The sequence below is a fragment of the Micrasema longulum genome, unplaced genomic scaffold (assembly GCF_059751315.1).
Source record: "Micrasema longulum isolate JH-2025_06_02 unplaced genomic scaffold, ASM5975131v1 h1tg002872l, whole genome shotgun sequence".
In the NCBI taxonomy this organism is placed as follows: domain Eukaryota; kingdom Metazoa; phylum Arthropoda; class Insecta; order Trichoptera; family Brachycentridae; genus Micrasema; species Micrasema longulum.
Genome location: NW_028279994.1, coordinates 1,078 through 73,166, shown reverse-complemented (window position 1 = coordinate 73,166; position 72,089 = coordinate 1,078). Strand labels below are relative to the sequence as shown.

General features: G+C 32.5%; 1 protein-coding gene across 8 annotated transcripts; it reads right to left on the bottom strand.

Moving 5' to 3' along the window:
- Positions 1-25,364: 25,364 nt before the first annotated feature.
- On the bottom strand, positions 25,365-65,777 carry baz (par-3 family cell polarity regulator). Of its 8 annotated transcripts, none has more exons than XM_088241373.1 (21): positions 65,648-65,775; positions 59,080-59,307; positions 47,997-48,212; positions 42,246-42,392; positions 40,400-40,596; positions 39,354-39,479; positions 38,728-38,825; positions 36,078-36,274; positions 35,216-35,416; positions 34,499-34,759; positions 33,609-33,784; positions 33,375-33,526; positions 31,792-32,428; positions 31,000-31,175; positions 30,635-30,763; positions 30,435-30,552; positions 29,677-30,109; positions 28,118-28,182; positions 26,964-27,038; positions 26,762-26,848; positions 25,365-25,637 (listed from the first exon to the last, which is right to left on the bottom strand). In XM_088241373.1, the coding sequence occupies exons 2-21, from the start codon at positions 59,182-59,184 to the stop codon at positions 25,502-25,504; spliced, it is 3,732 nt and encodes a 1,243-aa protein (XP_088097499.1). In that variant the 5' UTR covers positions 59,185-59,307; positions 65,648-65,775; the 3' UTR covers positions 25,365-25,501. The 8 variants fall into 8 exon arrangements, 6 of the variants coding, with proteins under 6 accessions (XP_088097499.1, XP_088097500.1, XP_088097501.1 ...); XM_088241374.1 differs by having other exon boundaries at positions 65,375-65,766; XM_088241375.1 differs by having other exon boundaries at positions 65,538-65,766.
- Between the last annotated feature and the right edge of the window lie 6,312 nt (positions 65,778-72,089).

The following is a 72,089-nucleotide window of genomic DNA, read 5'->3' as shown; positions in this document are numbered from 1 at the left end:
TATAACGCGGCGTTTTGTCAGGGAATCAAAATGGAAAAGAGTTAGAAGTTGCTTGTTATTTGTTGTTACAAACTCATATATAGACATATAACAGTTTTAAGTTTTTTTAAGGGTTTGGTTACTCTTTTAAAGAATCCCAGTAGTTTAAGTGACTTAAAATTTAGTTTTGTGTCAAAATAAACCCCGAGATCCTTAATAATGTTAACCCTATTTAATGGTTTGTTATCGAGAGTGTAGTAAAAAAACTATTGGATTAATTTTACGAGTAAAACTGATAGAGTAGAACTTTTTGATATTTAATTGGAAATCATTTTTATAGCACAAACTCAATAGAGTAGAAATAAATATCAGTCTGTAATTTTTCACAATCCTCCATGTTTATTTTATTTTATTTATTTACTTAAGTTAGTTAATATTACATTGTATATTAACTAATATATTTACAATTATAACAAATACTTATTAAATATTTCTTACATAACTACATTATTACAATAAACATAACATTTTTTTTTTAAATCCGTAAGTTTTCTTTCATTCTTCATACTTTCAGGCATCTCATCATACAGTTTTAACCCTTTATACATCAAGCTATTTTGTGATTTTGTTTTTTTCTTAAGTGGTAGTCTTATCCTATTTCTATTTCTTGTCCTGTATTTATGTACATTTCTATTTAATATAATTTCACTTATAAAATACTTTGGCATGAGATTATTAAACACTTTATATATAAATACAAATACATTATACAATAGTCTTTTCTTTATTCCTATCCAGTTCAATTGTTTTCTCATTTTTTCAACACTATTATATTTGCTTTTTTTCAGTATAATTCTCATTGCTCTATTTTGTAGTATTTCAAACTTGTTTATGTCTCCCTCGTTAGCTAAATATAATATAGTAGAGCAATAGTCCTAATGAGGGGCAATTATTGTTTTGTATATAAGTTCTGCACTCTTTTTTTTTTTTTTTTTCGAATTCTTCCTAGGAAGAAAATCTTTTTTGAAATTTTCTTATGTATATATTCAAAGTGTGGTGTTAAATTTAATCTGGAGTCAAGAATAATTCCTAAGTATTTCATTTCATCAACCCTTTCAATAATTGTACCATCAATATTTACATTCATTGTTATGCCATGTGCTTTATTACCTATTTCCATATATTTTGTTTTACTAACATTTAATTTCAATTTATTTATCTTTTTATTTTATTTTATTTATTTATTTATGTTATCAGTTTTATTATATATTTTAAGACCTGTCGTTTGCAAAGACATGATAAAGTCGTGATTTACGCCTCGACAGATGAAGTATTAAGAACTATGGTAGTTTATCGCTTGTCCGATGCCAGGTAAGATAATAACTCGAGTTAATACTGGTATTATGTTATTAAGTATGTTGATTTGCCCACATGAGTATAGTTATGAGAGCGTTCCACCCTACACCTTCGCCTTAGCATATAAATTGATGTGGTTTTCCTTGAGAAAGACATCTCTTGTCTTGTAAAGAGATAACATAAGTATTATAATAAATATACGCGAGTAAAGATATTTATAACTTTAATTAACGGGTAGGTATCTTGTGAGATGAGATCAGGGTGAGGTTACGAGTAAAGCCGAACATTGATTTGCAGCGTTTATTCACTGAAGCAGAGTTTTTCAACATTTTTGAATACGTGACCCCTTTACGAGTAAAAAAAATCTAGCGACCCCCGGACCTTAATTCCAATGTACTATTCGTATATTACATATTTATATTCATATTTTTGTAGATGTTTCTTGATAAAACCTAAGAGTTAATGATTTAGATAAAGTTATAAATAAAATTATCAAAAAAACTTCTTGGTTTAGTTTCACTTTTATTTAATTTAACTAACGAGTGGTTTCGCCTAAGAAGGCATCTTCAGGACTGGTAAATTGCTAACGATATTTTGAACTTTTATAGTAATTGTTACAAGGTTTGGATATATAAAAAAGGATTACGTAATTATTTTATCAAGGGACAGACAACATAAATATAATTACAACTGGTTTTCAAAACAGTTCGTTTTTAGAAAAGTTTTTGACCGAAATTGGGATTAGCCCTAGTATTTTTATTCTTATTATTTAAAAGGTGAGGAAATAACATATGGAATTATACAGAAGAGTAACATAATGGGAAATACAGAATAAGAAACACACTGGTGAAACTAAACCAAAAAGTTTTATTGATAATTTATTTAAAATTTTATCTAAATCACTAACGATATATTTGATTTTCTTTCTATTGAGACCATATTATAATAAATCGAGAGGAGTGGGTGTAGCGAGACTGCCTAAGGCATGCTTAAAATGGAATTTAATTCACAAGTTGAAGAGAATGAAGAATATTCAGAAATGACAAAAGAAGCTTTGAAATGATCATTGCCACTAGCCACATTCTACATATTATGTAAAGTAACTTTGGTTATTTGAGTCTCATGAATAGAATCACAATTTCACATTTTTTTAAATAACAAATACGCACAGCTTTCTCACTGATAGTATTGTATTTTTTGTTGCGTAATTTCTAAAGCTCTCGCTTTTTACTTTTAACTTACTTGCTTACTAAGCGAGGCTTTGCGACCCACAGGTTGAAATACAGTGTACCAAAGAATGCAAATTCCCACAAGATTTAACTATCTAATGGTCTACCGGTATTTGAATGCTTGTGCATTTAAGGACGTAGGAATCTAATTAATTTTTAGTGGTTTTCTTATCTGTATTTTGGATCATAATTAAATGCATTTAGTTTATATATTTGGTGAAAAATACACAGCATATTTAAAAACAATCTACAAATTACGTGTTTTTACAACAGCATAAAAACGAAAAAGGCTGCCCGAAAGAGTCTCTTTGTAATCTCTGCATACTAAATGGTATAATCGATGTTCCCATTACTGGGACAAGTAAAATTCAAAATTCCGACTCGTAGGTTGAGAAACAATGAAGTTCGGTTCATCGATCAGCATAGAACAAACAATGGCCTTAATTCTCCAATGACCCGTCTTTGTCGTATTGTTAACTCAAGACAAGATCTGAACTTTATTGGTTTAACTTTACAACGATTTAAAATTTATGAAATTGATTTTCCTTATGATGTTGATTTGTAGATAATTGTAATATAAATGTTTATTAATTTAAATGTCGCTTTATTATCTAATCCAATGAGGTCAAGCCGTAAAACTGAGGATTGTATTGCTCGCTGTAACTGAACCTACATAATAATCAAAAATATCACTTACCCTGTCCATTTCACCTGATCTACAGTCCTTCGCCAAATCCTTTCATTAATTTTACCATCCCGCTTGTCTTTGTGGTCTCTGCTATGGATCATCTTTAAAACAAATAAATATCACTAATAAGCTTACGCGTTTACAGAACCTGCATAATGGGTGCGAGAAATATATATGTGTGTATACTGTAGGTGCTATACACTGCTATCCTGATTTCATTGCTGATAAGACTATAATGCATTAAAGTAAACAGTTAAATTTTATATGACTATATTATATTTATTCTATATTAGTCAATGTATAAAAATCAAATCCTTTTTAAAATGGCCAATGATAAGATCGTCCAATGAACCATTTAATTGTCACAAAGGTTTGTTAAAACTTATTATAGTTTAGAGTTTAGAGTATGTCAAAATGTAGACAAGGCTGGACTCCACTCTCTACGGAGCTATTAATACTATTGCAACAGAGAAGGAAAACATTTTGGAGAAGGGAATATGGAAGCCTAAGCGTTTACATGACTTACGATCTCTCATTGGCAGATATATGTGGCCACTTTACACAATTTATTCTCAGTAGCAAGTTGCAACAGATTTCAATATTAATAGCTCGATAGAAAGTGAAATCCAGCCTCTTCTAAAAACATTTAGACATACTCAAAATGTTATTAACTCAACTAACTACATAGTACGAAAATAAATAAACAAATTGATTATGCATAAATAATAATATTTTTCTGAATCCGCAAATCATCTGATAGAAAATAATCATAACTTCAATAAAGACACTGGATTAAAAGTACTTCATGTTGAAAACAAAATATTAAAATTAGACAACTTAAAAAATCTTAGAAATTAAAAAAGCGTTTCTTAATAAGAAAAAAATAATTAACAACCAAATAAACTATATTTCTTTTAGTCCTCTCCTGTCCAGCTTCTAAAATATTGATATCAAATAACCACCCTTGTGAGGAAAAAAGGCTTGATTTATTGGATCAACTTGTAGTATTTAGTTAACACGATAAAAATAAAATAGGAATTAATTCATTAGTTACGTAAACCTTGACGAAGAAGCTTGTTTGCTTTGAAACCGGTGGGTGAAAAAAAAAAAAAAATTACTGGTTAAAAACAAAGTTGATTTATTTATTTTATTATAATGAATAACCACAAAGTAAGTGCTTCAAATATAACCTTTAAATTGAGAAGTATTTGCAGGCGTTGCTTTGTAGGTGAAATAACTCAACCAGGTAAATCTCAGTCACACAAATCACACAAATTTACAAATCACTCTGCCAGTCAAAGGAATTTTGTGGTTTTGCATCATTTTAGAGCAGTATCATTCTAATATTTTAAAAATTCATCAAAATCATAATCACAACACTCTTTTTACTTAAAATGATGGTTTAGTGATCTCTAAAATTAGTAATAAATATGGCGACAGGACATTTATACTGTACCTTACATTTTTAATTCAATTTCTACTGACCTTAAGTTTAATAATATATGTAATTTAAAAAATTAGAAATTGGCTTCTTAATCGAGAATTTTCATATTAATGTTCTAGATTTTTTTATTTTTTTCATGATATAATTGTTTTTCTTATATTTTTTTTCTTCTTTTTATTGAGTGGATACACTCAAAGTACTGCTCCCTATTTTGACTGTAATTTTTCATGTAAAAATATTTATTTTTCAGTAGAATTAAAATCATATATTTATACAGGTAAACTTCACGAACAAGCCACCAAAAGTACCTTAATGAGGTTTTTGTATAAGTAAAAAATCAATTAAGGTTTCAACTCTTTTACTTTACAAAAGTCAACATCTAAAAGAGTTAACGAAATGCGGATGTTTGTACATATGCAGAATGGTGAATATTACACAGTGTGTAAAGTGGCTTGAAACAGCCATAAGCCCCGTAAATGCCTAGACTTCCATATTCCTTTCTCAAAAATATTATCCCTCTCTGTTGCAATGTATTTCTGTATTTAAATTTGTTGCAACAGAGGGAAAACATTTTTGGGAAGGTAATATGGAAGTCTAGGCATTTACAGGGCTTATGACCTGTCATTGGCTGGTTTAAGTGGCCACTTCACACACTGTGTAATATTCACCACTCGGGCTATGTTTGAACATCCACATTTCCTCAACTCTTCCATCTGTTGACTTTTATGAAGTAAAAGAACTGAAACCTTTATCATGTGAGTGAGATTCATCCGGCTGAACCGATTCATCTACTAGGCAACGCCCAAATTCCCAAACAAGGCAAATTCCCAAAAATGTTTTCCCTCAGTAACAAAAAAAATAAATATAACTCCCTAGGGAGGAAATCCAGCCAGTCTGCAAGCATTTGGACATACTCAAAACATTGCCGTATTTCTATATTGATGTTATATTAATTGTTTTTATTCTAAAGAAAGTAGGTATGTATTTACTGCCAATGCAAATTTTAAAATCTTTAATTAGAAACAAATTTTACTAGCGATAACTGTTGTTCGATTAAATAATGGAGGAAATTTTGTCAGTTCTGCGCATCACTAGGCGCAGTTGAGTTAGTAGCGGGCAGTTGGGTCCAAAAATTCTTACGGTATATAAATTTTAAACTTAGAATCAGTCATGAATTTTTAAATTACGATTTTTTTCTAAAAACATTTAATTTGTTAAAACTTAACGATAGAAGAACAATTATAGACCTTTTAAATTTATTCAAAATTGTAAATTCTTTTATCTTTTATCTCTCATCAACTTCAGGGTGCCTGGAAGAATGACTGGACAGGTGCCACCGTTTTGTAGCAACAATTCTCGGACCGTGTATACTTGTAATGCCGTATTAAACAGACTTCATGAACTCGGCAATAGTTATTCCCACGTATCTGATATATTTAGTGTAGGGTATTGTTTCTATAAAACAAACCTTTTGAACTTTTTCAAAGGTAGTGAATGGTGATTATATTTATGTATTCATGCATTTCATAATATATACAGTTTTTTGTTCCTTTGCCCAGCTGTATGAAACAGTACTTAAGATTTTCTTGTTGTATTACTGTAGAATGGTTTATTATTTAATTTAGTTTTTTACATTTATTCTTAAATTATTTAAACTTTCTACTGAATATGCTGTATAATTTTTAGGTTATTTTAAAAATATAAATCTTGTATAATTTTAAGGTGAAATTTTTTTTTATAAATCTGGGATATAAGGAAATTTTTGTTTAAAAAAATATATATATATTGAGCCAAATATGTTAGTATTATAAATTTTTGTAAAAGGCAGATTTGCCGTTTATGTTAATAAAATAAATAAATACATCTCGGAACCAGTGCGTTCAGAAATGTCAGAAGACCTTGCATATCTGATTGCATTCGGTAATTATTATTAGTCAGCAATTTCTAACCTGGTGGAGGAACATTCGAAGTATGTGGCGAGCCGTTAACTACCTGCGCAGGTTGCTCATTGCGCAATACAGCCTATTGATTTTCCCGCCTGTCATAACGCAACATGCGCGTATTTTAAATGTAACCGCGTAATAAAATGCAAATACTTGAAAATAACCGTTTATTTTCAAAATCGACTTATTGGCAACCTTGGCATAGCATTCAAAGCAACACAGGTATGTTGGTGCTCGCACTAATTACGTCGATTTAAAGATGGCTTCGGGGGAAGACATAAAGTAAATGCGACATTCAAAATTTAACACGGGTCATGTATTCGGTCGTTCGGTGAATCACATCCAACCAAAATAAGGAAATAGAATTTTCCAAGTCCAACCGCTTCAAATCTAAACAAATTAATTACGAAGACCAACTTGAAACATTCTGTCATGTCGTCACGTACTCGCATCAGAGAAATGAATCACGGGTAGAATACTTAAATTCTAGCACTGCGTTGCCTAAAAGACTTATTATTAGGTAGATAACAAACCTAAGTATTTTTGGTGCATCGACCTATAATGGCCTGAAAATTATACATGGTGATATTATTTTCTTATCTTAAGTATGTTCACAGTAGCATGAGGCTCTTATAAGAAAACTTATTAAACGTACAGAGTAGGTAGCAGATTTCTGCAGGCATTTAGTAAAATTCTAAAATTATTAGAGTTATAAATAGACAATGGCCGATGTCCTACCGGTCGCGGTCGTACAAATCCAAACAACACGGGAAAATTAGCTTGGATTGATTTGTATTAAATTTTGTATTTATTGATTTTGTGTTTAATTTTTACTTCTAATGTTTCCCATATGTATTTGGGGTTCGGTCTCAATTTAGAACTAACACGTAGTTCTTCACTGTTATGCTGGGAAATTAGAAAAAAGATTATTGTACTGACCGTGTGTATTTGATTGATCACAAATTGGCAATACTGCGGTGAGGAATGAAAGCTTTTAAAGTTTCTATGTTTTGTTATTTTCGGTTTGTTTGTAAAGAAATATAAAATTTTCGGTTTATAAGTTTAAAAAAAATTGATAGTGAATACACAAAACTGAAGAAATACAAGTCTTTATGGACAATTTCGGGAAAGGGGTGGGTGATTTCATTGTTACTGATTCAGTTACTCTCGGGTAGAAAGGAAAATTACCAAAATGGCTGATAAAATGTCGGTATTTTATGACTGAAAATTGACTTTCAGATGAGTTTCTTGGTGTATTAATATAAGCTGTGTCTATATATTTAATAAACGTACATATATATTCAATTATTAAATCATTTTAATAAAATATATATTACTCAGGAACATGGAGACTTTTGATTTTTTTTTTAAAAACCAATTTTGTGTAACCTTAATATACAGTTTTAAAGTTATTCGAACAAATTTGATACGTGAAGTGTAAAAACTTAAGTTTACCTTAATTCTTATAAATTACGAACTAGAAGCAAAAAAAAATCCGAGATATTTGTTTTTAAACAATTACATTTCAAGATTGAGATGATGTTTTGTGTAATAAAATCAGCTACCTCTAAAAACTAATAATTATGAAAGCAGAGCAGTGGCGCGTGTCACAAACATACCTACCTAATAAATAAAAAGCTATTTGGATGTAAAAAGTTGAGAGGTTTTAAAGTTTGACAGTATCGGTCGTGACACTCGTGACCGATAGTTAGACCGAAGTTTGTGACCTTAAACTACCGTCACGCTAAGAGCATCGTATCATTTATTTATAATTTTGATTTGTTCATAACTTTAAATGATAATTACATCCAAGTTCGACCATTTTCTACCCCGGCACAGAAACGATCTCCCAATAACTTTGGCGGTGGGTAGACGATTTCATTATTCGGTATCTAGTACCGATGTATTGTGGGACCTTCCTCTGGGAAAACATGAATAAATATATATAAAGTACGAATTTGGAGTTTTTCATCATTATTCAAATAGCGTGACAGCTTTTATAGCACTTTCTAAAATATACGAGTACCTAATGTCGTGGTATAATTAATAATTATTACAACTAGGTAACTCTAAAGTCAGGATTTTTACTCCATGAATACTTCAAACGGACAAGGCGAGATGCAGTAAAACAATATCTGTACTTTAGAGCGGCACTGTCCAACTGGCGGCCCGTGAAACTTTTTTTGCGGCCCGCGAGCTGTACATTTTACAGCAAATTTTTCATTAAACATTGGAGAGCAAAACTTTGTTAGAATCAATATTTGACATGACATATCCGGTGAAAGAAAAAAATATGTTTAGACCCATCATACATTAAAATATGAAAACATTTTATTATAATACCAAGTATTAAAAATACTTTTTAAAAACAAAGTACATAGAACAATTATTACAAAAGTATCTGCGAGCGTGTCTTCTCTGATATGAAATACATAAAATCAAAATATAGAAACAGCTTGAAGGACTCCACGCTCGAACATATAATCAGACTTGCCACAACAATTGTTGAAAGAAATTGAAATTGAAGAAAGTGTTGCTTAATAATTACCGCTACAATGCATCCATTAGTAGTATATTTGTTTTGTAAACGTAATTAATACATTCGTTTGTAAAAAATAAAAATAAAACTTTTGATAATGTTTTTATTATTTCTATAATCGTTGTGTTATTTTTTACTTTTTTCGAATAAATAAAATAACTTATGAATTGATATTAACTGACGTTTTATTTACATACCTATCCTCTTTGGCCCCCAAAATGATTACTGAAGAAAAAAGGACACGCGGCTAAATGAAGTAGGACAGCTGCCTTAGTGGATAAAACACAGGAGTCTACTTTGCAAAACTTGCAAAAAATATCACAATAAGCTATTTTATAATAACACCGAGGTCCACTTTTGTCATAAAAATGGATTATAAAATTGAAATAAAAATCCAAAGTCAACTCTTTTTTAATACAAAAAACGTCAATATTCCCAGATATACTATTTTAATGTGTACTATAATATTTATTAAAACAATCATTATTTTATAGTGAAAGTTCTTTGGAGATTGAAATTATCTCATTGGGTTCAGAAGTTATAATGTTTTGGAAATCGCACAATAACAAAATCTTGTTTTTAACATTTCGTTCCATGTGGCTTCCGTAGTTTATCTTTTAACGTACAGGTATTATAATGCTTTGAATGCACGACTTGTCTATTTGTAGCATTCATAAAGGAGGGTACAAAAATGTGTTTAAAGTGGCAAAAATCCTGATTTCGAAGTTACAGTTGTAGTAATTACCTCGCATATCTTGTTTCTAGGTGTGCATGATATTTATTTGTCAAAGAGTGCAAATTGCGAGTGATGTTGCAATAAAAAAATAATTATACCTATATCATATCATATCATATAACGTATTAACATTTATAAAGTTGATTGACGGTGTTTTTATAGTAATGTAAAGGATAGGTAGGTGTGTATAATACTCTAACCGAGTGGTGTGCGCAGTATGGTCTGTTGTTTATTCGTCAATTTTCGCATTCTTTTCAGAAAATAAGTTAACATCGTACCTGTACTGGGATTCTTGGAAGCCGCTAATTAACGTAAAGCTGACAGAACTCAAATGGCACATGGACCAATAGAGGAGTGAAGGCACAAGAGACAAAAGAACGAACCATAAAAGAAGTTGGTGGTAAGTCAGGAAATGGCGGAAACTATTATTTCTCCAAACAGTTGTTTTTTTTTTAAGTTTAATGTTTACGCTTCTAATTTCGAACCGCCGGCGCCGCGCGCTGATGAATATTATGGACATTCCAGGAAACCATTATAAAAAGGTTAAGTTGGTACGTTATTATTACTTTATTTGATTATATAAGTTTAATAGATTATTTATACCAAACCAATTGAAAAAAAAATCACAGTTTAAAAAGTGCAGCAAGTATAATGTATAATGATGAAAAACAATTTTTTTAAATAAGTAAAAATATTTGCATTCTAATGATTGATTTTTTTTAATTTTGGAGGCATTTTCAGCGAGTTGTAAATAACTCAACATGAACTATGTTTTGAGTTTGTCCAAATTTTTGTAGACAAGTACTGGATTCAACCCCTTAGGGAGCTGTTAATACAAACATATTATAACAGAGATGAAGAACATTTTAGAGAAGGGAATATAGAAGTCTAGGCATCCACAGGGCAGGCATGTTAGTCTAGGCATCTACAGGGCCTATGACCTGTCATGCCTGCCCTGTGGATGCCTAGATTTATATATTCCCTCATCTAAAATGTTCTTCATCTCTGTTATAATATGTTAGAAAATGGGACTATGTTGCGAGTCCGTGAGTTCGCAACACCTAGCCACGGGACCACAACCCGATTCAAATTTTAATTATTTTCCTTATAATTATCAATAAAATCGGAAATGTTCTTGAATGGCCTTTTATTGCATGTTATTGGCTAGTTCGAGTGATCACTTTACACGCCGTGTAGTATTTACCATTCTGCCTCTGTGTGAACGTGCACGAACTTCAATAAGTTAATCAACTTTAATAAGTTTCTACAGTTAGAAATCTATTTTTAAGTGCGGAATCCATTACATATTTTTATTTTGTTTTTTATTTATTGAAACACTACACCGGAGACCGGAGGTCGAGTCGACGACATAAATTTACTAAAATATGTGAGAATAGAATAAAAATGTTTTTTTATAGACCTTATACATAATCGAACAGACGCTTAAACGTGTCACATCGATTATTGTAATACAGAAAACTAATTGCAATGACAGAAAAAAGTAAAGGGAAAAATTCGGGCTATGTATAGCGTGTGAGCTCGCCAATATATGACAGTAAAATTTTTATTGTCTTTGAAATTCCTAGAGTTTTAACCATCGAAAAAAAAGAAGATTGCAAATAAAATCAACAGACAATGGAAATTTGATGTGTATTATTTTAATAAATTGTTTATAACAGAAAAATACATAGAGAAATATGCATTTTTATTTTTTGTAATAAAAACAGTCTAGTAAATTCGAATAAATAAAAATACACTTTATATTAACAATATTAATTAAAATGCAAAAATAACATTGAATACTTGAAAAATAAATATTACTGAGTGTTACAAACATAATTTAAAAAACGGATAGCGATTAAAAGTAAAAACTATCTTTAGTTTTATTCTTATAGCGATAAATACATAAACATTATAAAACAGGAGTTATACAAATATAAAAATAATATTGTAACTAGGCGGCTACCTACACGGTTAAATTTCGAAACACCACGCAATTTCTTATCTCGGCTACGCTATGTAAAATGAAAAAAAATATTTAAATTAAAAATTTCATCACGTCATGAAGTCGCCCCTGGGTAGCGCCTGCTAACGTCAATCAACAAAAACATCATCGTTTTAATTACAATATTTCGGCTACGCCATAAATCTCTTTTTTTAAATAATTTCTCACGTCACAAAGTCGCCCCTGGGTAGCGCCTGCTAACGTCAATCAACAAAAACATCCTCGTTTTTATAACAGTATTTCGGCTACGCCATGAATTTCTTATAAAAAATGTCAAAACGTCACAAAGCCACTCTCTGAGTGTCGCTACATACATCATTTACAAAAACATAATTATTTGTGCTTTTTTCAGGTACGCAACATTTTTTTTAAATACACCTACCTAACCGATAAAATACTATTAGTAATTAAACCAAGGTGTGCTTTAAAGTTCCGTATGGCCAAATAATAATATTATTTATTATTAGAATATTATTGACATGCAGTTCAAGCATTGCTGCATTCACGTTGCTTTACTTCTGAGAGCTCAACTGCTATGTTTTTCTATGGTTATGTTAATGTCATCTGTCATGTATTGGCGAGCTCACAGGCTATACTTACGCCAAAAATTCTATTAAGATAAATACGTACATTTGTTTAGTTCAAAGATATTACTCCATAGCAATAAACCCGCTAAGTACATTACACGAAAAAAAAATAAACAAATAACTTACCTATAACGCTTCAACTAAATTTTATTAAAAAATAACACTCACAAACGTAAGTATAAATAAATGATTCCTCGTTGAAAATGTTTATCGTACCGATGTTTTATTCCCGTGTACCCGTACCATTTATTGTTGCAAGGGTGTCAACTTTAAAACGTTAATTTTATTTAATAAAAAACAGTATTTTACGACAATATTATTTTTGAGTAAACAATGTCTGTACGTCATTGTTTAAAGGTTACTAGAATTCATTCAAGGGTAAGAAAAACTACCAAAAATCAATACTAAAATGTCACAGAACAACATAATACTGTGACTCCAGTATATGTAGGTAGTAGGTATAGAGTTGTTTTAAACAGTGTAGAGTGTAACAACACTATTAGCCATCAAATTATATCGTGTTTTGTAAAGTTCAGCATACATACATAAGTATATTTTATCAAAAGGGTAAAACGTAGAGATATTAATTTGATAGGTCATGATATTAATTAACATTACTCGTAGTACGTACTTACCAACCTACACGTATTTATTTTTTAAAGGGAATAACGTCATCATCATCATCATTCCCTTTCCGCGACCAAAGGCGTAAAGGGCACTGCATTGGTAGGTACACCAATCGCAGCGTATCTTGATCATTTTTTGTTACATGAAGGTAAGATGATCAGTCTTACGTTTTTGGGTACCAGTCCAGGGACTATGAAATATTCTAGTGTAAAACACCTTTTTAAATAAATATTTCATACCAATCGAACCCGAGACCTCTTGCATGATACAATGACAAAAAGGAACTAAGCCTATATTTTAGAGGCTCGTAAGCAATAAAGAAAGAGGGGGAATGGATATGGAAAGAAGTTATGAAAATACACCACAGCACCTAAATCAATTGAGATAATAATATTTCTTGGATTTTCTTCTGGCAACTGGTGATCTAACCCGCGACGCCAGTTTCACAGTTGGCTGTCGAACCGACTGCGCTACATAACATCTGTATTAGTGAGAATGGGGAAATAATACAATTGAACAATTTTTCGTTTTTTCTTACCTACTACAATTAGTATAATTATTACATCAACAATCCGTGGAAGGACAGATGCTCGGTGTATGTCTAAGAGACAGAGTAAGAAATGAAGAAATAAGGCGCCGAACCGGAGTCGTGGATATCATGGATCGTGCAGCGAAATTGAAATGGCAGTGGGCAGGACACTTGGCGAGACAAAATGATGGCAAGTGGACACCCAGAATAATAAAGTGGAGACCATGGGCAAACAAAGAAGTGTTAGAAGGCCACAGAAAAGTCGGGTCGACGACATTGCCTCTATTGCCGGTAAAACATGGATGATAAAAGCGGGTGATAGGAAGGAATGGAGACGTTTGGAAGAGGCCTTTATCCAGCAGTGGAGAGAATAAGGCTGAAGAAGAAGAAGAAGAAGAAGAAGTTTACATCGAATCCCAAAATTAATTTATTTACGAATATGGAAATTATCACCATGTTTGTTTGTTTATTTATTTTTAAAATGGCACAACTTGACATTCGACCGGCCCGGCGTCTGTCTTCGGGCGTATTGCAATGCAAAATCTGAAAAAGAATCCCGCGGCGTTCGTCTGTCAAAATAACCAAAACTTTAAAAAAAAAAGAAAATGACAATAAACAGAGACATCCGGGCATCCTCTTTGTGTTTAATTATGTATAAATTAAAATAACGTGTCTTTAGATATTAAAAACTATGAATTATCTTTTGTATTTCTGTCAACCAACATCGTGTATGAATAATTATAGCTTTAAAGTCATCTTCTTTCGTAACAATACCCAAGTATTCCATGATTTTATTTTCCACTGTCGTGCGTCGTGATGTATTGTGATGTGTACATATAACTCGTGAAGTTTTTCGCGTCTACACTATCTGCCTTACCTCATAACAAAATGAAATCTGAATTTAGTGATACATTATTTGTTTTGACAAAAGAAACAAACATAACGCTTCACGAAATATAATGTCATAATAATAGTATTCAAGATGTAAGTAAAGTGACTAAAAAAGAAACTCAATAAACAATACTTTTGTCCTGTAAAAATTTAGATATAACATGTTACGAGATTCTTTATTGTTTTAAACTTATTCAATATATTTTTAAAAGTATAATGATCCATTCCAAGAACAAGAGTTTTTCTTTTTTCGGAAAGGAGCAGCGAATATAAATATAATATTGTAAAAATATATTATAACTGTCAACATTTTATCAACTTTTTTAACAAATTTTGTTGAACGAATTTAGTTGTAAACTTTGGAGATGATTTATTTGCATTGCATTTCAGAATTAATTATGAATGGCGTTTATTGTTTATTTTTAGCACTCCTTGTTGCCATTCGGACAGCCGATAGCTTACATCATCTTGGCCGATGAAACAACGACAACCCAAAAGAATAACATTAGGATCAGATAAAATCGTGAAATACAAGAATTTTTATTATAGATTTCGTTGATTATGATGGCAATTCTGCTTTGTAAGATCCAAATGTGCGTGATATTTCTAATTAAATGCATTCCGATGAGCGCTTCTCTTAAAACATGCTTAGCCAAAGTGAGAGGATATTGAATATTGCGCACAACCTGTGTAAGTTAGAATTAGGAGGGGTCCGGTGGAAGGATTTGAACCTGCAGTAGAATAATTGTTGGTAGTTGGTAGAAATAACAGGCAAGGCAAGAATTGTGGTGAAATCGCAATGTCCGTCCGCTTGAAGCGAGTCAACCGGATAGCGTAATATTCCTTAAACGCAGAATTCTTCTATGTAGGCATTCGGATATTCAGTCATTCTCAAATGTTTTTATTCGTCTTCCTGCGTGATAGTTTTGTTTATGAATACTCCAAACCAGATAAAATGCTGTGGTACTTAAAGTAGGTAGGGGAGACAGAGGAGGGTTGAAACAGTTTTTACATTACCTAGTATAATCTCAGTCTAAAATAGACCTACCTCAATGAACTTTATATTTTAACGTAGCCAATTTTATAAACTATATAACCTCAATAAAAAAACAGGAAAAAATAATCGGGGTCAATGAGAAAATCAGCTAAAACTGAAAAAACTCCCTGCGAGAGGTCAAGGTAAGTTGTAACAGTTTGATATCTGGGGATTAACAAACAGTATAATTTTTTAAAATAAGAAAATTTATTTAGAAAAATACACGTTAAACAAATTTAACCGCTGCAATCAACCGTTGGTATGTTAATCAATAAAAAATATATTGGTTAGGCTTTATCACGATATTATAAATTATATCAAAAGAGTCTTTCGTAGACATTGATTAGGCGTTCTAAAACAAGAACAATTAACGATTTGGTGTCCAAATTCACACCACAAAACAGTAATAAAATGAATAAAAGAGGACAGTTGAAATAAGCTGTTTTAACTCTCCTAGGCCCAAAAATTCAGGCCTTGTTCAGAATAATGGCTTTTAACCTCAAAACTAGAGGCGAGCTATAAAAAACAATATCACGCTTTGAAACTTGAATAAAAAAATAATATTACGTAAGCGTTCACGTAATGCGTATCGAATGGCTATCAAAATTCTGGCCAAAAACTTACTTTTGCTATTTCTTCCGTCCAGGGCTGGTATTCCGAACGCGTTTACAGCGCGCTATAATGCGTATTTAGTACGTAAAAACGCGCTATACCGCGCTATAATTTCGTTTGGAATACCAGCCCAGATGTCTTATACACACAACCACTCCCTGTAGACTACTGTTGCCGACTCCATCAAGTGGCACGTCAAAAAAACAATAAATGAGCGATGTTACCAGTTCGCCATCGATCATAGATTTCTCGAAATCGCCATTGTTTCAACTCTCCTCTGTTACAACTCTCCTCGGTCTCCCCTACAGTCCATTTAACAATAAGATTTCTTTTTTTTTTCTAGTGTGCCTACTAACACAACGAAATGTGTATGTTTACTTGATTCACCGACAAGCAGTAACACATCATCAGCATAGTCTTAATAGACATTCGAACGCACTGTAATCAGTTCAAATAATTTCTCTTTGATCCTCTAGTAATATCCTCCTTGTATCTCATAGGTACTCTTTTCTGTTTTTTTTTAATCCACTCTTATTAGTTGTAGTTGATTATGAATACCACATTAACCAATGCTTATATTTATTTTAGGCGCAGTATTTATTTGGCAATAGCAAGATCCTTCGGTAGGGGTCCATTTTCTGAAAATGTTATTTTAAATGAGACATGTAAATAAAAACGCCAAACTGTGCGAATGAAGAATGTTTGTAAAATAGAACCATCGTGGACGAGTGTTTTCGGCTCGATGGCGGCTCTCGGGTAAAATGGGGTATGATTATTGGTAAATATTTATCATATATTCATTTATGCTTTGCTGAGTTAGATCATAACATTTTAAGAACTAATATAAACTTAAGTAACATTACATCGAATATCAAATATATTTATCGTATAAACATTTTATTTTCATATTTCAAATAAAATCAAACCTTTTTACCAATCAATCACATAGGTCAGCGTATGTCAAAGGGAGTAAATAATAAACGTAAACAATGTTAAACTAAATTGTCTGAGTGGCTCGCGTGCCTGGGTTTGGAAATGGCCGGTGTACCTGCAGTATAAGTACAGTGCTATAGCTCTAACTACTGTCGTGTAATACTAGGTACTGAAGGAAATTATTTGCTATTATATTTTATTTTATTAGCATGTGAAATTTATTATCAAGAAAAATGCTATTACTATGCTAAGTTATTGTTTAGTGATGCAACAGACGAACATACTCTGCTTCTGCTTCCGCAACTGCGGAAATTCTGCACGTTTTTTGACATCCGTTTCTGTTTCCGCAACTTTAAAACTGAAATTTAAACAGAACTTTACGCGCGGGAGGGGTGTTCCAGGCGTTCCAGCCATTCACGGACGAGCCGAGCGCGTGCTTTCGGAACTTGTCGCAACGCGTTTGTTTAGGTACACACCTTTTCACTTCATTATACGCCGTGACGTGAGTAGAAACTCGTAAGGTTTTTTGTTCTTGTTTGTTTTAGTAATTAATTCGTGTCGTGGGTGTGACAATGAAACCGAAAACAAGTCCTGTTTAGAACTATTTGGTTGGAATTGACGATCTAACAGCCAGATGTAAACTATGTGCCAAACTCAAATTGAAAATGAAGTCCAACCTACGTCATCATCGATGGTGAATTCGCCATTACAAATGTTAAAATCCATGTTAAGTATGAATAAAGACCAGCAAGCCTCGATTACAAATAACGAGAATGACAATCTATTGTTGGAGACACAGTCACAACTTCAGGAGTACAAAAAAGAAAAACGATTGGGGACGATTGTTTACATGAGGATCCCCTTATATGGTGGAAATTAAATTCGTGGTGGGTTTCATGTGATTCTTTAGTTTGGCTTTATATTCTTTCATATTTTTAATATCGGAAAGTATATCATTAAAATTCTTTAAGTTGCCATTGTAAATTGTTTATAAATGCATAGTGCTAATGCTAAATATCATCACAGTACTCGGCGACCTTGCGCACTGCACTCAGCCTACTCCAGCCCACACGATAGAGCAAACTCTGTATTAAATTTGAATTAACTTCGCAAGTCAAGCTATGAACCACCTCCTTATCTATATTTTCCCAGCCGATGTCGTCACTTCGCGAGTTATTATTCCATAAAGCACTACTTACTGGCACGATATCTGCGAAAACCCGTAATAAGATAAATCGATTTAAATGAAAATTTATCAGCCTTGTATTTGGGCCGGCGGTAACCAATCTTCATAATAATATATAATACATATTGTATTTATGTTTTTCAACCATTACTTCGCGTAATAAGCGATAGAACTTTCCACGGCATCTTTTTTAATTACCTGCCTCGTATGTACGTATTACGTGCATGCCAAGGCTCGTAAAATGGTTTTCAAATAGCGTAATAAATATATACTTCATGGAACATTATTGTATATTTTTTAATATATCGTTTTGAATTTGTCTTTTATGATATATTTCAAATAAATCATCTAAGTGGGTAATTACGTTGATAATTTGTATGCACCCAATCAATGTTTGTCCTTGTTCCGAGAATGTATTTTGCGCCTTTTCTATACGCAAACTTTATAGCTTCTTTAGTTAATTTTAACTGTGCGCTAGGCGCAAGGGCGCAAGAACATTAGAGGCTTTACTCATAAACTTGGTATAAAGTTACGCCTAGGCATAGTGGTAGAATACGGATAGGAATATCATCCTTATAACAGTGGTTCAATAAAGATGGTATTTCTATCCTTATTTTTCCACTATGCCTAGGTGCAACTTTATATCAGGTTTATAAGTAAGGTCCTATATTTATGTACGTCCACATATTTTTATTAATCTAATTTGTGCATCCAAAATGTGTAAGAATAAGTAAACATGTTGGTTGTTGACGTTCAAAGATGTGTTAAATGATAACAAAAGTCCCCACTTTTCATATAACTTCATTTATTCAACAAAAAATATTTTCTCACAAAAATTGCATTTTAGATTTGTTTAGCCAAACGTAGTATGTAGAACACTATGTTTATGCATAATTTGTCAGTAACAATGGCGCCATGGCACAGTTGGTTAGATAGCCAACAGCATAATTGGCATTGCGGGCTCGATTCCCGCCAGTTGCAAGTAAATAATTAAAGAAATATTTTTTCTCAATTAGTCTGGGTGCTGTGGTGTATTTTTCATAACTTCCATCCATATCCTCTTTCCCACCCACTGACAAGCATCTAAAATAGAGGCTTTGCGGGTTATTCCTTTAAATAAATAAAAATATATTTTTATAATCATTATTTATTAATAATTAACTACTATCCATGGACAACTGTATGAAAGAGATAGAATGTATGGGTATTGGCGCAAAATTGATAATTTTTCAGTAAGCTGCTTGTTGTAAATTTTATTTTACATAAAACGGTTATTTTTAGATCATGTAATTTTTTTTTTAATGTTTTAAAGATTCGCAATTGCCAAGAATTTCCTAACGTAATTTAAAATATGCCAAATATTTATTACCTGTAGAATCATCACTAAAAAGCATAATGTCATATTCACTTTTTTGCTTTATTTTGTTGTATCATAATACTAATACAACAGTTTTTTTATCTTCAAAATTAACTTTGTTTACTTTTAACAGAAAGAGTAGTTGTAATTGTACTAATTTTAGCATTAAATACTAGATTATTTCAGCATCAGCATATATCCTTGGGATTAGTAAATTAGTCTTTAGAAAGAGCCATACCTGAGCTTGGTGGTCTAAAACAAGCGTTGGAACATTTTGGCATGCGGTCAGAGTGCCACAATTAAAAGATTTACCATTACTTATCCAAGTCCATCGATTTTTTAGTGCTTAGGAAATGCTGATGATGCAGTTCTGTTAGCAAGCAGCAAGGCTGATTTGCAGCAAATAGTCTCTAGAATGTATGATGTATGCCTGGAGAGCGAATTGGCGATAAACGAAAGTAAGTCAAAAGTGATGGTATTTGAAAGGGATAGTGAGGTTACTGACTGCATAATAAATGTAAACAATGAATGTCTCGAGCAAGTAGAAGAATTTGTGTATCTGGGAAGTTTTTTTTTTAAGAGATGGAAGAGTAGAAAAAGATGTTGAAAGAAGAGTGAATGCGGGCAACACAATGAACAGAGCACTAAGCACAGTAATTTCTAATAAAAATATGTCAATCGAAGCTAAACTGGCAGTGCACAATGGAGTTTTAGTCCCAACACTTGTGTATGGAAGTGAAACATGGAACTGGCAGAGGAAGGATGAAAGCCGAGTGAACGCGGTTGAAATGCGATCTCTTAGACGAATGTGTGGGAAATCAATGTATGACAGGGTGATGAAATGATGAAATCAGGCGAGAGTGTAAATCTGAGTTGAGTATAATTGAGAGTATAAATCTGAGTTGAGTATAATTGATAAGATTAAGAAAGGGTCTCTGAGATGGTTTGGTCACGTAGAACGAATGGAAGACGAAAGAATGGTAAAACAAGTATAAATGGCGAAAATGAACGGCTACATGAGACGAGGACGACCAAGGAAGACATGGCATGATCAGATAAACCAAAATCTTATGTCTGGTCATGTCAAAAGCAGGCTGAACCGAAGGGCATGTATGACAAGATGTACGAATGTGGAAGAGGCTAGGATTGTATGCCAGGATAGACGTGTGTGGCGGTCCATTCTCTCTGCCTACCCTTACGGAGAAATGGCGTGATGATAGTAGTAGTAGTAGTAACTACTATCCAATATCGGGTTGTGGTCCCGTGGCTAGTGTCTCGGACTCACGGACCAAAGGTCCGTGGTTCGAATCCCACTCTACCCCAACTTGATTCCATTTTCTAATAGTGAGTTATTTACAACTCGTTGAAAATGGCCCTCAAAATTAAATATTTGGGTAAATCATAAGAACACAAATATTTCTTTTTTTTTAAAAAAAAAAAAAAAAAAATATGGACTAATTTAATTCTGGGTTGGGATTATAAGAAGAACCTGATTGATTTACATAATATAAAAGTTGTATAGATTTTTTTGTCAGATCATGGATTACTTTTATACATAGCCATCAGTTTTTTTTTTCGTGGTGTGCACAGTTTGATTGGAGAAATATCGATCATAAAATATGTTTTTAAACTGTATTCAAATAAGATTTGCTTACTCTCCAGCTCTTTCTTATTTTTATTCATGTATATTTTTTTCTGAATTTTAACTTTAATTCGCATTTTCATTACTGTACTGAGGAGGTGTTATCGCAAATTATAGCAGTCCTGGCACAAAACCAGTGTATTGCGATCGCAAGTTCTCTTCAAGAGATCAGACAGAAATACATACTCTTAATGTGCCATTGAATTGTCTATTTCCAAAACCCGCCATCTCCTTATCGGGCAATTTTGTGGAAACACATTTTGACCGTATCACTATCCCCTTTCTTATAAATGCTTGAAACTATTGTTTCACCGCGACAATAGTACCTTTTGAGTAATACTGTCTTAACATTTTGTAATTTTTCTCTGTTTTAAGTCTTTGTATGTAAAAAAAAAAGGGTATATTCTTAAGTTTCCTCGGCACAGGTAACCCCGAGGACACATTATTTTTATTATTATTGTTAAAAAATAAGTTTAAAAAATAAAATAAATCAATTAATTATAATAAATAATACACCAAATATTTGAGTTTTTATAATATAGCTGACTTTGTTTGAAACATGTTTGTTGTTTTCATAGTTGCTACAGGGTTCATAGAAGCTTATTGAGAATAATAAAACGGTTTGAATTTTTTTATAACAACAATTATTATATTGATTAATTACTGATTTTTAATTATTATTATTTATTTAACAATAAATTTTTTTTAGGTACCAATTTATTTCAATAAAACAAAAACGATAAAAACAGTTTTAAAAATATATAAAAATGCAAATATTTATTTTTATATTTATGGTGTTTCAATGCACTTTTTCACAAGATTACATTACAAAAATTATAATCTAAGCAGCGAAAAAAATACAATATAAGAAAACAAAAATTTTAAAAAGAAATGAAAATAAAACAAAAAAGTCTACAAAGTAACAATAAATAATTAGCGGACGTCATGTTGGACCCGAAATATGTACTTGTATAGGCAAATGCATAACGCTGATTGGCCGCTAAGATGATGACGTGATTTGAAATGATTCGGGGATCGGAGAGGGTGAAGTTAAAAATAAACTTCAATATTTAAAACGAATTTACAAGGGATTCCAGTGTACAACAACACAGCTACTAAATAATTATTTCAAAGGATCGGGGATTAGAATGACATAAAAATTCTTTATAGTTCATAAATGATCCACCATGATGGAGATGGCGAATACTGCAAGTACTCAATTATTAAAACTTCTTAAAAGTATCGATTTTTAATTAAATAAATAAGAGACAGCTTATGCAAAAAAGGTTTTTTATTATTTCACATTGGTACAAAATTAATTGATTCACTTAAATCATAAATGTTTAACTAAAATATCAAACGCATACAATTAAAAGACTTTTTATCAACTTATCAATAAAAGATCATGATTTATGTTAAATAATAATATACAAGATTAATTTCAAATCAAGGATTTACATTTTTTATGGATATTTACTTATAGAGCCAAAATATTCAATTTTATTTCGTCAATATTGCAGCATTGAAAAGAAATTACTTTAATATATATAAAATATCCCATAATTTATAACTAATTTAATCTCGCGTCATATTTATAATTACTAAAAAAATAATTACATCTTGCATTAGCACCTTTTAAAATGATCAAGTAAATGCATTATAATACCTAAAACATAAAATTTGTAATTCGGTAAAAAGTTTAGGTGGCCAACTTTTATTTTAAATGATGCACATCATCTATGACAGCATTCAGAATTTCAATCCATAGATTATTTTCTAAGTGACTTCGCAGATTCAAATAAGTTTATTGTCATTCATAATATTTAAAGGTGGCCGCCAAGTATTCAAATGATTAAGCTATGATGCATCAAGTTTTTAGGGTAAGGCAGGCAAGTTTTTTTAAATGCCACACTTTTCATGGGTATCATCATTATTTTCAAATCAATCCGAACCTCTAAATATTTTAAGAAAATTACTAATATAAAAGTAAATTATTTTGGAAATTTACTCATTTAAGACTCTAGTTTATAATCTTTATGGTAATTTGATCTTTGGGTTTTTCAATAACTGTGAAAAATTTAATAGCTATCAATTTAACTATAAATAAAATTATCCTTCAATAAAATACACGTCTACGAATATGAGAGCACAGTTTCATATATTTTGAAAATTATGAAACAAAACAAAGGTGGGTAAAAATAATATTAAATCAAAATCCAACTTAGAATAATAATTTTAAGATGTAACTTTCTAATTCAGTTCTATAATTCCAAACCACAATGAAGAAATGTCACTTCACCTTTTTCAGATGTTTTCCATAATCTTACATAAATGTTTTGAAACTATAGAAAGAAATTGAATACAAATCCATACATCACAAACTAAAATCTTTCCTTTTGAAATTACTAATAATATTTTTCCATGTTGAAATGGAATAAAATTTTAATAAAATTAAAAGAAAATGTTTGGATGCTACAATTCATTTAATCTGATCGACTTCTACAGAAATCACAATAATTCTGTAAACATGTTTTAAGTAATTGATTAATGACTAGAGAAAAGAAATCAAATTCTCATCTTAAATGGTCAAAACACATATTTTATGTTTCAACCGTTTGATTTAAGGGGTTCTATAAGTCCAAAACTTATACTCATGGTATTTCAATTATGGGCTTAAGAACTACAACCAAACCTACGCAAAGAGGATATGATTAACTTCACAGTGCCAATAACAGATTGTTAATAAACACAACAAAACATAATTGTTTATTTTTTACTTAACACTGCGGTAAAAATAACATTAAGTAAACTTGCGTGGATGCCTAACAATACTGCATTATGAAAATAGCCTAAAGAAAAATAAAATACTAAATACTTAGCACTATAATTATTTAAAAATCACAGAGATCAGCATATATATTTAATGTAAGTAGTCGAAATCTGATTACAGTGCCCGGGATAATGACAGTGGATAAAAGATCCACGTGCTTCAGTGTTAAATGGCACTAAAGGGATCAAAAATATACTTGTCTGAATATACTATACAAAATTTACTAACATACTATGCGTTTATGGCTTTAAGGACGGAAATATATATTTAAGTAAGAAGGCCATACAAAGTAAGTAAAAGGCAGTTATTCTATCACCATAATGTACTATCAAAAATACTCATTTCATTCTTATTTACATCATAAAGAAGATAAATACATACTTTCAAATGACACCATTTACAGTGAGAATATTCGAAATGAGGGATTTCTTTTAAGTGAATCTAAGTCTAATAAAACTAACACAGCACTATACTGATTAAACATTTATGATAATATGTGCTTTATAATTATGGGGACAAGGAAGCTTTTTATAAATTTTAATTAATTTATGAAAGTATCTCAAATGAGGGTTTGAATAAAATAAAATGCATTGAAATAAATCATTTTGTAAGATGAATAAATCACAAACCACCTTATTAAATGCCGAAAATATATGTACCTCTTTTATTATTTTAGAACTTTTCCAGAGCAAATATGGGTTTCCATTTTTTCATTGTATAGCTGGATATATATATATGTACCTATTTTATTCAATATAATGAGTGGAATGGAATGTGAGAATTTATTGAAATATAGCCCTCATTAAAGGGACACTTTTATATATTATTTTATACATTAAATGACATTGATTCACAAGAAACATAGAAGTATTTCTGATTGCAATTTGTTATGATATTTAGGTAACTAACATTCACAACAATTATTTTTATAGCATACAATGCTTAAATGAATTATTTATATCTACAATAATTCTGGATGGCGTTCCATTGTTAAACTTATATGTATAATAAAAATCAAAGGCACATTTTAACTTTTATCCACCAAAATGCAAGTCCGCTTAATAGGTAGGAAAACGAAGCAGAATTAAAATGCTATCCTTTAATATCAGAGAATGATTATACTAAATAACGCAACAATGGATATAATTATATTCAACTTTTAGGTCTTTTCTTTTTAAATTTAATAGAATTATAATCGCTTAATTCTTAATATTGTTTTTATGTCATCGTCTGGAAAGTACATTAGCTACATATATCTTTAAATGGAAATGGTTATCACAATTAAAATTCAAGATGAAAAAAAAGTTTTCTGCCACAAGCGGAATGTTCCACGGGAGATCGACTCCCGGATACTAATGGTATGGAGCAACCTTGGCATTGACAGGTCGTGCGTGCTGTATGCTCTCGTATTCGTAGAAGTTGGACTGGGGACGATGCTGCTCCCCTCTCGGTCCTCGCTGGGAATGGTAGTTCCCCACCACACCTCGTCTGCAAAAAATAACATTTGAATCTGTGCACATATTTTATTGGTAGCGAGATAAACAGTCTGAGAGTTTTATTTTCGGAAGAATTTACAGTAGTCAAATTTTTAATTCAAGTTTAACTTCCACGAATTAGTTCATGTAGCCTTTGAGGTGATTTTCAGAGGGAGCTATATAAATAATCTGAAATTATTAAAATAATGTATCTTATTGGTATCAGACACTGCAGAATACTTACTACGTACTATTTTTATTAATTTCATTTATTGCATTTTTTGACAATTTGTATAACATTTTTGAATCATAGTTAAAATTAACTTTAAGGACACTATCCAACTCCATACAAGCTTTTTTACGTTCTGAGTTAGTGCATATTTGTATTCAAAGTAAAGATAAAGTCCAAGTGTGTCCTTGCAGAGCACACAGATCACACAACTAATTGTGTTTTGAGTAGTGAGAAAAGTTCTCAACTGACTATTATTTATGCATATATATTTATTTTTTTGTTAAAAGAAACCAAGGATTTAAACCATATACACAGTTACGAATATAATATTGTGAATTAAGGTTACGCTTATGACTTTATTTTTGTAGCACTATTGCTAACATCCTATGATCTTTTCACGTTTCTTTAAAATTATTATTTTTAAATAAGTAAAAAATTACAGTAGTAATGGTATTATTATTTTTTCAGTGCGATGCCAGATAAATTTTCTACAATAGTTTGAAATACGCATATTTTTAATTACCTGAAAATGAGACAATTCGCACCCTATGGGACAAACACAACATACTACATTAACACGCCATACTTGTACACAATGTTTATAAGGAGCGCACTCGGCGAGCATAACATGTGACGTCAAAGTGACATGATGCTAACTGCGAGCCATTTTATGTGTGCTCGTTTTTAAACCTGAAAATTATTAATGAAAACTTGTTTTTTATAAATTGATAGTTAAGTCATTAGAATCACAAAAATCGGCTCTAAATATTTAATTAATTTTCAACATTATTCCCGATTTGTGAAAATACTCTATAATGATAATCTACATACCTACAAGGGGTTTTCATCCAATTTTTTATATGCATAGGATTTTAAAAATAAATTAATTATATCAGTTTGTTTACCTCTCTTCCTCTGCCTTAACCCTTTGTGCGTGAACTTGTCTCCTCATCTGTCCAATCTGTACCTCACTCAACCTCTCTTTTCTTGCGCTAGAATCAAATGAAACGAAAATTCAAATTACCGCCGGCATTTGCAATACTTTATAAACTCCGATACCATCACACCCCTTCGGGGCACTCTGGGATCTTAGGATAATGTTTTCACCTCAAGTCTAGTTCCTGTTTGGCCTGCATACTGAAATTCTTGGTAGAATCCTTCACTTGTCTTGTTACATGGGTACTACATAAAGAAAAAGCTTTCACAGTTTATTTCATCTAGGTTAACCCCGAGACTTCAGAACCACTTATTTTGAGTGTAATATTTATGCTCCTGTTTTGGACCACTGTACTATGCGGGAATGCTATCAGTATAATGTACTATATTATAATATTATGTAAAATATAAACAGGATAACTCAACCCTGCGTATGCTAGCAATCTACACTAAGGGAGTATAAATATTACCTCTGCAAATCATGGAGGAATCTGCACAATCATGAAATAAATCACATCATATGTAAAAATGTCTAGCGAATAGTAATTAAAATAATAATTAAATGAAAAATTTGTCAAAATTGGCTTAGTGATTAATTACGCATATTTTTTCCCGGATAACATGAATACAAAAACGTTATAATAATGATAAATTCAAGATTTATTCGCGACTTTTAAATCATTTGAATAACAAGTGAGATATTTATAAGTTATTTTACATGTATCAAAAATATTAGAAAGGGTTAATATTGATACTTTATTAATTTTATGTTTATGAATTGCAGGGTACAATTTTTATCAAACATTAAAAATTATTCATATACCTAAACATAATATAGATAAATTTAATTTGTAATATGAACTATGGAATAAGCAGTAAAGAATCGTTGTATTCAATTTTCTTCAGTTAATATATGTAATGCAAATGAAAATAAAATATAAATGTATTTGTTAAATAAGCAAAAAGCACAAACATTTCGATAATGTAAACACATGTATCACAATATAATTAGGTACTTTAAAAGGCTTATAAAGAGTGATCTATTGATTTAAATTTTATAATTTATGGGTGCTCCTATTTTAACGGGAATAAAATTTAATTTAAAACATTCTTGCGAAGGTTCAAAATTAGAATAAATGACAATTGATAAAAAAAATGTTATACGTATTTTCAATTGAAACTGCAATAGTATTTTTATTGTAATAGTTACAGTTGAATGGGCGACATTATTTAAAAGTTTAATTTTGATCATGATTGCATAAGCCTTTTATATACCTATTATATGACTATGTACAAAGGTGGGAACAATGCAAGTTGATAATTACTTGAGGTTTTGCTGTAACTCTTCATAGTTGGCATAGTGACCACCACCCCATGGACCTTCCATTACCTTCAATAAAGAAATCATCATCATGTAATGATATCGCGAGGAAAACAATGCATGGAAAATATGTTAGTAAAGACATAAACAACTGAAATAAAATTATGTTGTGTACAAAATGATTGTGATCAATATTGGTAGAATTGCTCAGATTACATTGATTTTTGTTGTAGACTTTATTAAACTGAGACGAGAAAATGCCTCGATCTAGATGTGCAAAGAAAGGAATATAGTGGTGCCGAAAAGATAAACATAATTTTCAGAGCTTAGCGAGTTGTTAATCAATGGCAGTATTTGAAAAAAATAGTGTAAAGATACATGAGTCTTTAAAATTATTTTATTAAATCACAAAATTGTGGTTTTTTAGAATTGTTATAAAATAACACAAATTGCATCATTACATTTGGGCAGAATTAAGTTGTAGAGATAAAACTGAATTAAAGTTTGCTTTCGTTTCTTATTCTGTTAGTGATATTTGAAAATATAATTTAAGTCTATAAAAATATCACATTTAAGACTCTACATAAAATGACATTTTAAAGGTTCGAAATCATTTAATAGGTATCTATTTAACATTTTTGAATACCAGTTTTATACTTTTTTTTTGCACTAAGTATCGCAAAAATAAATTAAATATCCATGTAATTTTTAACAAGGTCTATTTTATGTACATATTTAAACATGGATTATCAAAGCACACGTTTAGATCAAAATTTAATCAGTTGGTTCTTCCTTATTCGATGCTGTCCATTATGTTTCGAATTGAATTGTATGTAGTGCAAATTCTTAAGTTATTAAAAAATCATCGATATTGTAATCACAAAATCAAGATGAAAAAAAATTTACTTTAAAAAACTGCATAAACTCAAGAGTGACTTTGTGACTACAAAAGGTTAAAATAAAATAAAATAAATTACGTCCTATTTACATAAAATACATTCTAGTGATTTATTCAGAGCATGCCCAGGCAAAAAGCAGAATACATTTAGATGCGCAAGAAATGAGCATAAATGATGTCATACAAATACATTTCTAAAGCATATTTGAGATTATATTATAATCTTAACGGCAGTTACTTACTGAAGGCATGTGTTAGTATTTATATATTTAAAAATGTAGAAATATGACATAATAATTAGAGAATTTAAGATTGAATTAAAAAGATTGTAAATGTGCAGAACACTAGTATTCATATATATAGTAAGGTCAACCTGTGATAAACTACCTGCAATTGAGTGTATTTTATAACTAAAGAAATGCAACTTTTTTTTAGCAACAATATATTCTGACAGTACACAAACACAATATCTAAAAAAATATAATCCTTGGACAAAAACTAATTCAAAAAGAAATAAATTCTTAAGCACGGGATCCCAGTGAGGAATATAATATATTATAAACATTTTCTATTCATAGCTTTACAAACTAGTTGTAATGAGGGCACTGTAGAACACATACTAAATTTATCAAAGCTTATAGTCAACATAAATTTGGTAGCCGTACCTGCGATATGGTATGAGTAGTAGGACTTTGTCTGGTTGGGGGGTGTCTGTACGGCGGAGCCCACTGCATTCCTCTAGCACCCCCCACTCCCCTTTCATCCGGCCTACCGGGGTCCATCCTCCCACTGTCCCCTCTACTGTCTGTTCTCCCTCCTTCCCTGCTGCCCTCCATCCTCTCTCTGTTGCTATCCCCCAGCCTGTCGGAGCTGCTCTGCCTGGAGTGAGAGCCATTGGTGAGGTGGGTCTCGGGTTTCGTAGGCCCGTTGCTGGTCCCGTACGTGGCTTCTGTGGCCTTCGTTGTGTCCTGAAGCCTATCGGTGATGTCAGATTTTGCGAGGGATTTTTCGGAAGCCCGTCCAGGATGCGATCGGCTCTGGATTCCATTGTAGATTTCCGCCCGAGAATCGGGGATTTTGGGACGAGGCTTTCCGAATCTGAAATATTACAATAAGAATTTTAATAATTTATTCATGCTTAAAATTGATGACATATTAATCCCACGAGGTAAATTATTGGCCCTAATGAATGTATGCGAAAAATCCCAGCCTCAGAAAATTGTTTAACACACAGTATTTGCTAAATAGGCTGGGATTCAAAGAGTTGAGATACAATCTGTCAAAAAAGAATAGAAAACGGTAAAAATCAGAACTTCGACGGATTTTATTCTGACAACACCAAATTACATACATGGCAAATTAGGCTGGTAGTTAAAATTTGACTAATTGTTCGTCCATAAAATAGGTAAAAATGTCACTTTACCTAAGCATGGTGGAAATAGACTTGAGTATTCCCGGTTTCTTGTGTGACAAAGAAGATTGTGTTGGGGTACCACGAACCATGCCCTCCACACCGTTGTCCGTCAACCAATGCTTTAGAGCTAAAAAAAAAATTATATAAAATTTGAATAACCGAGTCTAATAATAAATCATAATGTAAAAAATTACTGGGGAAAGGCTTACGTTGATGAGCTCGTCCATAGATTGGATCGTTATTTCTCCCCTTTTGGTGAAGGGAAACTTCTTGAATGGCAGTTTGCAGAGATTCTAGACTAGAAGATTTTCGCATGCCTAGAGACGGTCCCACTTGCACTGAAAATATATTTAATTGAATAGTTTTATTTTTATGGGAGTATAATATAAATATTTTCTATATTAGTTTTCAAGAGGGGTCATAACTCAATAAAAGAAAAAAAAATTGTTTTGAAAAGGTAAAATGCATTAGCATTTCATTCAAATAACTGCTATATAAACAGTTGTTCATTGATCACTGTGATAATATAAAAAAGGGGAAAATTTTCCTTTAATGAGTTTAAAAAAATTCTCACCGTTTCCAGCTTTCAATTCTTTGATTTTCTTGTAAGTTCCGGTGTTTTTGGCATCCATTGCGGCATGTCTCTTTTCTGACATGGAGCGTCGGCCAATCGCGTCTCTGGAGAAACCCCCTCCATCCGTACCACAACCACTCTCACTCCCAGACTCCCAAACTCCACCGGGTCCCATCCTAAACAAGGAAGAGTTTATTATTACTAGAAAATAAGACTGAGTTGTATTATTTTGGTACCATGAGAGGTTCGTTTGAGAACAATAATATTGAATAAAGAATTAGTGACATCACCACGAAGCCCGGAAAACCCGGAATCCCAGGTGGTGTACGGTGCACTAATTTGTTTTGAAAGATTTTATTTGATAAAAATTCACAAGTAGAAATAAAAATAAAACAGGGTGGCAAAATAAAGTTTACAATACAGCTTAGTAAATCAAAATGTATGAGCATATTATGTCTGATAATGTACTACTATATTAAACTTTATGTGGATTTTAGTGGATCAGGTCAAATAGCTTAAAAGGTGTTTTATTTGTATTTTTTGTTTTATAGGATAAATCTTAAAAATAAAATTTTGTTTAATACATATTTAAGGCACGTTTCAAAATTATGTAAAATGTTTCCCTCGGCACAGGACACACCAGTGAAGGAAAGTTATTTTTATATTAATTTTATTTTATTTATGTAAAAGAATCAATATTTGTACATATTATAATGAATGGTTGGGACGGAACTTTTTTTATTTAAATATCCATTGAAATTTAATCAAGCAAAATAAAATGGCAATAGTTACTTGTTGGAGCTGTAGTCTTCTTCTATAATAACATTGTGTGGCGGCGATCTGATGTTGTGTCGAGGAAGAGCATTCGGCTGCGGAAGCGGCCTAAATGGGTGTTCTCGACCACCATTAACCATGGACACGTCTCCCTGGGTGGCCATGCAATAGCTCTCGTTCCTCAAACCCGTCAACCTGTCTATCACAGGATTCCAGCCGTCCAATCGACCCCACTCGAAACTATCTCTCTTATCTCGGTCATTTGCGTCACGCAACTTCGCATCTCGTTCGTCGAAACTTCTCATGTCTTTGGATTGTGTGCTCACCCAACTAGTATTGTTATTATTTATGTTTACTATTGATGAATGTTTCTTCGTGTTTGCTGACTGATTGCTGACGTGAGTATCGTTCAGCTTGTTGGAATTTGAGTCGTATTGGTGCGGAGTTTTGTTGAAATTTGAGTCAAGTGACTTGTGGTTACTGTTATCTCTCGACATGTCTGTGGACTTGTGGGGGGAGCTAGGATTGTATATAACTGTGTTGTGGGAAGGCGAAAAAGAGCGAGAATGCGTGAGAATATTATCGTTTGAATTGGATAATTCATTGACACTGGGAGGCGTGTCATCTTTCCATCTTGCTATGCTATCCATACTTTCTGTAAAAAGAATTAATTGTAAGGAAAATTAGACAACTGTGTATAAAGTGGGTAAAAAATGACTATCACTAATGGTCAAATATTTCAGTTTGCATATAATTTGTATTGGCACAAATTTGGTAAAAAAAATACTGTCGCTATTTTTATTTTCCTGATTTCATCAAACATCAAAAATATGTAGCATTTATATGATGAGGTTCAGTGGTTTTCTAATTTATTTCATTTTTGTTAATAGACTATTAAACTAAGCCAAAAAAAATTTTTATATATCATATTAATAGCGCTATGATTTTTTAAAGTTTTGTATTTCTGAAATAACTCCGCGTATGACATCAGAGGTTCTCTTTTGCTTATTGTTAATCGGTTCTGCCCATCGGTCCATTTACGGTAAGCATACCGGAAATCTTCCATAACTCTCTTATCATTGGTTGATTCATATGAACCAGTAACGTCGTTCAAAGTAGTTATTAATTTTTGAAAAATTCTATACATTTTCATGAAGTTTTGCTCCAATTTTTACCGCACTTAAGAAAACATTTATTGTATCTAATTTCCCGTAGAGCTGAAGTTCCTCATTGATAATATGTGCTAGTTTGCTGTTATGGATCACATATTGTAGGGTAATTACTTCAACTAGATAATATCAAAATCAGGATTTTTGAGTATACCACTAAAACACATATTTGTATCTTCCTCCATTAATGCTATAAATAGGCAAGTCGTGGTGCATTTAAATAATAATATGATAATTTGAATGCATTCGTTCACATATTCATGGAGCAAGTTACAAAAATGTATTTTTAATGGTTAATTGCAAAATGCTGATTTTTAAGTACCTAGTCGTAGTCACGATATGTGCTACATAACAGCAAACTAGCACAAATATGCAAGTTCCTCTAGTGACATATGTATGTAATTATTAGATTAATCAAAAGGTAATTCTTACCAGTTCTTCTCGCTATAGTGAGAGAAATATTCCCTTGAATATTACTTCTTGTGTGAACTAAAGCCCTCCTTAATGTTTCCATGGCTTCCGCATTTGACTGTCCAACCAAAGATACACCATTGATGTTCAACAGCTGATCATTAGTGTGTAATCTGGAAATAAAATGTTTGATAGCATACGTCTTTCTCTTTCTACCATTTTTGTAACATGCGCACACTTTTAAAAGTTGTTTACCGTCCATCTCTTGAAGCCGCTCCCCCATGCAGCACAGACTTGATGAATATGCCTAAGTCTTGAGGATTAGATCCGACAGTCACCTTTCCCTTGACACTGATTCCAAGGCCAGCTTTTTCCGAATCGTGTACTGGAATGTCTAACCGCATTACAGAACGATGCCTTAAGCCCAATACCTAATAAGAAAACAAAAAAAAGAAATTAAAAAATCATAACAATTCTTAAATTTTTAATTAAGAAATAAAATTAAATGCACTATTATTATAATATAATAATAATAAAAATATCATTCTTCTTTGTTTTTCACATGTTTGGTAGGAATAAGACTTAATGGCATTGATATACCAAATAAATTTCAATATTTGATTTTAAAATGTCACTTCAAACACACAAGTCCCTTCTAACAAGTCACAAAAAATAGTTTTTTCTCATTTCTTCGTTATTATTTTTTATTACCAAAAAACCAAGCCACAAAAAGTGTTGATTTTATCTTTATGATGATCTAATCTAAATTATTTACCTTTTATGTTTGACTATTTTTGTAAATTTGTATTTTAAAAATGCTTAGTTAAAAAAAATATATAATTTTTAAACATAATCAAAGGCAGGTATATTTTTTTAAAAAAAGATAAGGATAAAAAATCACTACAAAACTATGGATACAAAATATTTCATACAAATTATCATACATATTTGCAAGTAAATAAAATTACTAAATAACTATAACGTGTAAGTCACTCTCCAAGCACAAGAGCTACTCTCTTTTTTGGAAAGTTACAGTTATAACATTAACAAAATATACATATAAAAGTAATTTGTAATAGAAAAAAAAAACATGTATCATTTTATGTAACTATAAAAAAAAGGCAATTTGTAAATTTCAAACTAACCGTATTGGAAGAGTTCAGGGCATCTTGCAGAGATAGATCTGACTTATTCATTTGATCTTGATGTAACAGGTCATCTTTAGAAGAACTTTTTTTGATATTCCCTCTGATGGAGTTATTATTTTGATTGAAGGCATTCACTATTGATGACACTCTTCCCGGATCATCCTTCCTAATTCCGTCAATCACAAATGGTTGAGAGTTGTTCTGTGTGCCAATATTGTTCTCCTTGAATTTCATACTACTCGGCTGTGGTTCAACCCGCTAAAAAATTTGTCAAATGAATATAGTGAAACATTCTGTTGATATGTAGCAGTAACCCTGATTAAAATGTGACAGTCAGATAAATTAAGAACTACAGCGTATGTCTGATCATCTGCAGTTTTAAAATTACACTTTAATAAAGTAAAGATCATAAATTAGATTTTTTGCCAAAATACTAACTAAAAACTTTAACACAGTTTTATAAAAACTTTTGGTCTCCGGGAGTAAATATTTAATTTACATTACATATGTACATACTAGAAAATGCTGCTAAAATAATCAAATGTATATAAATGAGCAAAATGAATCCAACACTTCAAGCATTTATAAATGTTCAACACTAGCAAGGTAGTAAAAAATATCGCTGAACAAACCATTCTGGTATTACGTAAGTGTATTTTGGTTAAGTAATCAACAATCATAGGATAAGATCGAGTAAACAATTTATTCACCCACCTGTGTTCGAGCATGGACAGCACTGACGGTCTGGATGGCCGCAGTTTGCGGTCTCTCCACTACGATGGTAACCGTGGAGTGGGTCGGTGTACTCCTCAAGAGGGAGACCACCTGCTGCTGTGATAGTCCGCTGACTTGCACATTGTTCACGGACACCATTCGGTCACCCGCGCGCAACCTGCCGTCAGTTACTGCTGCACCCTGAAATTAAATTTAATGGTTTAATTTGGATATTACTAGCACATTTAATAATTCTTTTACGAGTCCTCCTTACTAGAATCTGTTCTGCATAGGATTTATATGATCAACTCTACTTAAATTGATTCAGTATAGTTACTGCGTTAAAAACAAAAAACTTTTTTTACTGCATAGAGTATAAAAGTAGTGTTCCAAATGGTAAAGTTAAATAAATTAAAAGCACTAAATACTCAGGGTTTGATTATATTATAGTATATTCATTTAATAATTTAGTATTTAACCAATGTAGGTATCAATTTTTGCAATACCTTTAGTATTTTACTTAGGTACTTGAAGAAAAAAGATAGAACAATTAACAACTCATCTTTTTTAATTAATTGTAGTTTGCACAAGAGTCCCAGAGTGTTCGTTCATATGTGGCGGAAATGAGGGAGAAATACGATTTTGACAGTATTAGAGTGAGATTAATGTATAGGATAGGAACAATCTTATCGAACGAAGGGATAAGATGCTAAGGAGTTAGATTTCTTATGTATTTAAAAGTTGTTATTATCATACCACTCTTTTTCCATCTAATATTTTATAAAAAAAAATAGCTGAGTAACATATTGTTAAATTGACAATGTTCAACGTGCTTCTACACATTCGACAAGATTTCATTTACCTTTGGCAGTATGTTCTTGATGTATATAGGGCACATTCCGCCGGTGGGATTGTCTCTGGTCGTGATGGTGAAGCCGAGGCCCCTCTCCCCCTTGACCAGAGCCACACTGCTGAGCTGCCCCCCCCTCCCGGTCACAGGGACCGACCCTACCCCCACCTCCACGCCACTGTTGCTGCCATCCGGCGTAGTCGGTGTCACTGGAAAGAAAAATTATCGTTGAAAGCAGAGCGATGAAACTGGTGACACGTTATTCCCAATTTGTGGATTAAAGACATGCACAAAATTGACACATATCGCAGAAATAAAAATTTAAAAATGAAAATCACCCAACTTTTATCATCACCAAAAAGGTTCACGAAATTTACTGAAATTTTGTGAATTCAATGAATAACAATTTGACTGTCGAAATTATAACTATTTTAACAAGACCTGAAAAAAATATTAAAAAATTGCATGCATTGCATTTAATTTCACAATCATCTGATTCATAACTGCATTGGAAGGCCAAATGCACAGTATTTCGATCATCCATTACATGAAGGTAAGGTGATCATTCTTACGCTTGCGGTACCAGTCCGGGAACAGTGTATAAATTAATTTAAATAAATCTGAAAACTATTTTCCAGGATTAATTTTAACATAATTTTTATTCCTAAATAAAGATTATGCTTTTATTGCTGAGATTTAAAAGTATTTATTGGGATTTTTAAGTGTGTATATTATAAAAACAATCATGAAATTATCAAATTTAACAAAATTAAAATATGTATTAACATAAAAAATACTGTACTAGCCTAAATATAATATGACCTATATATTTGTAGCAGGAATCAAAGGAAAAATTCACTAATCTTTAACCCCGAATATAACGCAAGTATTTTATTGTTTTCAAAATAATTTTAGTAAAAAAAACATCACTTTATATTCGGGCTAATACAGTATTGTGTTAATATTTACATAACCAATTGAGACAAAATATAATCATATTATGTATTTAATATGTAAAAATGTGGTTTATATTTCGTAAAGAAGATTTTTATTATGCCTGTTTGCATGCATGTGTCTGAACAGTCAACAGGATGCTTTGGAAAATGTGAGCGTCAATATCGTTAATTATTATTGAATATGAATATCAGAGTTAACATAACACATAACTTCAATATTTATGATTATAATCTAGTATTCACTCGCAACTGTTTAATAGTATGGACCTTGTTTGCTTGTATGAATAAAACTGGTTTTTAGTATCTCTCGAGGTGTTTTTACTTTGTACACAATTTAACAAAGCTAGGAATCAATGTCATCACTCTAAGTTTGATTGTGTCGACAACTTTTCAAATTTGGCTTATCTTCTGTGCTTGAAACAACAAATAAATATGTATACCGATGGTAGTTATGTTAACTCTTGTGTGGCTAAATTTCCCCTGAGTCTAGATAGAATATAAGCTTTAAATATCTCTTTTTTTTAAATTATGAAGTTGTATTTTACTATAACAGGCCTAAATTATGTGATTTTTTTTATAAAGTATGGAATATAGATTACTAAACAATATATAATATACTTAAACCAGCCAATGACAGGTCATAAGCCCTGTAGATGCCTGGACTTCTATATTGCCTTCTCCAAAAAGTTCTTCATCTCAGTTGTAATCTGTTAATATAATATAGATCGACTTTGCGCATTGGAAATCGGCTACGTGTTTTTCACAAAAATGTTCAGAAGAAACAATAAACATCGCAGACTAGAATAGGAATCTCTGGAAACATTGATTTTTATTTTAATGAATACTTCAATTATAGTATGTTTATGAAAATTGATACATTATTTATTATTTAGTTTATTAAATTTATTTATTATTTAGTTAATTAAATTTATTTATTATTTAGTTAATTAAATTTATTTATTATTTAGTTAATTAAATTTATTTATTATTTAGTTTATTAAATTTAGTAGAATATTTATAAAAATTATTTAGTAAAATTAATGCACATAGCCGGTTTTCAAGGCGCAAAAACGATATGCTCAATTTATATATTTAAATACCGTTTGTTATATATTATGTTTCAAAATATCTAAATATTGGTAACATGATGTTACAGCATTGTTTGCAGAGGGATTTTTTAGCACAGTCTTTTAAGAGTTAATTATTGTAAAAATAAAATCATTATGGGCCTTACTTATAAACGTGGTGTAAAGTTACGCCTAGGCAAAGTGGTAGAATAAGAATGGGAATATCATCCTTATTATAGTGGTGGAACAAGGATAGTATTTCTATCCTTATTCTACCACTATATGTTACTCCTAGACGTAACTTTATACCAGGTTTATAATTATAAGTAAGGCCCTATCTTTTCAGAAGAGCTGATTAAAGACATGTAAAATACTTTATTGTATCATTTTTTAAATATTTTTTTGAATTTCTGATTATACTTGGTAAATTTCATGTGGATCATGTGATATTAGAAAGTTACGTAATATATGTCTATAAATAAAATAGGCACTTTCAAACAGCTTTAATTTATTGTCCCGAAAATATTTTCAGCGTGCAATAATTTACATAGCAGCAGTTGATCCATATACATATGATGAATGCGGATTTTTTAATGTACTTGGAGAGTCAATGAATGGAATATAATTTTTTGAACTTACAAGGTAATTCTGGTAATCTATCCAGTGGTCTTTCTTGTGCGTGTGCTGGTTGTACTGTGCTGTTTACTCCAGATACCCATCTCAACATATCCTCAACCCTGAAAGTTTAAACATTGTACATAATAAATATACAGTGGTTACCTAGTAGCAAAAAGATAATTGAGTAATTAAGTATTTTTTACTATTTTTTTTTAATATTAACATTGGGACAATGTGGTCCAGAATTAGAAAATAAATGCCCTTTTCAGGGGGTCTCACTTTAGAAAGGTTCGACTGCATATCCAACCAACTAATGCCAAAGTGGCCAAAATTAAAATAATATGTTTACTTTCACAGTAATACGCTTGGTTTGAGTTTGGCACTTTACGGTTACACGCGTTAGCTAGGTAACATATTCCATAATATTTTCAATAACTCCTCCCGAGACATTTTAGACAATTAATGAATATAATAACAGGCGCGAAGGTCGGAACAAATCCAACACACACGGTATCACCGAAAAAAGAAACATATTGAATATAATTACATTTTTATTTATCTTTTTAGATAGAAGCTGTTTCATATCAAACAAATCTTTTAACTTTTATACAGTACCATGTGGAGTTCACGATAGCAAATATTCTTACCTGTGATTTTGATTATTTACAAGACTTGTGTCTTGTCCCAAGGGTTCCTTTCTGGCGGAGTCTCTTGGTAAGCTTTTGGTGCTGCAAACTTGAACCCTTTCAGCTGCATCGGCCCACGCACCACTCCTGCAAAATGTTTCACAAACATGTGATTTTTTTTCTCTAAAATACTAATTAATTTTCGAAAACTTAATTTAAAATGAACTACAGATTGTGAAGAGCAAAAATATCATGTTGTGATAGTTGGCAGGCAGCATACACCAAAGTCTTTAGATTGCCATGTGTATAGTAAATACCCTATTTTGTATTATACTGTATCTTTATTTAGATGTAAAAATAGAAATAAATTTTACAAACTATTATTACACACATTCATTCTATACATATTTTAATCTATTTTTGATCATTATCGATATGCAATAATTTCTAAATGGGATACGTTTTGAGCTTCCCTGAGTTTTTCTGGCAATCACTATTGGGCATTTATTAAACAGAAGGTTGTTTTTAGTCGGTCTCACTTTAGGAAGCCTAAAATCATCTTCACTTCTCATATGAAGCTTGTGAAAGTCCATGTTATTCAAACATAGCATAATTATTTGTTCTCTAGATTCCACTGTTTTAAGAACAAACATACTACAGATATAATATATATATATTGATGGTGAAAAGGAAAAGTTACTAAGCAACATGTAGCAACTTTACAGAAGAGCGAATCAGAGTTTTTTTTATAAATAGAAAATATCATATTTTAAATTTTTATTAAAATAACGTAGTAATTACACTAAAATAATAGGTATGAGTATATGAGATTTTTGTATTCATAAAAAAAAAAAACTTTAATTGGCTCTTCTGCAAAGTTACTACATGTCACTTGGTAACTTTTTCCTTTTCACCGTCAGAATGTATTTAACTTGGCTATGGTACCATTTAAATAGGAACTCTGTCAATTTAATTTTTTTTTTTAATTTTTAAAATTTTTTTAATGGTTATGTTTTACTCTAATGTGTGAAAACTGTGAGGGCGTAAATAAATAAAAATTCAATTACCCAGGTCCAGAGAACTGCATGGAGAGGCGATTAGACTGCCTCTGGAAATGCTGCCCTGAAATGGGGGTCAGCTTGTTGCTATCGTAGCTGGAGTTGTGGTGGTCAGCTACCTGAGGAGGACTGTCCCCTGGCTGTATCATATGAGGGCTCGTCGCGTCTCTGAAAACCACAGCCGCTGACCAGCGCTTTGAAGCCAACTAACAAAAAAAACTTATGTAAAGAAATATGAAATTACAAATTCTCTCAAAATTCAAATCTAAAGAAAAACATAATTAAGGATTCTCTCAAAATTAACATACTGATGTCGGCCTTAAAACAGGTTGTACCTACTTAAGCAGACTACACACAATCCAGAGAAAAATATTACCATAAACATGAAGTAGAAGAATTGGTATGTAAAACCATTATTATTATTATTATATGAATTAGTATTACATGTAAAAATAAGCATTCTCTCGAAATTAAAATGTTAAAAAATCTAAAGTATTGCACAAGTCATTATCACAAAATTTATAATATGTTTATGTTTATTAGCTTAAAAATGTATTACGGGATAATTACCACAACTAGGTTACTTCAAAATCAGCATTTGTGAGTTACCCAATAAAAACATTTCTTTTATCATCCCCATGAATGCTGTAAATAGACAAATCATGCATTCAAATCATCATAATATGATTCGAATGAATCACGACTTGTCTATTTGAAGCATTTATGGAGGAAGACATAAATATATGCTTTTTTTTAGTGGGTAGCTCAAAAATGCTGGATTCGCAGTCACCTAGTTGTAGTAATTTTATTAATCATTCCATCCCGCTCCCTAGTTGAAGCATATGGAGTCCACAAAGAGTCTCCATGCATCTCTAGCCAGCAGTGGACGTTCAGTACATCCAGGACGCCGAGAACCTGATCCCTTGTAAAGTAGGCAAGTGGGTTAAGACTCTCAAGAGGCATCCGCAGTATATGGCCCAGCCAATCATATCGCCTTCGCTTGATACTAGTGTAGGACACTCATGCACACAATAAAAAAAAAAATTACACTTGATACAATAATTTAAATTACGTTAAATATAACACATAAGAAATGAAAAATATGTATATAATAATAAAGTTAATTAAATATATGCTTCTCTCAATATTTCTGTGATTTTTCACTTAAATTTACATACATTGTCATAAAAAATATCAGCGTCGGTTAATCTATTGTTATATCAGTCGCATATTCTAGGTATTGTAGATTGTTTCAAAAAGTTTGTTGATGCGTTATTTGAATAAAACAAAAGATTTTGTCTTGTCGGTCTAGATGGCACACGGAATGGAAGTCTTTCAAGTAGATTAGAGCAATCAATTTTATTATTTATTAATTTGTATAAAAATAACTGGTCTAACATAATTCTTCGATTTTTAAGAGTTTTTTCCATGGTACTGTATACTTTCAGCATAGTTAGAAAAGTTAAGGTTTAACCGGTAGTCGGCCTGTAAAAATATTTTTTGTTGGACCCTTTCTAGTCTATTAATACTAACAATATAGTAAGGTACCACGTACCCACAATACCATGTTTACACACTCAGCATGTTATTTTGCAATATCTCACTTTTAATAATGAGAAAAGGAAAGCCGCTTACCTCTTGATCTTCAATGGCAGACTGAAAGATACATAAATATATATTTTTTTAAATTTAATCAGCAATACAAAATTACACTTCATAAAACATTAAAAAAAGGAAAAAAATTAAATAAGTATGGGTCTGCAAAAGATCTGTACATGTTTGCAAATGTATAATTATCATTATTACCTTATTTGCCCCTAAAGGACAAGTCATAAATAAAACAATTAAATCTTACTTGGGGAGGTTGATTATGAGGAAGGTTGTCTTGATGCAGGGTGGGCTCGCTTCCCCTCCGAACCTGGAGACCTCCAGTCCCAAGCCCCCCTGCGCCCACCTCCACTCCACAGGAGTCGGCTGACCCTACCCCCACTCCGCCACCGCCCTAAGAGGAAAATTCAAATAATTTATGAGAAAAAGAGAGGTTTTGAAATTAATTTTAAAAAGTACCTAGGATAGATATAAATAATTCTGCCTAATGATTCCATCCCACGAGAAATTGATGAATTAATTTATATAGGACGCTGCTATTTAAATTTGAGAATAAAAGAGGCGCTTATTAGAAATGTTAAGCGAATGGACACCAAACGAATGGTTAAAAAGATTTGCTTTTCCTAAGGATGCTGAATACGATGAAAACCGAAAAAGACATGGCATCACCAAATCCAACAGCTACTTGAATATGGACATGTCAAAAGTCAGAATAATCGGCTTGTGTATGAATGTAGAGGAATGGAGGTCTGTATAAGGTAATAACAAGGTGTGGCGCTCTATCCTCTCTGCCTACCCCTATTGGTAAACAGCATGTTGGTTTGCTTGTTGTTTTTTTTAAACTTTTATGTTAAATAATTAAAGGTAAGTAAGTACATATTTATATTTTACTGTCTTTACAACATAAACACCTACAGCCATTTTATTTAATAATATATATGTATATATTTAATAATATATATGTAACATTCATTATTCCACCTATGTTTGAACATCCATATTTCTTTAATTCTTTAAACATACCTCTATTTTTATGAATTAACAAAATGCATACAAATCTTTTTTTAAAGTGCGTAATTTGAGAATTACTTACTAATTCACATTAAATTGCAGATGGATATAGGATTTCAACCGACGTATTTTTTGTTTTTGTTTTATACAGTAAGATGTTCTAGGTTTCAAAAAAATACGAAAAGGTGTAAAAAAAATGTGTAATTTGTAATTAGTACAAACTGATTTTTAAAATAAAAAGAAAGCTGATTAAAATTTTTGATTAAATTCTAATGCAAGTACGCATCCAATTTTTTCCACCAAATACTTACATTCTCATAGTTTTTAATTGTTTTATACACTGCGTAAATTATATTCTTGTTCAGGAACAACCTACTAAATAAATTGTGGGATTATTTAAATATTTTCCCATCTTTACTTAACCTTTCCGAGACTGAAGGTTAAAAAAAATGTGCGAGTTCCTTAGAAGGGTACCAGGAATACCCCAGTTAGAAAGCTATAAATAAGACTTATCACAACAAAGAATGTAATTATGATTATCATGGTAGTGTTTATAAACGAGTTTTTTGTGAAATTCATACATTCTTCCATAAAATATTGTTGCGAAAGGATGCTATATGGCATTGCCCTACTCTCTCTGCCATACGTTGAACTACACCGATCGAAAATCTTGCTACGCGTTAGCACGGCAGTACACAGGGAGTTGAGACTGTTGGAAGCGGGAATGCATGTAAAATGTAAAGCACGAAATCCAGTTTTATGTAGTTATGGCTGGAAAATTTGTGCCCAAATAGCAAAAAGTACACGAGCTAACTGACCAAATATATTAACGAGTATTAAACCGTAAAGCGATGAATTGTAATGTTTGCAGTTTGCACGGGGGAAAAACAAAGACAAGTGTGAATTATTATCGAAAGAATTCGGCAGAAAAATATTTTAATAATTTTGATACACTCTTAACGTTATGATATAAGATTATGCAAAAAATTAAATCAATTTGATGAACAAAAAAGTTATTGGGAAAATATGCTACCCGGGGGACCCTAATACCCCCCTTAGGCCCGGAAGGGTTAAACTTTGTTTTACACAAAACCACTTTGAATAGACAAAGTCGTAAATACTAATGCGGTTTGTGAAAAATAATAATTTAAAATTACTTCTTTGTAAATAATAGTTCCCATGATAAATAAGTTGGGTAATGAAATATTTAAAATGCTAATTTGGAAGTATTACAATAAATTTGAACAAAGACACTGGACAAAACATATTTATATTAATGGCACAAATATTCACACAGACAGGTAATTAAAAAGTCATATAATAGCAATGGAGTTATCTCATCGCATTTAAGTAGCAATTTGAACTAAAATGGTATGTAATAAAAACATAAAATGTCTCGTACAACTCTAAAATATGTATTGTTTTTCTTGCAACAGGAAACATTAGCATTAATTATTCCAGATTTTTTTAATTGAGTGATCCATCCTTAGACGGATGACTGAAGCCACAAAAAATTAAAATATAAGAATTCCAAACAAGAATAGGACCAAAAAATCGCCAGAATAATTAAAGAAATATAATAAAAAGTTTATATTTGAAGCACTAACTTTGTGGTTATTCATTAAAATAAATAAAACAACTTTGTTTTTAACCACTAATTTTTATTTTTCACCGACCGGTTTCAAAGCAAACAAGCTTCTTCTTCAATAAAATATTAAAATTAGGCAACGTAGAAATCTTAGAAATTAAAAAAGCGATTCATAATAAAAAAACAATAATTAATAACCAAATAAACAATATTTCTTTTAGTCCTCTCCTGTCTTACTTCGAAAATAATGATATCAAATTACCACCACTTGATTTATTGGATCCACGTGTAGTATTTAGTGAACATGATAGAAATAAAAAAATAATCAATTCATTAGTTACGTAAACCTTGAAGAAGCTTGTTTGCTTTGAAACCGGTCGGTGAAAAACAAAAATTAGTGGTAAAAAACAAAGTTGTTTTATTTATTTTATTATAAAGAAATATAAATTCAATTGTTGCGGAATCCTGGATTTAATAAACATTCATCACCATCATTCCCTTATGGTGCATAGGGCACTGCATCGGTACACCAATTGCAGCGTATCTTGATCAATTTTGTTACATGAAGGTCAGATGATCAGTATTACGCCTCAGGTAGCAGTCCAGGGACTATGAAATATTCTAATGTGAAAACACCCCTTTAAATCAATATTTCATATCAACCATGTCGGGAATCGAACCCGAGACCTCTTGCATGGTAGGCAAATTCACTGACCGTTATACCACGAGGCCGAAAATCAACCTAAGCATTCTAATAAATACCATTCCATAGAACTAGACAAAATTCGCTATATTGTTACCTTTCTTAAACTGTTATTCACCTACATGACACAGACAGTCACAGACTAGGAAATGAATGTACCTCTCATATTAACATTTTAAACTAGAGTCTCTATGCATTAAAATAATTTCTAAATAAATATGTTTACTATTACTAAACTTATTATTTGTAAAAGGCACTTGTGCCGTATTATGATTAACTTGTATTTTATAAACAATTTAAGTGCGTATTTTGTTGTATTACATTTTTTTTTAAATCTTATAACATATTCGTGTTTTAATGTTGATTTTTATTTTTGTATTGACTTTTTTATTCAGGTAACAAATATTACTACTAAATACAATTTTTATATTAATTAAATACATATATTTACATTAACGTTTCCCATTACGTAAAAGAAAAAAAACAATTCTTGTGTACGTAATGGGGAGTGAGCTACTTTATTAACTTAATCCTTTATAATGTTATATATTATACTGTAAAAGGCACTTGTGTCGTATAATAAATAAATAACTAAAAATATTAAAAAATACGGATGTTGAAACACAAGTTAAATGTATACATGCAAGTACGTAGTCCCTTGTAAATTGATTTAGTAAAATTGTAATACATAGCTTGTAGGTATAATTATTACTGCAATAACTTGGTAAAATTGTAATAAGCTTGTTCATCAAAAGGTTTTATGTTCTATTTGTACTTGTGCGTACGTTAACATACTTATACATTTATTTATTCATATTTTACTCTTACAAACTTACCCATGCCAGGGACACTTAACAATATACTTTTTTGAAATGTTTTTACATTTGAGAATAAACAAAGAAGACTAACTTAATAAACAGAGATAATAAACAAATTATTCAGACTGTTTTAAAAACTAGGTATCATTTATGAACAATATTTAAACAAATTGTGATTCTCATCCCAATGTTTTTATTACAAACATAGGTGGATTTCAATATTATGTATCTTTTTTGGGTGATACCGTGTATGTTGGATTTGATCCGACGTTTCGGCTACCATTGCAGGAGCCATCTTCAGGGAAAACTGTGTGTTTTATAGAGAAATGTATGTGTTTAAGTACTAGTAAAAATCCTCTGGAAACTGAAGCCGTGTACAAACTAAGTTGCCAAGGATGTGATAAAGTGTATATTGGACAAACAGGGCGCACAGCAAAGAAGAGAATTGACGAACACAAAAGAGCGTGTAAACTTGGGCATCCAGACAAATCCGCAATAGCGGAACACTTTATAGACACAGGACATTTTTTCGCCTTTGAACCAAAAATTCTACATAAACCTAGTAATTATAGTGCACGAATAATAAAAGAGGCAATTGAAATACACAGACATCCAAATAATATAAACAAAGACGACGGGCTTAAATTAAATTCAACATGGTTCCCAGCACTACATATGACAAAAACGAATAGAAATGTGCCTACTGCCGGCTGCGACACAGTACAAATTACTAGTACATAAACATAATTATTCTTTCCTACAAAACTAGAAATGTGCCTACTGCTGACTGTGACACGGTACAAATTACTAGTACTTAAACACATACATTTCTCTATAAAACACACAGTTTTCCCTGAAGATGGCTCCTGCAATGGTAGCCGAACGTCGGATCAAATCCAACATACACGGTAGCACCCAAAAAAGATACATAATATTGGTGACAGTGACCGTGAAAACCTTCGCACCTATAGGTGGATTTCACTCCCCAAGTAGTTATTAGGATACAAATTTATTGCAACAGCGAAGGAAAACATTTTTAGAAGAAAATATGGCATTTACAAGGCTTTTTAAATCAGAAAAGCCAACATTGGCCCCACCCACTTACCCGGATCTGTTTTAATGGTATTTTTCAGATCCCCACATAGCAAAAACAATTTTTTTTAGCTGTAATGAACGGAATTCTTTTTTATTTTTGAAATCTTTGTTTACAAATGATTCGCGTTTTTTTAAAATGTTTTTAATTTACAATTACTGCTTTCAATGCCCCTATCGGCGTCAGAGTAGCCTAAGTATATACAGTCAATTCGTCTGTCACCCTCAATCAAATTTTCACAATTCTGACAGCGATAGGGTATGTTAGTTCATTAGCTCGTTAGTAAACTAGAAAAGCCAACAGTTGGAAAAATTCAGGAAATGTAGATGTTTAAACATAGCCAGAGTGGTGAATGTTATACGGTGTGTAAAGTGGCTACTGAAACCAGCCAATGACAGGTCATGAACCCTGTAAGTGCCTTCTTCCTCTTCAGCCTTTTGTCCTCCACTGCTGGATATAGGCCTCTTCCATATCCTAACATTTTTTTTCAGTCGGTTGCTGCTTGCAACCAATTTTTACCCCAACAGCAGCTATGTAATCGGACCATCTTTTTTGAGGTCTTCCGACGCCTCGCTCATTCTTCTAGGGTCTCCTTAACATTTTAGGGGTTTGTAAGTGCCTAGACTACCATATTCCCTTGATATTTTTTTCCCTCTTTGTTGCAATAAATTTCAATATAAACAAATCTCGTTCGAGACGCCTAATGTTATTTAGATGTATTCCTAGTGGACATTCATTAGGACGAAAACGCTATGAGTTTCGTCAAGATATTTGTTGTCTCTTACCCGGAAGAGGTCGGGGCTAGCCGTGCCCGCGGAGCTGCCGCTGGCGCCGTCCCCGCCGTGGTGCAGCGGCAGCGGGCCGTCCGGCCGGCCGCGACCGCCGAGCGCCGCCACCAGCGTCTCGCGGTCGTCCGCCACGTCCTTCAGCTGGTCGTCCGGGTCCAGGATGCCGCCCGAGCCGGAGCGCAGGTTGCGCACCACGACCCATGACTCGGAGCCCTGCGATAAACGAAAACGCCGGTTAGGAGATTTTATTTCTTTAACATATACGACAAAATTGCCTTTTACAAAACTTATAATACAAACATATTTCGTTTAATTATTTTAAAAAAAACATTCATTACTGTATACTCGAGATTTAGAAACAAAAATTAAATAACACATTCAGTAGAAGTTTCAAAAAATTAAAAATAAATATTTTTAAAAAAGAAATAATAAAATATTTTAAAGGATAAATATAACAAGAAAATCATAAAGCACGTTTCATATAACAATTATTCTTAAGGCTTAGTTACCATTCACCATCTTTGAAAAAAGTTCAATAAGTTTGATATATAAGAACGATATCTTACACTAAATTTATCCGATACGAGAAAATAACTATTGCCGAGTTCCTGGTGTCTATTTAATACAGCATTACAAGTATACACTGTCCGTGAATTGTTACTATAAAACGGTGGTACCTGTCTAGTAATTCTTCCAGGCAACCTGAAGTGAATTCGAGGCAATTCAATATTGTATTTACAATTTTGAATAAGTTTAATGAATCTATAATTTTTAACACAATAACAATTTAATGTTTTTAATAAAAAATCGTAATTTAAAAATTCATGTAATATTTTGGACTATTATGTATATGTATCAAAATGTGTATACGAGTAAGTTTTTATTTTATCAGTCTGTGCTTTCTATTAACTTGTCAACTACATATTATCATGTATTAAAATCAAATATCATGTATTGAATCGGGTTGTGGTCCCGTGGCTAGTGTCTCGGACTCACGGATCAAAGGTCCGTGGTTCGAATCCCCACAACTTGATTCCCATTTTCTAATAGTAAGTTATTTACAACTCGTTGAAAATGGCGCTCAAAATTAAATATTTGCGTAAATTATAAAAACGCTAAAATATCTTTTAAAAAAAATATATTTTTTAAAAATGTAATTGCCTTGCTTGGAACGGGGTATGTACCCGTGTTAGCTGGACAAAGTGAACATAAAATTTGTTTTTATGATAAAATGTATAAATAAATTTAAAAAAAACATTGTTGAGTTTTCATCAAAACGGACAAAATGGGATTCAGGAATAAAGTAAGATATACTGTTTACCATATTGATGTGCCATATATATAGGTACATGTATTTTTTAAAAAAAAGATTTTTTATGTTTCTGATCCTATATTAGTGGTGATATACTCATGTGTCTGTATCAACTAATTGCTAGTTCCATCTCAACACAGGACTTTTAGTCCCATGGAGTTGGGACTTGTGTCTCAAATAATGTACAATAAACTCATGTGTGTAAATAAATAGAACGACCTGATTTGCCTATTTTGACGAAACCGCAACAATTATTTAACTTGTAACTTTTCTACCTGAAGTTTTTTTGGTGCAACTGGCCCTTAGACATTTGTATTAATTCTAATTCTAACGAAATAAATCAGAAACAATGATCATACCTTGAGACGAAATTCGAGGTTGTACAGAGTACCCACTAAGCGGTAAGTGACAAATATTTGCAAATGTAATATTATGATATGGGTTAGGTCACTTCTAGTGCAACATCCATTATTTAAAGCCTTTTGCCATTGAGGCATTTTGTCTAATCCCTAATACCGAAACTTCCAGTTCATAAGACAGACATTTTGGAAGGATTCATCATCAATCATCATTATCACACGGCCCACCTCCGCGAGGAGATTTGGATACATCTCGCTACACACCAGGTCACGCGACGCCACCATATGTATCATATATCCGTCATTGACCGCTCCAAAGATCTGCGTTGCAAGTATTTTTCATTCACAGATATCTATTTTTTTACATCACATTAAAAAGGATGAAGACGAAGCGTTTAAGAAAATAAAGGTGGCTAATAAGGTGGTGATGCTGAAGTAGTCTTCGCAAAAGGCGGTATACAATCGCATACTAATTTAAATAATCTATTAGACTAGTGTATAATTAAGGAATCTCCATCTTTTCTTCAAACCCCCGAGGATACAATATGATGGAAAATTAGTTATAATTGGAAGGCCACAAGGAACAGTAATCAATTAACGACGCAAGATATTTGCGTACAAAATATAATCGATTTCTGCATTAGAATAATTTACGTAGGATCTAAAATATTCTATCCCACACGCCGGCAACTTTAGGAAGAACATTCTTTATGACTAAGAAGAAGGAAGTAATTCGATAATCCTGATAAGGTGACAAAAAGTTCCATGACTGGATCTACTAACGTAGGCTTAAGAATCGCATTACCTTGTAATAATAGGAAGATCGAATAATACGAGACGAAAGAACGAGACCATAGAAAAAACTATTAGCACGGAATACGGAATTTAAGATCGGTATAAACTAGGGAAGTGTTCTAAGATAACTACGCTATTTAGAAGATAAGAGGATTTTAAGGAGAAGTACGGCTTCGCAGTTATTACTAATCGATAGACTCAAGGTGCTGTGGAGCGGAGCGTGTTTAGCGTTGTAATCCAGTTTGAAGTCAAGTCCATTGAATAAGTTAGTAGTGTATGTACATGTGATGTGTACTACAGTAATACTAGTGTACCGACATGTCGGTTGAGCTTTTACGCGAATTCTACAGCACAATTTCACAAGAAAACCGGAAAATCCGTTAGCTAGAACTAGTATATTTAAATAGCCTTTCCAAAAGTATAACAGGCAACGTCTATTAAAATAAAACTGCGTAAAATAAAAGTTTATCGCGTCATATTATTTATTGTTTGAGCATTTACTTTGTGGAATAACATTTTAAATATAAAATAAATAAAATACTTCACAAGAATTTAATATTAATGAAGAACACAAATTTCGGGTGCCTATTCAAAATAATCCATCATAACGTGTAAATATAAACATTAGTTGTGTTCTTACTCGCAAAATACAAAGTGTATTATTTATTCGAAATTATTCATCACGTCGCGTCGCGTCGGCTTATAAAACATGACCAAGTACTCGTATGTAATTAAACTAAGCCATAATATTTTCTCCTGAGAGCAAATAAAACTTCTTTAGTACAAAAGAAACATTTCTTATTATTAAATTCACAGCACACTGGAATCAAAATAACACGTAATATTATTATTTAAGCCCATCGATGCGCGATCTTCATACTCTAATCCGGTTCCACAATCCACATGCGATAGAAGTAATAATACCTACGTACAAAACCGCAAAAGCTATCGACAAATTACATCGTATTATATTACATCGTACACATACAATTCAAATTACATAACATTAAAAAACTTCGCTATTATAGAAAGATAGAAAGGCAGATAGCATCCGCTCCGCTCTCTCATTCACGAGGTTCGAGGTTGTTCTTAGATACGTCTTCTCTTTCAAGAGGGACCTCGGTTCTCTATTCAAGCGGTGGGAAAAGGAGACACTTATGCAATGCGAACAAATAGCGATCTTTGAAATTTGAAAGGTTTTTTGATGTTGGCTCTCTAGCTTCGAATAGCCCATTCATCGTCGCAAAAGGTTACGGAAATATAAAGATTATCTTGACAGCGTAAGCGGCAGAATTTTAAGGGATGATGATAATATGGCAAATCCACGCTTTTTATTATGCAGTAGGCTGGTGTAAGTACGCCGACGAAGACATTCTAACAAAGATTTGACGAGTTAAAATATTCAAATGAATATAGTAAATTTTAATCAGAGTAATAATGCGCCACAGCTGTAAAGCCGCCCATGTGGACAAAAATCATTCTAGGATTATCAACCACGAAGGTAGCTATAGTTTACAGCAAAACAATGGGCCGCAGATACTCAGGTCGAGAATCACAAGCGCAAACCGAAACCGTCCGTATACACGTTTGTTGTTAAACCAAACCAAAAATTTGCAACGCTTTTGTTCTATGCAATAGAGCGAAATGCCGTCTCTAGTCTCTAAGTCTCTACAGATGTGGCGTCTATTACTCTGAGAAATTGTACCATAAACATTATATTATAATAATAGTTTTTAGGCACATTTTATTATTTAAGTTACCTACCAATCATAACATAAAATCAGCTAATTATTTTACCTTTCATGAATTGTTTTGCAGGGTGCAAAAAATATTAACCATTATTTCTGTTGATTTCAGAGGATTTAATAACCTTTAATTAAGTCCTAAGCCTTGTCTAATTTTAATGCAGTTCTAACCGAAAACTGTAAAAAATTGTTTAGAATCCTTACTCTGAATTCCTTCAATTGCGAGCAGGTGGTTCTACAGCACAGGTAACTAACTCCTTCCAAAAGTAGTAAAAGAAAAAAAGGTACTGTTGCCAAAACTTTACTATTTTCAATATGAAACCCAACATTCTTAGTGCCAAGTGCATCAAAAAAGGTACATTCAAAAAAAAGGTTTAATGTGAAATTATTGTAGGGTTTTTGTCAAAATTTACAAAATGGATTGCTCTAAAAATGAAAACGCAACGAAAATGAAATGTCATTGAACTTTTTTGCCCCTCAATTGCCTATTGAAAATAGGAAAAAATCACATACTACGAATACCGATAAAAACATGTGACATGCGACATGGATTTAGTTAAATTAATTGTATTTTCAATATTATATTGTGAATAAATGTTTTCATGCACATTTCAAAAAATAAAATTGTTAAAAAATATTATGTATTTTCAAAAACGCGACATGTTTGGCCCTGACAACTGTGACGCCAAGATTCGTGGCGATATTATATTTGAATTACAACGGTGACAAAGTTCAAAATTTAACCGAATCGTGATGTATTAAAGCCGTGGCCAATGCAATGAACCGTTTTCGCTGGAATTTAAAATTATAAATTAAAATTTAAAAAAAATAATTTTTTATGCTACTAATAAGCACGACAATTTTTTTTACTCGACAGTATTTCATAGACCCGTATTAATTTAAAATTGTAAAAAAAAGGGATATTTCCCTATTGATGCTGTAGATTTGGTAGGTACCCACATGCCATTTACAAAAAAATACTGCGCATTAAGACTAGATTAAATCACTTGAAATATTAGTACAAAAAACAGTATAATAAGTAAGTAAGTCACAGTATGAAATCCTGAGAGGAAAATACACATTAATTTGGTGTGAGCGATGTCAAATGGCAAAAGGTCACATGTACGACACAATTCCCGCAGCCGGTCTTAGCGTAATGCGTAACTAACATTCTATGGGATTCTTGCATTCTAGATGTAAGAATAATGATAACAACAACAATTTTGCAGAAGGCTGAACAAACGCAATATATCACATTGTATTCGGTGTAAATACTAACTTGAAGACAAGTTCATAGATAAGAATCTATGAACGTACTGCGTAGGTACGGACCATTTAAAATACAACAAAAAATGGCAATGAATAAACGGTAAAAACCTGTTGTAACGAATTTGCATTATGGAAATAATAATCGAAGGGTGTATTTGCAAAAACAAAAAAAGACTAGCACAAAAAGCGGCCCCATGAAAATTCAACTAACCGGATTAAATAAAAATAATAAGCGTTTATTGTAACACCTGTAAACATTTTAAAACGGAATAAACAAAATATCGATAATGGAAAATAAAGCAAATAAGTACATCAGCAATAACAACATATCTTACATGAGTCAAAAATCTAAAATTGCTTTATTAATGGACGCCGCTCACGTAATTTTGTATTTGATTGTATGATAAAGTCTTATAATTTTCTAAAAAAATCAATATTATGGATAATTTATCATTCATCAACAGCCTGCCTTTCTCGTATCTCAAGGGAGGTAAAACCGTTTTTTCGTGCAGTATTAAATCTGACATAATATTATTCTGTTTAAAGTCTTGATATTTCTAGTAAAAATTGTATTGGTAATATTTTGGATGCAATGTATGATTCACACACAGAACTATATTCTTCATTCCGCCAGAACATCCAAAATCTGAAGATTTATTGTGCGAATATCTAAGTCATTCAAATCCCCTCAAATTGCAATTACACTGTATAAATATTTTTTTCTAAGCTTGCTAGAATTTAATTCTATAATATGGTTTCCTCATTATAATATTCATATAATGCGGATTGAATCGGTTCAACGTAAATTTTAAAAATTGATAATATTTAGAAATGGATCCAACAATGTTTTGATTATGTCCAAATGTTCGCAGACTGGCTGGATTTCCGCCCTAGGGAGTTATTTAGATCTAAATTTGTTGCAACAGAGAGGAAAAACGTTTTCGAGAAGGGAATATGGAAGTCTGGGCATTAACAGGGCTTATGACCTGTCACTGGCTAGTTTAAGTGGCCACTTTACAATTCTGCCTATGTTTAAACATTCACATTTCCTCAACTCTTCCATCTGTCGACTTTTGTGAAGTAAAAGAGCTGAAACCTTCATCGTGTGGGTGAGATTCATCCGACTGAATCAATTCACCTACTAGACAACGCCTGAAAACAATTTTCCAATTTTTATACTTCTTCTTCTACCAGTTAGTTGCTTCAACAATGTTTTAAAACAGTGCGCAAAGTGGTAACTTAAACCAGCCAACGACATGTCATAAGCACTGTAAATGTCTAGACTTCCATATTCCCCTTCTCGAAACTGTTTTCCCTATCTGTTGCAACAAATTTGGATTAATTAATCATTAACTATTAACCGTCCACACCACTTTATAAATTTATTATTATGCTCAATGTTTGTTTTTGTAAATTTATTGATAATTTTAAGTGTCCAGAATTTCACTCGTCCATACACTTTGTAGCTGCAAGACGATTAGTAATCTAGCTTCAATAGGTAAATGTTATCAACTATCAAATATCCAAATTTAGTAAATAAAGTTTAGAATTCCAACCGTCCATGCGCTCAGTAGCTGCAAGACTTGTTGTAATCTAACTTCTATTTTTTTTTTTTAATATCACTAAATCTCTAAACTTCATTGTCAAATCAAAAATGTAAATAGGGGCTAGATTTCTTACTATATATGCGCTCTGTAGCTGCAAGTCGTGCTGTAATCTAGCTCCTGTATATCAAAATTGGAGACGAGGAACAAGAATCCCAACTATCTATGCGCTCTGTAGCTGCAAGACGTGGTGGGATATTTATTTATTGTACAGCGCCCTTGAGGTGATTTTCACAAAAACGGCGCTATATAAATTATCCATATATAAATAAATACATAAATACTTTCACATTTTCAGTTTAGAGTTCAGAGTTTTGGCTAGTTTAATATTCTTGCACAAAATAATATCTAACTATATAGATGCCCACGATATCCTTGCTCAGATTGATCTTCGTGTGCCTACCGCAACTTGCGTATCGATGCTTTCTTTGATGTGGGAAATTTTAGAACCAACGTTGGATTATTTTCCTCTCTGCCGAGGATCCTCAGAACAGTAAACAAAATCTAACTGAACAGTACTGTCGATGTGTTCTTGCAGAAAATACATGCATTCAAGAAGCAAGCGGTGTTATCACTCCTGACCTGAGATGACACACTTTCTATGTCTGCCCAGATCATGACATGACCATTGTACATTTAAATAGGTTCTAAGATTGCTTAGGTTAAGATAATCCATTGTATTATATATCATCAATGCCAATATATTAGGGCTCGCATAAGCCTGTTGATTGGCTTTAAAAAAAATATTTTAAAAATATGTGAATGTAAAGTATCAATGAGGAAGTTCAATGGTTTTTTTAAATTTTTTTATTTGTTAATAAACCAAGCCAAAACTTTTAAAAACATATTTTTATGTATCGTATATCAGCGCTAACGTCGCCAGTTCTCTTCGGTGAGTTCTGCTGATTGGTGAATTGGCTTTCCGTAAACCAGAAATCTATAACACTCCATCATTTTTTGATTTGGAAGAACTAGTGACGTCGTTCAAAGTAGTTCGTTTTTATTAAAATCATTTTTAATTAAATAGGATAAAAAATAATAGCGATAGAATTTTAATAAATTAGCAGATAGAATTTAAAAACTCACCCTTATTAGCCCCCTTAGTTGGACCGTGTACATTGTAATAAAACAATAAATATTTTTCATATAATAGAATTTTCTCTTAAAGTACACCGCCAACACATGTTTCAATTATTATTCTCACTCTGTTCCATTGAAATATTGCGTGTTGTATATTTTTCAACTTATTTTTAAATGTACCTACACTTTAGAAAATATTTAGTTTTATATAAATTATCCTTACACTGTATAATATTCACCAGTCTGAAGATGCCCATTAGAGGGTGAAAGCGCTAATTGGTCAAAATAAATAAGTGAAAGTGTACCAAGTATTTTTTAACAATTCTTTTCAATTTTTATTCATTACAATGGAATTCCATCAAGAATTGTCAATAAATAATTTAAATGAAATTTTTATGCAGTTTCCCGTTGCACTGAACTTCGTCATTGAGAGGGTTAAAAGCAAAAACACAACTGTCCGTGATCAATGTTTTTGGGAAAACCAACAGCGGCGAATATACTATTTATTTTTAATTCAATGTTGTACATTGAACTTAAAAGAAATAGTCTTTTCACTACTGCTTTGGTTGGTTTGCCAGTGACAGTGGCATTTCTGCTTTTAACCCAATCGAACACATAAATAGCGTAGTTTATTTTGCATCGATAGCAGCAATGGTTAGTAAATTAAAGCCGATATCGACAAGTTGAATTGAAATAATACAATTCAAATAGAAAAATAACGCATAAAAAATAGTTACCAAGTATTATTTGTTTGTTGAATTCAAACGTCAATAAAATTATATAAAGATGTTTCTTTTTACGTAATTATAATATACATACAACATCATTCTGTATATGCTGCTAATGATGACTTTATAAACAGCGTGGAAAATACATAAACCGCTAATCGTTTTAAATTGCTAATGTTTAATTGATGAATAGGTGCAGTATATATTAGCTAATGACCCATAATTGCATAATACAATTTTTTCTTTCTATGTAAGTATATTACAAATTACAAAGGCCTTTGATAACCTCTAGTTTATTATTAAAATGCAATTAAATTTATTTAAAAAAATATCTTTTTAAAGCATGATATGGGTAACTTAGTCAAATATAAATACAATAATCAAATTGAAATGGCAGTGAAATCATCATAACTTATTTAATCCGTGTTTATATGAAAAAATAAAACATTTCATAATTTTATAAGGGAATAATCCTTGTTAATAAATTAACGTTATTTATGATATAATCGAGTAATATAACATAGTAAACATTATGCGTATAATTTTACAAACTTAATATATATTGTTTTGTTTGCAATCTCCTTCAATCATAATAATGGTTTTAAAACACAAATTTTCGTTTAATCGAGGCGTTCAATAACGAAATAATAATTATTTAAAAACTGACTTCTTAATCTCGTTCCTTCCTAGAATTCCTTAAGTCTGTATCAACAAAAACAAACCCATTTTGACAGACAGGTAAAAAAACACTTTTTGGAACAATAACTGTTTACTACCGAAACTTCACAGACACGCAACTACATAAATATAACTGGGCCAGTAATTGTTTATAACCGTCCACAGCAAGTGAGTTACAAGAATCATAAGAAAAATAAAATATTTTGATTGACAATATTATAAAAAAATGCCATTTGATGATTAAAAATCCTAATATTACCCCTAGAACAGGCACTCATCGCCTGCCTATATGGAACTTTACTACCGCACACGTTTTTTATTTAATTATATTCCCATATTAAGTACCATATGGGCATGTATTTTAATTATTTTTTTTACATAATTAAAATTGAAGTCCTGCTGAATTGCAAGCATACAATTCGTCAGCAGGTTTTTATAATATATCGTTTCAATGTTTCATACTTAACCTATATTTATATTAATTTTATTTGAAAACATCACATATTATAATATACTTTTATTAAAACTTAAGAACAGCATTGATACAATAAACTTTTTCCATTAGCCATAATTTGAGCTTACGTCTCATTCCTGTATTTAACTCACTATTTTTAATATTGTTTTCGAACATGTTACATATTCTAGGTATGCTGTATTATTATTAGTATAGTGTAAAACAGTGTCCTTTTAAGACATAACCCCCACAATACATCACATACAAATAATATAATCACTAGATCCTCAACATATAGACAACTTAAACAATTACAAACTAATACCACTTTCGGACAAAGGGATTTTGAGTATTATTCAATTAAAATCTTCCACTATCTATTAAAACAATTAGTAACGAGAAAATGTTTAAAAAGGCTATAAAAAAATGGATAGTGGAGCTAGGTAGAAGTAAAATGGATTGTCTCATTCGCCCATACCAATATTGAACCAACTGCTCCACAAGTGTATAGCTTATGTTAGGTTTTTGTTATTTTCATTGTGTGTTTTGTAATATTATTAATATAGATGTACATAAATACCTTGTTTTTAAAACTGTCTGAATATTGTTTTTTAAGTTGGTTTTCTTTGTTTATTATCAAATGTAATTTTTAAAAATTATATTGTTAAGTGTCCTCGGCACGGGAAACCCCAGTGAGGTCACATTAATTTTATTATTAATTATAGTTTGTAAGCGAAAAATATAAATAAATAAATATTTATTACAATATCTAAGAAGAGACAACCACACTAGTAATCCTGGGCTGGTATCATAATCGTATTTATAGCTATCAGATCAGATAGTTTATCAGATTTATCATAGATGATATTGAAATATTGTGTCTCTGGCGGTATACATTTTTATGTAGTAGCAATTCATCATTACATTTTATTGAAAAAATATTTAACAATGTGTAAAATAGTATGTTTGTGTTAAAAAATGAATAAATACAGTTTATAAAATGTTGTATAAATGATAAGTAATATCACTTATTTGTTCGAAATAAAGGTCTATCACCTGTTTTGTGGCTGCAGCGATCCTCGCTAGCCTCTTCCACCTGGGTGGCGGTATGGGAGGCTTGCTCCCCGTCACTGGGACATCGCAGGAACCTCCTTCCACCATCAGTATGGCGACACCATCACCCTCACATCATTACCACAAGATACAAAGTCTTTGAAGCCTCGATCGTTTAATTTCGATATGTCATTTGAAGTAAGAAAAATTTTACAAGCTAGGTTCGGATAACTGAAAAACCTCAACAAATTAAGATAACACGTTGACTGTCGCTAACCCCGATCGGGGTTCTTCGGCAACTCAAACGAAGCGCCACAAACCCCGATCGGGGTTGTCGATGTAGCACATTTCGTATCATTGTAGTTATCTTTATTATTTCTTCATATCACTTCTTTTTTATTACATTCCTGTTTTTATTGAGAAAAAAATGACAACAGAACATTAACCCCTATGGGGGTTTGTAGCATATTAATTGAATTTTTCATGATTCCCGCAACAACCCTTATCGGGGTTGACCTTCATGTTGTAATATCTTTAAATATATATTTATAAATCAATGCATTTTTAAAAAATGATTGTGACCCAGAAAAACATTTTTGCCATATTGGCTTTTAGATTGCAGATATGCGGGATATGAAGGCAGTCAACGAGTTAAAAAAAGGTTTTGACGTTTTAATATTTGATTTTGCAAAGATTATGCAGTTCGCAATGGAACTATTAAATTTTCATCCATTTTTATTAGTATTGATGATTAATAACTTGGATAGAGGTATTTTTGTAATATTAGGTCTATAACTTAAGTAAGAACCGGAATTCGACAGTAGATGTCAGCACTTGTGCATGCGCTGTAGCGTGGCTGTGGCAAATCATTGTCATATATGTCATTTTGAAGCTCTATTCATAAGCTGTCGAAATCGGTCAACAGTGTTTGATTTGCTTGTGCGCATCACATTTTTTTCAATGGGAAAATTTAAAAATTGGCGAAAAAGACAGCATTTGCGGAAATTTTTTCTTAGTCACTTTTTTGCAAAGAAAACTGCAGCCAAAGGTCATCGTTTGCTCATGGAATTGTATGACGACTATGTTCTTGCGAAATCACGGTGATTCGTGTGGTTTAAACGCTTAAAAAGTGGCGATTTTGATATCAAAGACATAGAGTGGCCTGAACAAAAGTTTGAAGATGAAGAATTGGAAGCGTTAGTCGATAAAGACTCGTGTCAAACACAAGTAGAGCTGGCAGAATCATTGGGCGTAACTCAAGCAGCTATTTCCGAGCGCCTAAAAGCATTGGGATTCATCCAAAAGCAAGGTAATTGGGTGCCATACGAGTTGGAGATGTGGAAAGGTGATTTTGCATGTCTAAAATTGCATAGAATTGTTACTAGCGATGAAAAATGGATTCATTACGACAATCAGAAGCGCAACAAATCGTATGTTAAGCCTGGACAACCAGCCAAATCGACACCGAAGAAGAATATTCACGCTGCCAAAATAATGCTCTGTAATTGGTGGGGAAAAAAGGGAGTTGTGTATTATGAGCTTCTAAAACAACTGATTTCTTTAAAGAGAGTATTGAAGGAAAGACGGCCAGAATGAAAGACCAGACTCGAGACATTGATTTTTCAGCATGACAATGCTCGACCACATGTTGCTCAACCCGTTAAAAACTATTCGAAAAATAGCGGATGGAAAGTTCTGCCCCACCCGCCATATAATCCAAACTTGGCGCCTTCTGACTTCCATTTGTTTCGGTCGATGCAGAATGCTCTTTCCGGAAAACGCTTCACTTCAGTCCAAGGCATCAAAAATTAGCTCGATTCGTTCTTTGATTCAAAAGATGACCGGTTTTTTGGTATGGCATCCGCAAATTGCTAGAAAGATGGGGAAATGTTGTAACTTCCGATGGACAATACTTCGAATATATATTATTGTATAAGATTTTCTTTAATAAACGCTCAAATTTCCTTTTAAAAAAACCCGGTTTTTAAGTTATAGACCCAATATAATATAACAAGGGCGCTTCCTGATACAGATATTCAGTTTTATAAACGGTTTATTTCGTCAATTCGCTAAAAATTAGTCATAATTATTTCAACAAGTGGGTTTTTCTATTATATTATCCAAACATTGCCTCTTTTTCACATTTTTGCACTTATTATAATGAAGCTTAAAATCGCGAATGCGCGTTTAACGAATTAAAAACGAAAATCAAGCAGTGATATACATTTCTTTTCTGTCACTATTTACTAGTTATACACAAGTGCCTGCATATACGGTACACAAATATAAAACAGAATATATGAGTAATTGACTGTTTAGCATTTACAACCGACTAGATTAACGGAAAATACCGCGAGTTCCGATAATACACAGACCTGAGTGACAGGTCACTGTGTAGCGTGTAATAGCACTAAACTAAACACCAGCGACGAGATAGCGGAGGAACGTAACACCGCAATAATCTTTACTACTAACCCTCCTTTTGTTATTTAGCTGGTGGAATTATCAGTCACGATGAGCACAAAATGACTACGAGAATAAGTTTAGTTACGACTACTATTGTGCAAGTACGATCGAACGACAGTATCGTCTGTCGGCTATCGCGAGACTTATCGGCAAATGCGCCAACTGCAAACTACATGGCAACGGTGTTTAAAGGCGAAACTTTTATCACCCTCTCCTTACTTCTTGGAGCATTTCCGTTCACGACTGTATTTAGTGTATTTTAAAAATATTACTGCCTATTTAAATGCCCGCGGCAGTGTTGCAGTGGTTTGAAACGTGGGCATTATAATATAAACAAAAAGGTTTACAAATCCCATTAGATTTTACAAAGTTACGTACTGTAACATCGGACGCAGAGCAATCAGAAAGTTCGAAGTTGACTTTCTAATCTGTAATGCGAAGTGAACTGTTATCAAACGACTAAGTCAAATACTCGTAAGAAAGTATGTCAAACGAACGAGGTAAATTAATGAGTAGCCATATAAATACTGGAAATACATCGCGAGGCTAAAGACGCGTCGGTCGGGATGGATAAAGGGTTTCAATTAGCGAATCACGTGGAACTACCCCGACATGGATACATCAGCGTAGCTGGCGAAGTACGAGTATAATATAGTATGTATGCCGTGACTTCTATCGGCATAACGGAGTATAAATGAACGATGGTAGCATTTGCATATTCTCGAAAGATCACTTCTACTCGCAGTCGAACTCCAGCGTACGGAACTAGTTACAACTTAGCGAACGGTACGGGTATTTTCCCGATGTTCAAATGATTACCATTACCGTCGTCAGAACGTCAGTCAGAAGTAAGAAGCACTCGCAACAGTGAAGAACGCGGTGCACGCAGTTATTTACGAGACGCAAAATGTATAACGTTGACCGAACGGAGAAAGCGACGTTTCAATAGTTGCTACAGTTTTGTCGAGGTTAATACCAGATTTAAAAGCATCGCTAAATTTGCGCGGTGTTGAATAAACAGTAGATAAAGACCAAAGAGAGAGAAAAAATGAATAATGGATGAATGTTTTGCTATTTGATAGATGTCGGCATTTTCGAAATAATACCTGAAACGCGAGTTTGCACAAGCGAACCATTGTCTAACGAGAGTCAGTCCGGGGAAACAATATTTACTAAGAATAATATTCGGATTCTTGAAATCTCCTCGATGTATATCAAACTATACAATGGCTCGCTGGTCGAATGGGTCGTTGACGCATTGGCTGGAAACGGATATTAAGAAAATGTGTAGGAACGTGTGATAATGAGAGTTTAGAACCGAGGGTATTGGTTCACACACCATCATTACCCAATCGGGTGAACGACAACATTACACGAATGACAAGAGTGACCTAAAAAGCCCCCTGAACAAATACGGCACACCTCAGGGAAACAATGAGCACTTATCGCTGCATTTCCCGCGAGAACAAACCACATTTCCAGTGACAAAGGCATAATAACGCAAGTCGGAAAGGAGGACGAATGGCAACAGCCGAAATGACAATATGGAGTCCGGAGTCCGGAGCAAGTCGCCGTGAAAATGTTTTGTTTTCTATATTTCCCAACGTTACGTTCGCGTTCCAGGATCGACCCTACCAGCTCTACGCGTTGTTTTATGGCGCATTGTTACGACACGAAGGACTGAGATTTCGTTTGAAGAGATTTAAACGCTGGCGAGTTTTACGATAGGAACTGAGAAGAAAAATCGTAAAACAAAAAATATCCGCCACTTTACGAATAATTTATTATACAGGTGTTCTGTTCTGTAAATAACACATACTGTAATGGGCGATGGAAGGAGAGGTGATTAATATCATTTCTAGAAATTTTAAGTTCACATTTTTATATTTCTTAAAACAATTCCGCTTACGAGCCGCTATACAAAGCAGCTTATCGGGAAATTGAATTATGTTCGTAAATTTATTGAAATAAAGAAAAAATGTTGTTTTAAAAAAATTCCACGCTAGACTATTGAAACCTAGACAATGGTGTCAATGTTGAACGTTTATTAATATATATAAAAACAATACCAACTGAGTCTAATGCGATCCCGCATGATTTGTCACGTTTATGGCAGCAGACGACTATACGTTTTTATCACCCGCCACTGAAATGCATCGTTTACAAAAAATCCGCTGAAGCTAAACAAAAAAAATGCGAATCCTAGATGACACCAACAGTCGTGAAACTATGGCCTGTGGCAAACATGCGTCCTACATAAACGAATAAAATAATATGGATTTTCGAATAAGGACTTCCGTTACAAAAGCAACTGTAAAATGTCACGCTATTGGTATATATGCCGCTAATCCTACTGCCATAATATTGTAGGATCATTATTTATAATAGGGAGGATTTGCGAATAACGCGGGAAATCTAATGAAAATACATATTTATACTCGGGTGTTATATTTCATTTTCACACCGAGAAGCTATTTTATTTCAGAAAAGTTTTCACCGATTTGAAAACTCAAAATACACAAAAATCATAAAACTAGCGTAGTCGACTTTTATTTGTACCAGAAACGTAAAAACAACACAATGCGATTGATTGCAGCACGTTGTGTCAACACATCACATTAGCATAATCGATACTGTGATATATCATCGTATCATATATATTAGTACCTAGTACTAACATTCGTAAATCAATTATTTATATTTTATCCGATGCGATGTTCGTTTGTTTTATAGAGCAGAAAACACGTGCCGGATGGGAAAAACACCACTAACTAATCTATGTTCAATTAAACATGACATTAAATAGCGCATTCAATTCTTAATATTTATTCACCGCATCAAAAACGTACTTACCAACAAAAAAACTAGAAATTATATTCCATATTTAAAACTCATATTATTAGGTACCTACGTTGCAGCTTTACGTACATGTACAATACCAAGGTTATATTGACATAGTCATGCACCAATTAAAAAATGTATATTACTGTATTAACAGCCCGGCTGATTTGTGCTCTCGTGATAAAATTTACAGGCTTCAAAGCAGACGTCCGAGGTTTGATCGCAACTCATTTGAGTACCTATATAATAAGATGAGAGGCCAAATACGTGTTTTTGGCTTTGACACATACAAGGGGTCCTTAAAACATAAAAACGTCTCAAAAACTTAGGATGGATTTTGTCAACATGTAGACGATATATATTATGCAATATACTTATAACGAACTAAAGTAAAGGATAAAAGACTTATTTTAGGTAAAGGTAATTTACATGAATATATTACTAAGCATTTTAACACATTTTGATGCTGTAATTTTACGTGCGTTTATATTATTTTAACGGTTTGTCCGATTTTGAGAATGCTGCCTTTTCTATATCAGCATTATAGTCTCATTGAACGAGAAATGAAACAGTATACGTAGCGTAATTTGTGCAATAACGGTACGATAATTCATTAAAATAATCATTAGTGTGAATACCGTGAATCCAACGTAAGTAAATTGCGTTTTTAGGAGAGGCCAATACAATGCTATTCGCATACAATAGCAAACTATTCGATAGAAAATTCACAAAAGGCTAACTATTTACAATCGAATTTATCATCTGCAAAATCAACCTATTTTTTTTTGCACCACAACAGGCCAGGAGGTCCAATTACGGTGGTGTATTACACTACAGAACACCCAGGCTTGAGAAAAATCACATTTAATTGTTGTGAATCACCGGGAATCGAACCCGGAACCTTCCGTGCGCGAGTCAAGTATCTTAGCCATTATTCCACGGATGTCGCTATATCTACAAAACTAAAAAAAAAAAAAAAAACTTTAATTACAACTATGTTTTCACGGTTTTAATAGTGTAATTGCACTACGCTCAGCAACGAAGCACATGATTTTATTAGGATTTAAAGCAGTGTGAAGTGGATAGATCACAATTCAAAGATTTTTATTCGTCAGTAAGCACAGATAACGACCCCGCTCCATATAATTCAATACTTGAAATTAAATTTTCACTTTTAAAGACACAAAGTTGGAAAAACTCAGTCATTTCGACCATAGCACAGTTTGGCCGTGGCCCACATGTAAGAGAATAAACAAAAGCGTACGGATTTTTTCGAATTTCGAGCGTTTTTCGAAATGCGCGCGGCAGAAGGAAAAGCACGGATGTACCGCGCAACGCGCAATGCAGCGGGCGACCGCGGCGCTAGTACTGGTACCGAGCTCTGGTGGACCTGTGCGCCGTGCGCGGGACATTCCGCCGGCTGCGGCTTAGGGTACCCACACACGTAACGGCGACGCGACGCATCATTACGGATGATGGCTGATAATAAATACATGTACGAGACAATGGCAGCACTGCTTTATAATAATCATTATATGTAACTGTACATTGCGCATGCATATAGACGATGGTCGTTAAAAAAATAAAACTACATCCTGAGAACTGCATACCTTTGATTTGCCTTAAAGTTAGGTTAACTATTTTTAGCCTTTAGCCCGATTTCAATTTTTAAATCGTTTTAAGTATTCATTAGCAGTACTAAAATACATATTTTAAAATCGTAAAATTTTCAAAGTATGTTTTAAATTGTTACTTCAATTGACGAAAAGAGAAGAAATTAAACTAAGGAAAGAAATCTGTGACGGCCGAAACATTTGTTAAAAACTAACTAAAAACTTTAGCCAAAAATAATTTTAGCCCACAACAAATTCATTTCAGTTTTTTAATAATATATTATTTTTTTATTGAAATAGTGTGATATAAAATAATCAGACATCTAAAAAAATATTATCGTTATAAAATAAACGTTAAACTGTACAGTGTACAACAGTTAGCTTAACCTACATAGTATCAATATATTATTGTTATGTTATATAATTATGTTTAGCCGCATAAAATATATTATTGTGAAAATAAATTTTACAGAGCATTTCGCATTATTGTTTACCGTATTATGGCGGACATAACTCGTTAATAGTTTCACCAGTAAAAGGGAACGGAATGCGGTAGGAGTCCGCCAATAACATGCAATTTATGGCTGTTTTACGGGGCAATTTGCGTCTTGTGAACATGCTGAACTGTTCACCATTTTCCACATTTATCAAAGTAAAGTTAAAACAGCAAACCTCAAGGATTTTTTTTCTTTCTTTCTTCTCAATACTGCTATTTTATTTTTTCAAAGGACTAAAATCAAAATAAATATATTTTATATGAATGCAATATTATGTGTGTACGCTTTTATTTGAATCTTAAGAAAAACTAATATCTGAGCACCGGATGGCAAACTATTTATCGGCAGAAATATGTTTTAATACGTTATGTCTTTATTCTTATAATGTATTAATATTGTAATAACATGTGTATTTTATTGAATGAAGACTACTATTTTTATTTATTTTTAAAAATATTAAACACATAATTTACTTAGGGTTGGGTTATTTTTTCCCATTAAGATTATTTGCAATTTTCAATTGCTATTCCCCAACTTTATTGGTATAAAAATTCGCTTCGTGTATTGGGACCGCTAGAACGCTCCCCCCCTGTCTTTGCTCCACGAGCATCCGACGGCGACGTCCGACAACGCCACCGGGTGTTCAGAGTTCCGAGCGATGTCACTTGCTAATTGCGCGGCAAAACGCCCGATCCGCGCTCAGCTGACCGAGAAGACGCCATCTTAGACTAGGCAGACCGATGAACACCAAAACATTATCACGCGTATTAAAACAGAACGATGTTTGGCACAGGTAAAACAGCCAAATACTCGCACAAAACGACTACTTTTCTTAAGCTCATTAGCACATGTTGGAATTTCACACATACGCTAGTATAAGTGCAATCTAAAAGCAGTCGCCGAGCCAAACACAGTGTGTTGTTGCTATGAAAACGAAGCCGGTTAAATCCAATACTAAAACACATATAAAGTTCAGTGGTCTTTGTTCTTTTTTTGTTTGTGAATAAAATACCAAACTAAGCATAAAAAAATATTTATTTTTATAAATCGTATTATCGTAGATTCGATATGAAAATCCTCACCAAAACTTCGAAACGCACCACCCGCGACCAGCAACGTCACGAGTTGAAGTCGGTGAGTGTTTCTGAGATAAAAGTTGAACCCCGTGCAATTAGGAAATTTAAAAAAAAAAAATATTTGTTAACAGACTATTAAACCATCTTTTTTTAAAAATTTGATGTATCGCATTATCAGCGCAATATTTTTTTTAAGTTTTGCATTTGTGAAATTATTCTGCATGTGACGTCTGAAGTTCTCTTCTCCTGCTTTTAGGTGAGTTCTGCTGATTGGTCAGTTGACTTACCGTAAACCGAAAATCTATCACAACTCTCTTATCATTTGTTGATTCAGAAGAACTAGTGACGTCGTTCAAAGTAGTTTATTGAAATCATTGTTTTTTTACATACATTTTCAAGAAACATCGCGGTGTAATTTAATGCTCTAAATTTTACCGCGCGTAAATATATTTTTTACATACAATTTTCCGTATGGCTGAACTTCCTTATTGTAAAAACAAATTATTTGTACACGCTAAACGTCGAAAAACATGCCTACCCCGGTAACCGGAAATCTGCACCACAACAACAAAACAACGCTATACATAATTGATTGATTATCGTAAACAAGTGGTCACATGACCTTGTGACGTTGCAAAGTAGTTCATTTTTATTAAAACCATTTTTTTCATACATTTTTGAGAAACTTCGCCGTACAATTAAATGTTTTAATTTTTACAGCGAGTAAGAAAACATTTTCTGTATCCAATTTCCCGTAGCACAGAACTTACTCATTGGCCTAGGGGTTACAGAAAATTAAAATAATTATACTATTAATTAAATCGGAATTCACTTCGTAACACTTCATTATAAATTATTATGAAAATAAACCTTTGTTTTACAAGAACACTATTACAGTTTCAGGAGAGCACTCCTCCCATCGACGGGTCTTATAAAACTACCCTAATAACAAAGGTAATTATAATTTATAATTTTAAATAATTCAGCTAACATCAGACATATTTATCGATTTTCACGGAAGATAGATAAAAAATAATCGATAACTACTGTCACTTTAATATTAAATAATTTGTTTAGAATTAAGTTGTTTTAGTTCTCTTTTAAATCTACGCTATATCTACCTATATTTATTATCGTCTTAAAAGAGTTCTTCATCATCATCACCCTACCCGCATCCAGAGGTGCATATGGCACTACATTAGAACACCAAATGCAGATTACCTTATTCATCTGTTATATAAAGGTAAGGCTATCAGTCTCAGCCTTCAGATAGCAGTCCAGGGACAGTAAAATATTGCAGTGTTAAAACACCTTCAAAGCAAATATTTCACGTAGACCCTGCCAGATATTGCGGACAATGTATACCCCTCTCCTACCTACATTATGCACACGCATAGATTTGACGACAGATAAGAGTCACATAAAATTAGTCAATAAAAGAACACGCTACTAAACACACGTTTATGTTTCTCTGTACCTCAGCTACTAAAGTGGTGACCCCGACGTGATCTCAAAACGCATACTTCTGATCAACTACCTCCAAACATGGTAGGCGAATGCGCCAGCCACACGGATTTTAGCTGAGGGTAGCTATCGAGTCAAGAACACTTGTCCAAGTTCTGGTTCAAGTTATTTATTAAAAACACGGATTAGCATTTTCAATATAGAAAATATGACTTCTAACAAAAAAATGCAAGAGTAAGAAATATTGCAGTCATCCGTCGTCAGGCGCGACGACACAAACAAAACGATGATGGCAGTCGGCGGGACATGGTGTGTTTAGCAATTTGTCTGCCTCGCTGTATATGGCGACTTCCTACACTTAGCATCACCATCGCCATAACGCACATCAGAGCCGATCGGAAGTGAACTCATCCGAATACTAAATCTCGAACAATACAATCGAAACCCATCATTACAAAACAGTGCCGATTAATAATCGATACATATATCATAGGAGGAAAAAAAATAGTCGGAGTGGGCGAAAGCCAAAGCCAAAACGTATGCATAATAATAGTAGTATGATAGTTACACCCGATACAACTTAATCACTAGTGGTCTGTTTCTTAACAGCTTTTTGTTCATCCTCAGAAACCTACATACATACGCACTAATCATACGTACATGATCTCTATTAGTGACCGACCGAAACAAGATTTTCAGCCGAAATCGAATTTTGGCTTCTCTTGTGGTTTCGGCCGAAACCGAAACTTATTTAAATAAGTTTAAAAGTCAACAATGTTTCGAGTACGTCCAAATGCTTGTAGACAGGCTGGACTTTCTCCCTAAGGAGTTTTTTGGTTTGTTATTTTATACAAATCTTTATATATATATATATCACGTAAATATATATATATATATCACATAAATATATATATATATATATATATAATTCCTCTGTACGTGTGATGTCACTGAACTCCTTCTAAACGGCTTAACCGATTTGCGTGCGGTTTTCAGAGAAATATAGATCTTTTCGCTGTGCGTGTTTGTGGATATTAAAATCTCCAATCTAATGTGTAAAAAATAAGTAAAGAGCATAAATGTTTCATTCATCATCTACCAGGGTTGCATTCGAGGAGAATGCATTTACAAAAAAATGGAAAGATGTTTTTTTTGTGTTTAAAAAGTTTGTTTTTGAATGTTTACAAACAGCATTTGTTTTTTGTGGATCTCAATCAGTTTCTTTCCTTAAATTCTTTATAATTTCTACTCATTTATTTGTTTTTACTGGATTCTTGGTAATACTCAAATAAAATTAAATTTAATCAATTTTTTAAAATCGTATTCCTACATAAGTACACCCATCTGTTGGTGAGAAGACCGGAATTAGACGTTTACAAAAAGAATGCCATACTTGAAAAAAATATTTATTTTATGTTTTGGAATTCAACCATAAACAAGTACCTACTTAAATTTAATATGAATATTAACAATTTTTAGTTTTGGAATTTAATAACAAACAAGTACCTAGGTACCTACTTATCAATAAAAAGTATTTTTCCAAGGCAAGCCAACGTTGGGACAGGACAACGTCTGTCGGGTCAGCTAGTAACTTATACATATATATCAACAGTTATTTAATATACGCTATAGGAACATTAACGTATTAACTATAAAGGAATTACAAAAATATACATATGAAAGATCTTAAATCTACTAACAATAGTCAACAAATCACAAAATCAGTCTAGTTTTTTATTTTTTAAGACATGGAAATCCCGCCACAATAGATCTTCAAGGGTCGCAGTGGCGTCAGGACCCTGTATAGCCAAAATGTCGAATTGTTTATATATGAATATTAATGTATATTTGGGATATTTTCGTAAAAAATAACGTAATCCGACACATCCCGACCGCAGGTTAGGGCTGAAACAAGCTGGAAGCTGAAGTTTCAGCCAATTTTTGGCCGCGGCCGAAACTGGTTGAAACCGAAACCAAAATTTCGGTCGGTCAATAGTCCCAATATTCTAGAGCCTCGTTTTACACTGTTTAAAAACAACACAGACCAAAAATTTGATTAATAAATTATTTAAAGGATAAATCACTTGAGTCATATTGTTCAGGAAACAAGATTTTGTGATTGAATTTAAAAGAAATGCGTAGTTAAATACACATTATTTCTGGTCTTCAACCTGTTGTAACCAAGCATACCCTGGAGGAACTCGGTGGGATAAAGCCATGGATGATATCCGCACTCCCCCATGTAGAGAAATCGAAGAAATTTCTTCTGAACCCTCTCCACCATAAAAGAGTACTTCAACTCACACGGTCCGCAATTCATCGAGCCACTCTCAAGTCTATTTCACACCAACGAGTTATAAAGAATTCTCAGTACTCGTGTATAACCAAAAACCCTGGTATAATATACGATAGTGATAGCGAATAGTGATAGTGAACGTCGGCCTCGTGGTGTAGTAAATAGTGGTAGTGAACGTTGGCCTCGAGGTGTAGTAGTCAGCGCGTTCGCCTACCACGCAAGAGGTCTCGGGTTCGATTCTCGACATGGTTGACCTGAAATATTTATTTAAAAAGGTTTTTTGCACTAGAATATTTCGCATTCCCTGGACTGGGACCTGAAGCTTAATACTGATCATCTTACCTTCATGTAACAAAAAAATGATAAAGATACGCTGCGCTTGGTGAACCAATGCAGTGTCCTTTGCACAATTAGGTGCGGGAAGGGAATGATGAAGTTATGTTTAAGAAACAAATAAGATACAATAAATAAAATAAAACGGCGGCCTCCGTGGTGTGGTAGTTAACACTTCAGTCACGCACGGATGATTCCGGGTTCGATTCCCGGTGAGAACTGAGAACACAAAAATCAAAATATGATTTTTCTCATTTTTCTTTTTTTACGGGTGTTTTAAACTGTAGTTATTCACCACGAAAATTGGGTTCCTGGCCAATTTCATGTTTTCGAAATTTATACAACGAACCTAATCCAGGGTGGTTTTTTTTTGTATTCTTTTTCCACGGTACTGTGAAATATTTACTTGGCTTGTTTACTTATCTTT

Bases quoted from the DNA above. Each gene is read 5' to 3' on its own strand.
- baz (XM_088241373.1), bottom strand. From the start codon at position 59,184: ATGGTGGAAGGAGGTTCCTGCGATGTCCCAGTGACGGGGAGCAAGCCT. The intron at 40,597-42,245 runs GTAAGATTTAAT...TTTTTTTGTTAG, and splicing joins CTCATAATCAACCTCCCCAA to TTGGCTTCAAAGCGCTGGTC. The intron at 33,527-33,608 runs GTAAACAACTTT...TTTTATTTCCAG, and splicing joins GCGGCTTCAAGAGATGGACG to ATTACACACTAATGATCAGC.